Below are 72,089 nucleotides of genomic sequence, written 5' to 3'. Positions count from 1 at the left end.
ACAGGTAGCATTCCACTACCTACTCTCATTGTCTGAAAACTCCAGTAAGAGTGACACTCAAATTCCTCTTCAAATTCCCATGTGACAGAAAGCGACTCCTCTACAAGTCAGACAGCAGAAGCCAAGAGTCTCCTAAGTCAGGTCGGCAAATTATGTTTGAACAGAAGAGGTTATGGAGGGAGAAGCAGGCCAACACCCCAATTCCATTTCCAAGTACTCTGAATATTATTTCAAAGACTATCACATCAGAATCACCTGAAGGTTTTTCAGACTCACTGATCTAACTGTTTTAGGTTATTGATGGTAAGAATATTACAAAAATGGAAAGGGAAAAGAGGCATGAATACTTCCCCCACGACGCAAGACTTACGTGAGATGATCTTGCAAGAGACATCTCTGTCAGCTCAAGAAAGTGTACACTACATAAACTAAACTCCTCACTCTTTCTGACTTGCAAATGTTCACCCCATAGTGGAGCTCGCTTTAGGATACCTTCCCCTCCCTTTGTGACTTCCTTCTTCAAGACTGACTCATGGGCAGAAATTATCCTCCTGACCGACGACCGATTTAGCAATGAATCAATGTCTCTTTGCCAAACAACACTGATGAGCTGGTATACACGGAAAAGGAGAAAGAAAAAAATCTCCACACCCTAAACCTTCTCCCTCCTACTTATTTGTTTTCAATTTTAAATCTACAGGTATAGTGACTTTCATTTCAAGATTAAAAATATCAAATATTAAGTTTCTGAGCATGTATCAGACAAAGAAGAAAACACGCAAGTGCTGGTACTGGCTTGTAATGGTGCCATGCTTAGTGTGCTGTAGATTTTTCTACCTCAGAAAAAAAAAGACTTGATTAATTTATTCAATAGAGATCTCTTTATGAATTTTCTCTTCTTTGTGCTTCAAAGCTGGACCCTTTTTTAAATCCCTGGCTCTCTTATTTTTGCTTTTGTAACACACATCTCTAGGTCTCAAAGCCTATGTTCATATGGGTGATGCCCACAAAAAGCAGGAGCTCCCAAAGACTGCCAAAGCTCAGCACTGGGCTCACTGCTCCCTGTTTCCTGCAGATAACTTCTACCTTACATGTTGTTCAGGCACTACTTTCTAACCAGGACAGGGGCAGGGGTGACTAGACAGGCACCCAACAGCATGTGTGTGGTCTGGATAGCTGGGCTGCTTGGGTTGAACTAGGCTTCAATACCCATTGATATGTATGAGAGCTGAATGGGATGTGGGACAGACCAGACTAGTCTGCTGCACATATTGGCAAACCAGGATAGGGAGCGGGCCTGGTGGGGGTTACTGTGGGTCACTCCAATTAGGCTGCAGCTCCCACTGGTTTATGTGAGGGCTGGGTGTGTGCTGGGCAGAACCAAGCCGGACTGCAACACCCATTGGTTACAGTGGAAAAGAGGGTGGAGACAGAACCAACCCAGCAATTGCAACCACCAGCTGATTGGGGCAATGGACTGTGCTGGGCTCTGTACTTGCTAGTACATACAAGAATCTGGTCTGGAAACACCTCAAAGTTTCTTGGGGATCCCCCCAATTGAATTGCCAGACTCAGAACCCTAACCATGAAAAAACAGAGGACAGAGCAAGTCAATCAATCAATCACCTTAGCTATATGTTGGCAGTGAAAAACTGGACAAACGGAGACTCTATGGTGGACTATCAATCAGTGGATTCTTCAACGACTTCATCGTGCTTGGAGTGGCAAGATTGGCAGCAATTCATAACTGTTGAACTACGAAAACCACTCAAGCAAGACCCTCGGAGCATGCCCCACATCAGAGACCTAGGATGAGTGGAGAGGCTGGGTGGGGCTTCTCCTTTAAAATCCCCCTTTACCCCAGATACAGGAAAAAACAATTGGGAAAAATAGTCTTACCCACTTTCCTATAGCCCTTGAACCTTTTACCCTAATTAACTATGTTAAGATTGTCACAAATATAATAAAACAATGGGGAAAAAACATAATCTTAATAGTAATCTTTTACACACAGAGCAAAGGAATTCAGACATTTATAGAAAACAATATGGGATCCTTCATTAAAATAAAAATAGAAGTTGTATAATGGGCTACCCTCCCTCCTGCCAGTGCTGGGAAGCAGTTTAGAATGATTCAAGTCCTTGGCCCCTCCAGCCATGTGAGAGACCTAGAAGCTGCTGGTTCCCGTCTTTGGACCGATCCAACTCTGGTGGTTGCAGCTATTTGAGGAGTAAATCAGTAGATGTATAACCTTTCTCTCCAACTCTAACTTTCCAAGTAAAGTAAATAAATCTTTTTTAAAAGAAATAAAATATTGATTAATTAATTAATTAATCAAAACTGCTTGAGCAGGACCCTTGGAGCATGCCTCGCATCGGGGACCTGAGATGGGTGGGAGGTTGGGTGGGGCTTTTCCCTTTGTTTCTCCCCTGACCCCAGATAAAAAAAAAATGATGATACTAGTGTGGAAGCGATGGCATTGCCCACTTTCCTGTAGCTCTTGACCCTTTGTGCCCTAAGCAACTAAGCAAAATTAAAGAAATAATAAAAATAAACAGAAATAAAAATAATAAAATATTGACTAATTAATTAATTAATGGGGAAAGGCTGCCAGCAGGTGCCAAGGCCACCAAGGGGTGAGGTAACGGTGTTCCTCGGCCATAAGAACAACTGGGAACAAACTCGTGAGAGATGTCCATTTATTGTGACCAAACTACAAGCTTATAAAGGCTAGGGAAGGGAAGAGCAAGAGGGCAGTGGTCTCTCCCAACAATGACACTGTAACTGGCTAGAAGGCCTGTGTATTCCCCTAGACCCTCCAGTCATGTCACAGGACACATTGCACACACGGGGCTGGAAGCTGTGTCTCAGCTCATGAGCAGGTAGGCTCTCAGTCATGCCTACCAGGCGGCAGGCAGAGATCCAGGAGCAATCTCCTACATAAATAAAAATAGAGCTATAACATGAACCAGCTACCCCAGTTCTTGGTACATATCCAAAGGAAATGCAATGAGTACATCAGTGAGATACCTGATTTCCTATTTATTGAAATTATACTCAAAACGGGTAGGATATATACTCAATGAGTAGAAAGAAGAGGAGAGAGGGGGAATTCATGCCAAAAACCATTATCTGAGGAATAAGTTCTATCACTCACACAAATATGGTGACTATAGTTTGGATCAGCTTAGTATGTATTTTATGAAATGCTAGATGCAAGAAGTTCACAGGTTTCCAAGATGAAAAAAAAGTGATATTTAAGGAAAGGAAATTGGCATTTGTCCTGATTTGAGCATTATACATTGTAGAATCTATACCAAATTATTTCACCATACTTAACAAATAAAAGTAGTTTTTCTGTATCAGTGCTTGAAAAATGATTCAAGAAATTTCTAGTCCCAAAGAATCATATCAGCCTTGTCACTGCAAAAGTGTGAAATTAAAATTGTGAGCATTTATGTAACCCTCTAAACTTCCTTCTTCGCATGTACAATGTCAGTGATAGCAGTGACACAGTGCTATGGAGAGGGTAAAACACGTTCAAAGCCTTGGCAGTGGGTCTGGCATGCATTCGAGTGCTCTGGAAATGGTCCCGTATGTGTGGTTGACTGTATTCTCATTCTCCCTCTCACCTCTGCTTCTTTTTTCACAATGAGAGCAAAGAGACACCTACAACCATACACACAACTGGACCAAAGACAGCTCCCAGCACTCTCCCTCTGGCCCAGCCCAGGCCACCTGGCACCCCTTCTCACATTTCCATCCTGCGGGCATTGGTATTGTCTAACTCATATTTCTTTGTTTCTATCACTATGACACCCGCGATAAAGGCACATTCAGAAAATGACAGTATTATGAAATTCCCTATCACACAAAAACTACCAAGACTACATTATAAAAAGAAGCTTCAGAATCACTATCTCGGGTGAATTGATCTGTTTGACAACACTGAGGAAAAAAATGAGATCATATTTGCAAATGGCCAAGGGAGTGAAAAATTATCTGAGGGAAGACTAAAAAATTTCCTTGGGTGCCAATAACAAAGAGAGGGGTTGTGAATATGGAAATACTGGCAGCCGTTGGTCAATATTTCTACATAAATGACTATTAACTATATAATAGCATGTCTTACAGTATCAATAAGGCAGCATTTCCCCATAAAACTATGTCTGAGTTCATTAACAGAGGGCTCTATTTATTTAATATAATCTGAAGCAAACATCATACTTTTAAATATTTTGCCAGATGATACCTCATCTCAAATATCATCAGAAGAATTTTCACATGCAGCATTAGAAAAAGTGCTCAGGATCACTATCCAGCAGGGAAACGCAAATAAAACCGCAATGACAAGACAAGGTCTACTTCATTCCAACAACGATGGCTATCACACAGACCAGAAACAGAGCAGAAAACAGTAAATGCCAACAAGGATGTGGGCTCAAAGTGCCCTCACCCACCATGTGTGGCAATATGAATCAGTGCAATTGCTATGGAAGATAGCATAAAGTTGGCTCAGAAACCTAAAAATAGATCTACCATGAGACCCAGCCATCTTACTTGTGGGAATTTACTGCAAAGGAAATGAAATCAACATATGAAAGAGTTATCTGTATGCCCATGCTTAGAGCAGCTCAACTCACCATGGCTAAAGCATGGAACCAATCCCCAAGCCTAGCAACGAAGACCCGATAAAGAAACCATAGTGTATGTACACTTCACAACTTAGCCACAAGAAAGGATGAAATTCATCTTGTAGAACATAATAGATACTACTGGAAATTATTATGCTTAGTGAATAAGTCAACCCCCAAAAGAGAAATATTATAAGCGTCCCTGATTTATGGTAACTAACGCACAAAATGCACAAAAAAGCCCAAAAATGCAATCTGAACTAAACAGTGTGTGAGTAAAACTAATATTTTGAGATCATATTATTAAAAGCCTTTGTTTGTTCAACTTGAGGAACAGCTATTTTTTTCTACTTGCTTTTAGTTAAAGTCTTTACCTAACAAAAGGTTAAGTCAAGGATAGTGAAATGAATTGAAATTATGCCATTGTAAAAAAAAAATTTTTTTAATATATGGGCCAGGTATGGTAGCCTAGCGACTAAAGTCCTCACCTTACACACCGGGATCCCATATGAGCACCAGTTCTAATCCTGGCAGCCATGCTTCACATCCAGCTCTCTACTTGAAGCCTGGGTAAGTAGTTGAGGAAGGCCCAAAGCCTTGGAACCCTGCACCTTTGTGAGAGAACCAGAAGAGGCTCCTGGCTCCTGGCTTCGGATCAGCTCAGCTCCGGCCATTATGGCCACTTGGGGAGTGAATCAGCAGATGGAAGATCTTCCTCTCTGTCTCTCCTCCTCTCTGCATATCTGATTTTCTAATAATAAAATAAATCTTTAAAAAGTTTTTAAACATACAAGAAAGATGGGGAAGCAGGTGGGAGGAAGGTGAGGGTAGGGAGACCCACTTAATTTCTATTATGAGAGATACATGAAGTTATTCACCTTACGTAAATAATACCAAATAAAACCTTTATTTTGTATATAATAAAATATTACATAATGATAAAAATGAGTATTAATGGATACTACAAAATAAATAAACATTAAATACATTAGGTCAACCAAAAGAAGCGAATTAAATCCGGCGCCAAACAAATATTCTACAATACTGTGTATGTGAAATAGGAAGAGGCCCCTTTTAGAGCTATAAGCGAGATGAATGTCTGCCAAGGGCATGCGGTGCGGGCAGTTACTGGAAGAGAACACACTGATGGCCGATGAATACAGCACTTCTCTCCAAGGGAAACACTGCTCTGAACTTAGATTGTACGATGGTCATACAATTAGTAAATATACCGAAAAGCACTGAATCACATGTTTTGAAGAATGAACTGTCTAGTATCTACATTATTTTTCAATAAAGCTTCATTGTGGTCCATATATATTGGAATGATGTCCATCTTTGTAGTCCACAGGTGTTAAGCTATTGAGATAATATTTTCTTTTTTGTTTGTTTGTTCCCAAAATCAGAGTAAATTGAACCATGGTAATTTTTTAAAATTTTTCTCAGTATAGAGAAAGAGAGATAGTCACTTCCATTACTGGTTAACCCTATCCATGCCCCCAAATCCCACCCAATGTTGTCTGCGTGGTCAATGCTGAAACCAAGAACTGAGATCTCACATAAGTGGTAGGAACACAGGTGGTAAGAACTTCAGTGCTTAAACCACCATGGCTTCCTCCCAGGTTTTGTACTGGCAACAAGCTTCAGTTGGACAGCCAGGAGTCCAAGCCAATTATTCAAATGTGGAACATGGCCATCTGAATTTACACCAAATATCCACTCTAACAATTTCCATTCTAATATATACATATCCTGGTTTAGTTTACTTTTAATTTACTTGTGGCAGCCAGTTTGCCAGCTACTATTCTTAATCCATAGAAGTAATCAGAGGAGAAAAAACAAACTTCTAACACGACATTATAAAAGACAAGTGTGAAAAACTAGTTGATGCTTTTAGTTCAAGGCACCTGACTTGTTTTGGATGTTTTGAGGCAGAGATTCTACACAAAGTTACATATATATATATATATATATATAACAGATGTACATATATGTATATATATATAACATTTTGGAGGGTATTTCTAAATATCACTACTAAAATTCATTGCTATGAAAGTCAGTGCGTTTACTTCTTACACAGTTGCTAATAAAATTTGAGTCTCTCCTTTCTATATTAACTCTTTAAAAAAAACTGGCTTGAGCTATATTTAAAGTAAAATAAATATGCACATTTTGGAATCTTATTTTCATTTTCATATCCATGCATTGTGTCTATTCATATTCTGGATTATAAAAGGGAGAATAGCATTTTCAAAAAGAACATATTACAGCACAAATCATTGCCATGAGCCTGGGAAATACAAGCAGGCATGGTGGAAGAAAGGTATCGTATCATTGATGATAGTTTGGTCACTTGAGCTACAGTTATGAAATTTTCACATACGGACAAATGAGAAAAAAGTAAAGTGCATGAAAACAAAAGTAACATGGTAGGGACAATTCCATGAGCAATGAAACCAAAGCCCACTTCTAAGGGAGATCAAGGGAGCTAAGGTCAAAATCCTGAGCTCGTACAATGTATTCTGTGAATTCTATCCTCATGTAAGCCTCAGGAACCAAAGCATAAAATGTACTTCCAGCTCAGAAAAAAATCAGGCTTCCACGTTTAATATTAGTATCAGTATGTGATGAGGTTTTTGTCATCTTTGACTTTTCTTCATTTCCTCAACCTTTAATGAATGACAGCTTTCAATCCTCATCTCATTGCCACAACGCCAAGCTCTGGACAACTTGTATCATACACCAATGTGACCATAAAAAACTTCAAATCTATAAACCTATACATTGATATTAAATATATATATATATATATATTAGGCATGATAGAAGGATTTCAGAAAGTCTTTCAGTCCTTTGCACCAAATCTATGCCTGGTATGCCTTCTTTCATTAAGGATATTTAATTAACACATGCAGAAGAGGGAGTTCTTGTCCCCCCCACAAAGGGCATTAGTGATTGTCTGGAATAATTCTAGGTAGACGCACATAGATAAGTATGATCAATGAATGAATCATGAATAAATGAGTATATCAAAAGCAATATATCATGCCAGTCCAAATGACAGAGAACTTCTAAGATTTCTCCTTTAGAGGATATGACTGGAGTGGGGTCAAACCTTGGAGTGGAACCAAAACATTTATCTTAATTAAAATTCCCCAGAGACAGATACCAGGTAAAGAATTGGTACACTTTAATTAATGTAATAAGCATTATCAGGAGAAATTGGTAAAGCAGGCATTATGGAATGAGAAGAAAATCTGTCCCCAAAACTTAAGAATAAATATATCTTAAAAAAAAAAAAAAAAGTTTGAGCATCTGCTTATCAGAAAGGCAGATCCTGCAAAGAACTGCTTCTCAGGACCCCACCTGCAAGCTGAACTAGTCACCCATTATTTGTTAGGACAGGCAAGTGTACCCCATTTGACCACTTTATTGATCTTTTTTCTGGGACTTCATTCGTGGCGGGCCAAGCAGCCTTGGTTCCAAACAACAGTGTCTCAGAACACCGTATCTCCCAAAAAATCATGGCAAAGACTTTCAAGGGAACACGTTGATGACCCATCAGGAAAAACACTGCTTTTAAATCTTTTTCTCTTTAACTAAACGTCTAAAGGCAAAAATCTTTAAAGAGAGAAATGCAGTGAAAGTACATTGAATCTGAAAGCACATTTAAGGCTAGAGAGTAAAAATTTCGAGTCAATTTTTCTTTTATTTGTACTGACCCATAGGTCTGATTTTCACCTATTGTTATAAGATAAAAACATAATATACTCTTTTTAAAAGAAGCATAATTCAGCAAGAAATTTTTAATGATTTCATGGAGTTTTATTTGACACCCAGTCAAGGCATGCCAGCTCTCAATGTGTAACAGCGGCAGAGAGGTGAGTGTAAATATCCAACACAAGTTGCCTGCCAGTGGGTAAGCAGCACTAGAAACATTCATCAGTTACCAGTGTTCAACTCCACACCAAATTTAGGAAGAAATGGACTGTACCTGAGAGAGAGATTCCATGCCATGAAACATTGTAACTCAGTCACTTGTTCCATGGCTAGCTAATAGCCAAGATGGAAAGAATAAGAAAATCTGTGGGTACAACTGAGGAGTTGGTTGTATAAAACATCTGAGTTCGAAAGTGAAAAGAACTGAAATATCACAAGCCTCTGAGACCTCAAGAATCGAAACCATCGAGAAATCTTGTTTCAGAAACTATTGTGTCCCTTAATCTGTGCTTCTGTCTATGGGGATACAAAACTCTATTTTCAAATAAAGTGCAGTGCAGTTGAGATGACAAGATTAATCAGTGCAAATTATCTGGATTCAGACTTTGCTGCGATAAGAGAATAGCCTGAAGTTGTCAAAAAAAAAAAAAAAGACAATACAGCCAAAAGGGATGTTGGGAAGTGACAAGATGCTGCAAAATAGTTCCATCTATCATCTTGTCTGAAGTGTGTACATGTAATTCAGAAATGTCTGTATCCTGTTAAAGGTCCCCTGACTCAGAGGGAACACACAGCACATTGCAGGGCTGCCCTATCTAAGCTGGACTTGGTGCGAGCTAGAAATTAAACTGTCAGGAATTTTTCTTTTTCATACAGCACCGTCTAGCCTATTGTGATCATGAAACACACTGATTGTCATTTTAGGCCCAAATTCCAGGCCCAATCCTACTTCTGTTAGTTTGAGTCATGCATCTCTAGAACAGTTGCTTGGACTATTCAATCTCCAAAAAAGCAAACAGACTAACCCAGTTGACTTCATGACATGTTCCATGGCCCGCTGGCAGCCTATTGGCAGATTAATCACCAAATAACAGTACCAAATGCCTGTCAAGTTTGTCTTTAGGCAAAATTACTGTTTTAGTTTGAAAACACTGAAGAACTAAAGGATGCACTTTAAGGATTGTGATTGGTATTGGTTTCTGAGTAATAATGCATCATCATTAATCTCATTAAAGGGATAATTTTCAGTACAGAAAATATTTTGCCTTTCATTAGATATAGCAGGAAATATTTCTATTCTGAATGATGAGGAAAATCTATTATAGCTATTTAAGATTGAAAACAGAGAAAATTTTTAAAATCACAAGAAGATAAGTTCTGGAAGGATCCAAAGAGGTTTGGTCAATAGCAAAAAGGTTCTACAATTCCAGTAGGTGACAGCATGCCCCAGTGTCTAAGAATGCCTGGCCAGCAGACTTAGGAGATTTGTCTGGGTGGGCACAGCTTCATACAGTCTCTGCTCCCAAGAGTGGCCAGGCATGGGCATGTCACCTGCAGTGTCAGCATCCCATGCAGGCACCAGTTTGAATTCCAGCAGCACCACTCCTGATCCAGCTCTCTGATTATGACCTGGGAAAGCAGCAGAGGATGGCTCAGGTCCCTGGGCCCCTGAAACCAGCACGTGGGAGACCTAGAAAAAGCTTCTGACTTCTGAATTTTTATTAGCTCATCTCTGACAGTCCTGGATATTTGGAAGGTGAACCAGGTGACAGAAGATTCTCTGTCTCTCTCATTCCCTCTCTCAATCTCTCTCTTTTTCTTTCTACTTCTTCTCTCTGTAATCCTGCCTTTCCAATACAATAAAGTTTAAAAATAAAGAGTAATCAGGCATGAAATAATTGCATGACAACAAGGTGTCATGTGCGTTTGGTTAGCTTAGAATCTAAATCCTAACTTACAGGACAGTAGAATGTCCAAATAAAGAGAAAGCTCTTTTTTAAGGAGGCATTTCTTTTATGCAAGACTTATAAAAGCATATTATCCTTGGGACCCTAAAAAATACATTAAGAAAATTGACATAATTTTATTATTTTTGCAATGGCTTATAAATGCTTAATATTCATATATTAATTCATTATTGGCAAAGTAATAATTATCATTAAGATAACTGCCAAAGAATATTATTTTGTCTTACTTTAGCTAACGTTAAATAACATCCAGATTTAAGCTGAGTATGGTCTTTTCAACTACAAGATTCATTAGAAAATATATACTATAATTCTGTGTCCTCATAGTTTTCCAAGGTACACAACAAATACACTGTATGAAATATGATTGCAGATACAGAAGAACTTTTCTTAAAGATGTATTTATTTGAAAAACAGAGTTTTGAAAAGAAAGGGAGACAGATGACAGGGGATTTTCACTGCCCTAGTTCACTCTCCAAATGGCTACCATGGCTGGACCTGGGCCACGTTGAATGGCAGGGCCCCAGTACTTGGCCACCTTCTGCTGCCTTCCAGGTGGTTAACAAGCAGCACTTACAGGGACCTCTGGCGTCACAGACAGCAGCTTCCCCCCTAAACCACAACACCAGCTCCCTGTGGGAAGAGTTTTAAGCCATAATGTCAGATGAGGTTCATTCATGAACCATCTTGGAGGTGGTGTGCAGAGGCATGAACAGTTATCAAGCATGAGTCCTATGAGAAATCAATTCAGTCATGAAGCAGTTTTTCTCAGATTTCACTCTCCAAGATCAACTCTGTCTGCTTCCAGAGATCCTCAGGAAAAAAAAACATAAGCAGCACTCATCAGAGAGATGCCTGCAAGAGAGGGAGGCACAAGTTCTCTGTGGAGCTGAAGGAATCCCTAGTCCTCCTCCTGGCTGAACAGCAGCAGCAGCAGCAGCAGCACAGTCTGATAAATACAAACCAGCACTTGACATTCTGCTTGGCCCTCTTAATACAACTTTCAGTTTCAGCAAGACAGTGGCATCCAGCAGCAGGTGGAGGAAGCCCCAGCCACTCCCCATGTGCGTATTCACTTCCGCAAAGCTTCCCCTGCAGGTCTCCAGAAAGCATTCAATGCCAAGGGGCCCTCGCTTTTGCTGTGAATGCTTCTTGCTGAGCTCCTTCCAGTCAGCCACTTCCACACAGCGTACATTGTGCAGAATGCAGCACAGCCAGCACAGCCCTCTTCTCCGCCTGGCAGTTTCTCCCCTTTCAGCGCTTACACATTCCAGCAAATATTCCCCTTACCCAAGGATCTGCCCAACACCCTGTCTCAAGTCAGGCTTTTCTTCTCAGAAAATACTAGACTCAGAGAGCACACCCCCCTGATATTTTTCTTCCATGCAAAGTGCTCATCCTATCCTGAATTTTTTTCTCATTTATTTTCTCTTAATTTTCTGGCTCACAGCAGAGAAATCGCTATTTTGAAACAGTTTGGCTTTCATTCAAACATTTCAATTATCAGCTCTCTTCAATCATTTTTCCTGTTTTTTTTTTTTACAACAGATCCTCTGCCTACATCAGAGGTGATGCTCTAAAGGAATAACTATCGCATCTAAAGAGTCCAGCTCCATGCCTGCCACATTGATGCGGTAGGATCACTTAAATGCATCAGTTCATGATTTGTTTAAGTTCCCACTTCTCTGAGAGTTATTCCAGGAAAGCTCACTGCTTGATCTGACTGCAAAATACACATCCCTGTCTCTTTGCAAACATCTTTAAGGACAAAAAGAATGCAAATGGGGGGGGGATGAGAAGAGCAAAAATACATTTATTACTCATATTTACATTTCTCTTGTTAAGGCTTTTCAGTTGTTTGTCTAAAATGTAAGTCTTTGGCTTCTGCAGCAATCAGAGAGAGTGCTGAAGAGCTAAGGCAGATATCACAATTATCATGTGCAATTTAACAAGAACACGAAAGCAAGGATCTTGGCCTAAGTTACAAATTAAAGGCATACCCTACAAGATAATGATGAACAATCTAGAGGAGTCCTCACTTTTCTCTGTTCCCTTTAGATATTCCCTTCCTGACATCCACTACAAACTGCAAACTAACACTGTTTTCTACCACTGTCCTAGTCTCAAGTGTGAACTGGCCCACATGGCAAAAGGGAGACACCCAGGCTCAGCTTAGGTCATCCTGTGCTAGACAGACACCCCAGAATCCTTGTTATATCCTTTGCTACATCCCTTACCGCATTGACCTTCTAATGACTCCAACACAGATGGACGCAAGAGACAAACAATTCTGTAATCTCTGTATTCTGCATACAGAATTGTCACGTGTGTTGCCAGTGCAGGGTCATGGCAGGTTAAGGTACCACCTGTAACTCTAGGAACTCCCTTCAGAGTGCCAGTTATAATCCTGGCTCCTCTGCTGCTGATCCATCTGCCTGGTAATCCATCTAGAAAATCAGTGAATGACAGCTCAGGTACTTGGGACCCTCACAGATGAGACTGGAATGGAGTGCTGAGCTCCTGTGGCTTGGATCAGCCTTGGTTGTTACGGCCGTTTGCAGAGTGAACAAGCAGAAAGATGATCTCTCTCTCTCTCCCTCTCTCTCTCTCTGAATGTGTGTGTGTGTGTGTGTCTGTGTGTAACTAACTTTGCCTTTCAAATTAATAACTACTTTTAAAAGCTGTCACTCACTTCCCACATCGAGACCTCATCACCTCATTCTTTTTTTTTTTTTATCTTCCGTAGGATTTTCTCTCTCAAGAGTCACTTTAGGCTTCATGCAAATTCTCAGTAGGCCACACCCTCAACAGGGAGATACGTATGAATCCTACTCACATTGTGCTTGCTCAGTTTTCCTACACTATATTTTACTAAAGCCACTGCGATTCCTAACTATATTATGCAGCCACACTTTTGCCTTTCCTGTTGCTGCTTCATTATTGACTATGTTTGCTGTCTTAAACCTAGAACTAGTTATCTGCTTTAAGCACAAATTTTGCTAAATGATTTCACCCAGTTTGGCCATGGTCCATAGGCACAGATCACACCATTATCCCAGCCAGCATCTTATGATGTTAGGAGTGAAGATCCAGCTAGAAAAGTGAGTGGCATTTGAGCATTTCCGAAAAGGCCTGATTAACGGAACCTACCTCTGCCATCGAACAGGTAAGTATAACTGTCTTTGACTTTGAAAAGTTTGAAATTCCTTGAGAGACCAGATTTTTACTGATGAGAGAAAAATTACATAAATCCCAGAAGGTACAACACAGAATCAAATGCTCAACCATTTATTACCTTTAAATGGTGTTAGTTTGATTAGGCTACTGTAATTAAATATCACAGATTTAGTGCCTTAAACTGTGCACGTACTCCGCACAGTGCTGGAGAAAGCAATCTCAGATCAAGGCAACACACAACTCGGTTCCTCTTACAGGTTCTCATCCTGGCTTGCACACGGCCTCCTTGTCACTGCTTCCTCCTGCAGCCAAGAAGGAAGGAAGGAGCACCCAGTGCTGCTTCTGATAGAGCTACTGCATAGTGAAAGCCGTGCCCCCAAAACCTCATGACTTCCTAGAGACCCCAAACCAACACCATCACACTGCCTGTCTGAGCTTCAACACAGTTGTTGGGAAGACACGACTCAGCCCACAGCAACAGCTGAGTGGAATTTGTAAACAATGTCATAGAAAATGGTACAGAGGCCTAAGCAGGTAGAACTCACAAGGGCCTACAGGTATTAACAGAATTTGCATAACATACAGAATGATTTGCATCTGCAGGGAAAGGACACAAACTTCAAAACACAATGACTTAGATTCTACTGTTCATTTTTCCCCATGATGATAACTTTCCGGAAGAGTCTAAACTAAAACTAACCCTCGGGAAACAAGAACATGTTTGTCATAGAGGATAACGCCTAAGATAATTGCCTCTAAAACCTAGAGTCTATAAGATAAGAACTTGACCTTCACAAAGTCATTTCGACACACTTGCCATCCTCTCACACAAACTAAAACCTTCGTATCTATAAACCTAGCATGACTTTTTATATAGAATGAGAATTAATTTGCTGAGAGTTTCAAATGTGAGCAAAGCTTTTACTAGTTTTATATCAAATTAGCTTTGCTTAATAAGCATCAAGTCAATGAATTTTTAACCTTAAAGACCTTAATCACCTTATTCTGTAACCTTGATGCTCTGGCAATGTGAAAGAAAATAAGTCTTTTTTTTTTATACACTCTTAATTTAACAATCTAATACACTTACCAATAATTTGCAAGAATAAGTCATTTTTTGGACTAAAACCAACAACATAATTAACCTAGTGTACTCTTGGGCTCTTAATCAGAGAAGTCACTTTCAAAGGGGGTGATAATGTTTAACACTTTCACAACTGAAGCAGAATTGTGGTTGAAGAAAATAAGGGTCTCAGAACTTTTCCTGGACTTTTTAGGGAGGGATGAGTGTGGGTCAATCATGTTCTTAGAAAAAAAAATATTCCTAGGCTAAGCAATTTGAAGAAACACTGGCTTTTCTTGTTAATTAATTTTATTTTTTTTTCTTAAAGATTTATTTATTTATTGGAAAGTCAGATATACAGAGAGTAGAGACAGAGAGGAAGATCTTCCATCTGATGATTCACTCCCCAAGTGAGCACAACGGCTGGTGCTATGCCAATCCAAAGCCAGAATCCAGGAACTTCTTCCGGGTATCCCACATGGGTACAGGGTCCCAAGGCTTTGGGCCGTCCTCTCCCAGGCCACAAGCAGGGAGCTGGATGGGAAGTGGAGCTGCCGCGATTAGAACCGGCGCCCATATGGGATCCCGGGGCGTTCAAGGCGAGGACTTCAGCTGCTAGGCCACGCTGCTGGGCCCATTGTTAATTAATTTTAATTTTTCTTCAATACTTAGATAATGGTAAACATTATCCACAATCCTTGAGAAATTTAATGGTCTCCCATTATTCCATTTCACATAGTTTTTTAAAAATTTATATTTAAAAACTTTATTTTATCCATTTTAAAGGGCAGTGAGAATTACAGAAAAAAAAAAGCTATAGGGAGAATATTTAGTAGCAAGTCCCCTTTATTCAAGAAATCAGTTTATTTCCAAGTATCACAACAGAAAAAAAACTATAGAGTTAAAAGCTTATTATAGCATTGATAGATATATATTTCAGATATGTATATGTAAGTCTAAGGGAATCTTTCCCTTAAAGATCCAAAAATCATGACACAAACTTTTTTATTTCTTTTTTTAAGATTTCTTTCATTTATTTGAAAGGCTGAGTTACAGAGCACTAGGAGAGGAAGGCAGAGAAAGAGAGAGGTCTTCCATCTGCTGGCTCACTCCATAAATGAACCCAATGGCTGGGGTTAGGTCAGGACAGACAGGAGTCAGTGGCAGGATATAAAATTAATACACTAAAATAAATAGAATTTGTATAACAAAATAATGTCATGGCTGAGAAAGAACTTGGAAGATCAGTGCTACTCATCATAGACTTAAAAATTAAATACCTTGGAATAAATTTAACCAAGGGTGGAAAAGATCTCTACACTGAAAATTACAAACCAGTAAAGGAAGAAGATGCAAAAAAAAAAAAAAAAGAAAGAAAAGAAAAAACTGTCTATGCTCATGGATTAAAATGACCATACCACCTGTACTACCCAAAGCAATTTATAGAATCAAACACATCACAATAAAAATACCAAGGACATTCTTCTCACATATAGGAAAAATGATGTTAAAATTCACATGGAAAGCCAAGATATACCAAATAGCTTAATTTATCATAAGCACTAAAAAAAATCAGATTTCAAGACATACGACAGGGGCAATCACAGCCAAAACAGAATGTATGGCAAAAAAAAAAAAAAAAAGACGTGTACAGGAATGGAACACGATAGAAAACCTATAAATTAATTCCTATCTCTACAACCAGACCATCTTTGACAAACAAACTAAAACCAGTCCCTCGAAAAACAGAACAATCTCTTCAACAAACGGCGCTGGGGAAATCGGATCTACGTGCAGAGCTATGAAACAAGATCTCTACCTTATATGTTATACAAATATCAACTCAAAATGAATTAAAGGTCTAAATCTGTGGTCTGATCACATCAAATTACTAGACGAAAACATCAGAAAATGGCAAGATGTTGTCACAGGCAAAGAATTCTTAGAAAAATATCCAGAGGCATAGGCAACAAAAGCAGAAACAGACTTAGTGAATTACAACGAGCTAGGATGCCTCTGCTATCAAAACACTCTGAAAAGTGAAAGGCAACTGACAGAACGAGAGAAAGTATTTGTAAACTACACAACTGATACTGGATTAATTGTCAGGCTACACAAAGCTCAAGAAATTCAACAGCAATGAAACAACCCAGTTAAGAAAGGAACAGGGCCCAGTGTGGTAGCCTAGTGGCTAAAGTCCTCGCCTTGTACATGCCAGGATTCCATATGGGCACTGGTTCCAATCCCAACAGCCACGCTTCCCATCCAACTCCTTATTTGCAATCTGGGAAAGCAGTTGAGAACAGTCCAAAGTCTTGGGACCCTATACCCATGTGGGAGACCCAGAAGAGGCTCCTGGCTTCGGATCAGCTCAGCTCCAGCCATTGTGGCCACTTGGGGAGTCAATCAATGGATGGAAAATCTTCCTCTCTGTCTCTCCTCCTCTCTGTATATATGACTTTCCAATAAAAATAAGTCTTTAAAAAAACAAGAAATGAACAAAGGACTCCAGATACTAGATGATAGAAATTGAGGCAGAGGAAAAGCAAGTGGCTTTCCCAGGATAAATGGTTGAAAAATGTCAGAATAATGAAGAGGTTCGCATGCTTGAGAAACTTTAACTATAAAATCAAATTTCACACCAGTAACTCTTACACCTTTCCCAGTTCCTAGTTTCCACACAGTTTCCATGTAATGGGTTTTTGTAGCCTTACCAGCCAAGCATAGATTAGGAAGTAGCGGTAATGGCCAGATTTATATCCACAGAGACTGGGTATTTTCACTGCAGCAATGTGTGGCTCGATCTCTGGAGCAATTTGTGTGGGTGTGCCAGAAGTTTAAAGGTACACTTTCCTTTAGTTTTCCTGAATTTTTACAGCTTCTCTTGCCCTCTCATCTAACCATTTTCTCCAACAACCAGTCAGGCTAAGAATTAAAATTTAACTGATGAGTCCGCAAGACTCTCATCAGAGAACCCTAGAGGCAAAATGAAAACAATTACCCCAAGTGGGTCTACCATACGCCCTAGAAATGTACACTCATATTTCACTAGCAATCAACTGGGCATTTCATATTCGCCAATTTCCCTGTCTAATTAACTGCCTCAAAGTAAACGCAGAGAATCAAAACTACAGAGCCTTCTGCATTACAGAGAAATATAGCTACATCATTAGAAATTTCAGAAAATGTTGGGATTAGAGAATTCCAAAGCCAAGATTTTGTTTAGCAGTTGCTCTGCAACTTTGAAAAGTCAAGCATTCCCAGATCACCAAGTTCAAGGAGTCAAGACAGGGTAGAATTTAGAAATGTTGAGTGTTGTGAAACATATGTGAAAATGATCAATGAAGAAGCAACAACATTCTTTAGTACTTCCCTCAGTTCACCACTTATACTTAATCTAAAAAGCCTCTAATTTTACTTCTTTTAGGCAAACCACTTAGACAGAAAAGTAGGCCACTTTGGGTTGCTAAACGAAAAAGATGGGTGGGGAGGGATGGAATAAAAGGGCAACACAACTGCACAGGAGTAAAGAAGGCCTGGTATGCTATCAAGCAACAGTTAGCAATCCATCCAGGGGTCATCTCTTATTGTGCAGCATCTTAAACCTTGGCATAACTCATTGTGAAAAGTGAACAGTGAAATATACGCATGCATGGCGGTCTTTGAAAAGCATTATTTCACTAGTATTAAGAAGCAGCAGAAATAGAAGGCTTTTTTCTCTTTATGGAGGAAATAGATAAGTAACCACATCTTCATTTGATTTTTCCTGAACCCCTCCACCCCGCCAATCACCCAGACGAATTCTGTAAATCCCTCCCTTCAATATCTAGTTAACTTTGAGCTTCTGTAAGATTTTGGTAATTTCTACAGAAAATAGAGTAATTGAGAGAGTTAAGACACTGTCTTGCAGCCCATTTGTAGAACTAAGAAATGCACATGCCAAACAGCTAGAGGACAATCCCAAAGCAATCATCAGCAAGTGCAAAAAGAGATGCTTCACATTACTTAATTACACATTTGTGCATTCATTGTAGCTTTGTTCTACTGCACTATTATTTTATTCAAAGTTTACAGAAATCTTTAATGACTACTGCTAAAAATAACACTCCTCTGGGACACAAATGACTCACCTTGATAATGATGATTTCGCTGCTTCTCTTATTTTATTTGTGCAGGAGATGATCATTAAAATTAAACTCCTGATTAAAATTACCCAAGGTGATTTATCTCAGGCAGCATTATCACTTAACAAGATATTCATAAATACTGATGGAGCTGAAGTTTTTGCCATGCTTAGTAATTCCTTGGGATAGAAGGTGTTCTGTTAGCATAAATCCGCAGTAATTAAATGGAATCCAATCCCACTGTATCAACACATTCATAGTTCACTGGCAAATGTACCGAATTCAAAATGCACTGCCATGCTTATGTGACATGAGACCTAACATCCAAAGTATGAGACTGGACCATGAAGGGCTTTGATGGAAGGTAAGATATTTTCTTATATAACATTGTTCATCTAAAATGTGCATTAGTAGCAATCATGCAATGCACGGTGTAGCAAAATCCTCCTGTATGAGAAAAAAGATCATCAAAATACATTTGAGAGTAAAAACGGTCACCATTAGGTTACTATTCACTGTGATTGTCTTTCTCTGTCTTCCTATTGACAGACCTCAGTGTTTGATCTGCTCTCATTATGCACTAGGAGAAGGAGAACTCTGAACCAACTGAGCGGATTTGGATTCCGCCATCAAGAGGTCAGCATCAACGAAGAGCTACAGCCAATTCTGTTCCCTCAAGGAACCAGGGAACACATGATCTGCATTAACATAACCATTGAAACCTTGACAAGACACATGTGGCCAAAGATATCACTACCGAAAATCAGGAATTCCTCAGACTACTCAATGGCTACAGCTAATGGCCATGGTGATTTTTTTTAAGACACTCATTATTTTGCAGAAATAAGTTATTTATTAAAACCAGGAGGGGAAGAAAATCTGTCTCCTGCTAATTCCAAAAGAGAAAATGGTACTTCAACGAGAACTAGCAGACCAGCTCCCTACATCTTACAGAAGCTAGGATTTCTCCTACACATGCACTCGCCTGTCCATCTCACCTATTAAATGTGCAGAAACACTGAATTTTGTAATTCCATTAGTTCAGAATTCCATTCTTCAAGGCAAAAGCATTAAGGAAAACCACATTTGAACTTTTCCATCATATGTATTGAAAAGGAAATTCATTGTCACATTTTTAGAGCTATTAATGTTCTCTACGAATATTATTTCCACATACACAGAGTGAATTTCAAATTATGGAAACTTGCAGAATGTGTCTGAAACAGCCACGGTAGGAATAATTTCACAACACCTTTTAATAAAAGATGCATTTGAATAATTATCTTTCTTATTAATAATTGCTATTTCTGTAAGGGAGATAGATGGAGAAATTCATGTGGAGGTTATATTTCTAAATAGCTATATTAAAAGCAGCTACAAAATGACTTTTGAAGTCTGGATGCAATTGAAGCAGATTCTGCCAGAACATTTCCATCACAATAGGATTTTTGAAATCAGTACAGAGGCAAAAAGAGCCCATTACAGACAGGTCACCTGATCCAACCCCACAGATAATATGAAATTGTTCCCTACAGTAATGTCTGCAAGGGCTTTATCCAGACTTAGTCTGAAATACATACTCAGAAAATGGATATTTCTAATAACCTTACTCCTTTATTTTTAGCTTGAAAGCCTATTTTCTAATGGCAGTAATGACTAATCTACCCACTCCTTCATCTTCCTTTAAAGATGTCCAAAAAAGCAGATTATGGAAACTCCAGGTTAGCACAGAGATGCTCACAAGTCCTAGGTGATAGCAATGTGGTAGCCATGAGATAGCAATGAGGTTACATCAAATGCTCTTTAAGCTCCAACTTAGCCTCTGGTTAAACACGGAAGGGAGGAGTGTGGGCTACCTCAGGCATGATGAAGTTCCCTGGAGTTGCAGAGAAGTGTTCCTGTCCTGAGTCCCACCAATTGTTCTACACCACGGCTTCCAGATGTCACATTAATCAATGATTTGGTTTTATAAATCATCTTCTAATTATTTTATATTGCATAGGTAATTAAGTCATTGGAAAACAAAATCACAAATAGTATTTTGTAAAAATACCAACACTTGGTATAAACCCAACAAGATAGCCCTGGTGCCAGCTGTGATGAAGTGGCATTTTCCTTGATATTTGTATGTTATTTAACATTTGGCCTCAGTACTACCTTTGAAGATTATCTGGATTCCCTCAATGCCATGGACTTTTGTTTATTTCATATTCCTGCTTCAAGATGCCAGGAACCACCATGCTCCACATAATGTCTTGCATTTCCCAAAACTTCAGCACACACACACACACACAAGGAAAAGAGGAAAAATATCTAGGCAGGGACATTAGAAGTCTTTATCATAAGCAAGTTAGGGACAAACTATTAGGACAGGTTTGACTATTAACAACCTAGGTATTCTGATATTCCAAGCACAGTATAGAAAACACATAAAGCAGGGCTTGATTTAGGGGTCTGGTTCAGTGAATTCAGGGTTGGAATTATAGAAATATCAGGGCCTGGCACAGTGGCTAGACTCCAGCACCCACTGATATCGTGAGAATGAGGGTAGGTATAGGTTGGACTAGGCCAGGTCTCTGCCCCTGCTGAGTCATATGTGAGCTACGTCTGTGTGTGGACCAGGTTTGGCTGGGCTGTGGCACCCATAGTAAAACCCAGAATGGGTTGAAAGCCAGTAAGGAAAAGACACTGTTCCTGCTGGGATAGGAAGTTGACTAGGTATGACTGGCCCAAGGACCCACTGATGGGCACAAGATCTTGCATTGGGAGAGGTTCTGATGGAGGAGCATAGGGAACTCCTCGACTGGGACACAGTCCCTGCAGGTGAACACAAGAACTACGGCAAGGAGCAGCCCAGACCTCGCGGGGAATGGTACCCATGGGAGTACATTTGGCACAAGTCTGGGGCAAACCAGGCTGGGTCAGTTCATATCACCCACTAATGAATCTGAGTGCCAGAATGGAGTGTGGATCAGGTCAGGTTGGGCTGCAATACAACTCAGTTCACCTAAAGGACAGGACTGAGGGCCAAATGGGCTGAGCTAGGCTGTAGCCCCGCAAGTGTGAGTTGCAATCATGGGTGGGCTGGGTCTGGCCAGGCTGCAGCACCCACTGGCAAGTGACAAGGTAAGGTAGGCCATGCCAGACTGGGCTGTAGCACCCAACCAGCACACGTGAGACCCAGGGGGCAGTAAGAGTAGTCAGTAGAGAGCTTATGGGGCTCTCCTGCTGGACCACCATTCCCACTGGTGAGCGTGAGACTTAGGATGGAGGCAGACCAGACTGGGCAGGCCTGTAACACCTATTGGCCTCATATGAGCTGGATCATGATAGACTGTTCCTACTGGTACATGCACAAGCCAGAGTGGGAGAGGGTTGGTTGGGCTTTGCTGCAGCATCAGCTGGCAGATGCTGACCTTGGGGGATAATTCTGTCAAGTAAAACTGCAGAACCACTTGAAGAGTACAGGATCTAGGAGTGAGAGTGGGTCCAGTAGGGAAACAGTGAGCACCTTCCTCTTGGGTTGCCACTCCAAGTGGTGAGCATGAGAACCAGGACTGGGGCAGGCATGGCTAGACAGAGACTAACAACCACCAGTAGGTATGTGATACGGACAGTGGGGCTGGTTGGGTTGAACTAGGCTTCAAGGCCCATTGACATTCATGAAAGCTGAGTGGCATGTGGGACAGACTGGACCAGTTAGCTGTACATACTGACAAGCATGGGAACCAGGGCAGGGGCAGGTCTGGCGGGGGTTATTACATGTCACTCCTACTAGGCTGCAGCTCCCACTGATGTACGTGAAGGCCAATTGTGTGGTGGGCAGGATCGGGCTGGGCTACAATACTCAGGGATTTGTGTAGAAGACAGGGCTGGAAACAGAATTGACCCAGTAATTGCAACCACCAGCATATGCATAAGCTGACGGGGTGACTACTGTGCTGGATCCTGTATTGGCAATCCCATGTAAGATTTAGGTCTGGGGTCACCTCAGATGACTTTTTTGAGGATCTCCCCAGCTGAATTGCTGATCTCAGAACCCCAACCACGAAGAGAAGTGCAGGTTCCATGGTCTGACCATAGAGTGCAAGTGTCAGAGCTGAGCCTCCTCAGAGGTGCACATGGAGGATATGCAGGTGCACATAGAGGATATGGCAGTCCATCAGAACCTGCAGAGGACACCTGGTACCACAACAGGATGGAGGGCAGAACAAATCAATCAACTGCCGCAGCCATGTGTTGGTAGAGAATATCTGGGCAAACGGAGACTCTAAGGTGGACTATGTCAACCAGTGGATTCTGGAGAGATTTCCTCGTGCTTGGAGTGGCAAGACTGGCAGTAATTCAGAACTGTTGGACTATCAAATCCATTTCAGCAGGACCCTCAGAGCATGCCCCACGTCGGGGACCCTGGGATGGTTGGGAGACTGGGTGTGGCTTCTCTCTCATCTCTCCTCTTCCCCAAGATATAGGAAGGAAAAAAAGAGAATGTTGAAATGGTGATCTCACCCACCTTCCTGTAGCCCTTGACTCTTTGTACCCTAACAACTATGTAAAAATCATCAAAAACAAAAATAAATATAAAAATAGTTGCAGAAATACGTGTGGTGCTTATGAAAAGTTCCATTCAAACTTCTAAAATCAACTGGAGGTGTTTTAGACCAACAAGAAAAGATTGAAGCCTAAGAAAGTGCTTATTAGCCTTCACTGGGACTTTAACATTAATGCGACCTCATTCATCCTCAACACCTCTTTTCAATTACAACATAACAGTTACTATTATTCAGATCAGATTACTAAATTCTTTGAATAGGGAGTTCAAAACTAAGGATTGTATGGCTGACTTTTTTATCACCCAACCTAGAAAATTATTTAGCACACCAAATGATTAAGTGACTAAGCAACTTAATGCTGACTAAATATCAACTGTATATCCCTATGTATAATGAGGGCCCAAACTAGAAAAGAAGCAGTAAGAAAGAATATTGAAAAAAGAAATGAAAGCAGTGTCGGTGAAGAGAATAGATATTTCATCTACTTTAACTCCTATGGAGTAAGGCGTAGCACACTTTAGGGAGGCAGCCTTCTGTAGAGTTTGGGGATATAAATCTTACTCAAGCAGTGTGGTTCTCCACTTAGTATGCCTATCTTCACTTCTTTCTGCTAACAGTCATAGCAATAAAAATCACCTGCTGCTTCAATTTGCTGAATTCAAGCAAGATAACCTGGTGAGAAAAAGCAAAATCATTTAAGCAAAGAGAATATATTTGAGTGAATAAGTGTTAGCCTGGAAACAACAAAACCAGAGAAGTTTTGGAAGCCAAGTGAGACCACTTTCTAAAGGGGTATCACCAGACACTGCTTTACATGTCTAACACATACAGCATCACTTAATGGTCTAAAACCATCATCAAATCCAACTTCTATTATCTGTAGTTCTTGAAAGAAAGCCGGAGATGGGGTCTCATCTGGGGTTTCACAACTTCTTAGTGGCAGAGTCTAATGTGAACTCATGCCCTTTGAGTGTATCATGCATCTGCACAGTCTCTACACTAGGCTCCTCCTCAAAGGTGTGTTACAGGCCATTTCCCACACGTGGTCACCCTGCCGTGTGCAATTAGTCTAGGGCTGTCTTCTACCAGGGAGCAGTCCACCAGATTCTCTCCCCCGATTAATAAAAATTCCTATCTAAACTAAAAGACTTCTGCAGGGAACTTAGGCAGCCTTGGGGTGGGAGGGCAACTTGGAGATTGCACTGGGAGCCGGTAAAGTCGGACAGGCCTGGAAACTCTCAGGTGTGTTTGGGTCCAAGGCACGGGGCTTGGGGAGGGCTGGGTACTAGGACCCCAGGCTGGCATGCTTGTATGGTGTGCTGGAGGACTGAGCATGGGGACGTGTTAACAGGCTTGAGTCCTGCGTGGGCAAAGGTATAGAGTTCCAAACCAATAAATGTGCCAGAGGACTGACTCTGGGGTCACAGGTGGGCAAGGCCTGGGATACCTAAAGGCCAGTATTCCACCCTGCAGAAAACTGGACTGGGGAACCCATGTGCTTATGGGCACGGGGACTGTGGATTGACCAGAGAAGAGGTATAGGATGTGTGGGACAGGGGAATGCTGAAGGAGTGTGTTTCAGGAGAGGGATCCTAGGGGAAATCTGCCAACAAGGCCACTGTACTTGCAGGTAAGCAAGGGGACTGAGGCCAGGTGGTTTTGAGGAGGGAAGGACCTTTCTGGGTCAGACTGTTGATCCTGACCATGTGGGAGCATCACAGGAACTCCTTTGTCAAGATGCAGTCCCCACAGGTGAGTGCAAAAATCAAACCAGGAGCAGCCCAGACCAGGCCAGGTTACAGTCATGCCTACATATGTGTGGGTCAGGTCTGGGGACAGGCCAGGCTGGGCCAGTTCCTAACACCCAGCCACAGACCTGAGAACCAAGATGGGGTGCATGACAAGCTGGTTTGGGCAGCAACACCAGCCAGTTTAAATTCTAGCTGGGACTGGGGATTGGCTGGGCTGGGCTCTAGCACCTATAACCATGAACTATCTTCCACTTAACTGCTGGACTCAGAATTCCAATCACAGGGAAAATCACAGGCTATGTTATCTGTCTGTGGAGTGCAGGTGTCAGAACTGGGCCTCTTCAGTTGCTGAAGACAGTGCAGTGGCCAGCATGCCCAGATGCACATAGAGCACATGACAGCTGACTGAGGCCTGCAGAGGTCATCTGGTATCACAACAGAAGATGCAGGGCAGAACAAATTGGAAAACTATCCCAACCAAGCTTTGACAGCAAGAATCTGGGGGAATGGAGACTCTAAAGTGGACTAGTCAACAAATGGACCTTGGAAGGGTTTCCTCATGCTTGAGTCAGTGAGATCAATAGCATTTCAAAATCATCAAAACCACTTGAGTAGAACCCTCAGAGCATGCTCCTCATGAGGGATCCTGGAATGACATTGGGTGGCCTTTCTCCATCGCCATGTACTGATGCAGTTAGAATTCTGGGTGCAGCCTTTCTCCTTCTGTTCCCCAATCCCCCAGATACAGAAAGAAAAAGAACATTGGAAAAATCTACTTTCCCCTATTCCTCAATCCTTCTCACCCTAATCAGTGGTCCACATGGTCATACATCCTTCTCAACTACATAAATATCATTAAAAATCAAATTTTTTAATAAAAACAAATAATATTAAAGGTGTATTGCATCTCTACAGGAGGAAAAGTAGATGAAATATTTATTCCATGGACAAAAAGGTTTTTAATTCTTTCTCAATATAAATTGGGAAAAGAAAATTGTATGGCATTTCTGCTGAAATTTGGACACATAACCATACCCTAGATGTATTTTGGAATTCAATGCCTTTTTTAAGTCACATGTTTTCTTTTTTAAAAAATCATTAAAAAATCAGGAACAAAAAAAGTTAATTAGTGAATATCAAGTTTTAGTAACATGAGAATAAGTTTCTTTTTTTTTTTGTCTTCTAAGATTTCTTTTTCTATTTCAAAGCGACAAGAAGAGGACAGGGACAGGAAGGTCTTCCCTCTGCTGGTTTAACCCCCAAATGTTTGCCATAACCAGGGATGGCCAGGTCAAAGCAAGAAGCCAACCTCCATCCTGACCTGCCATGTGTATTGGAGGGATTATAGTTCTCAGCCATCATCTGCCGCCTTTCCAAGCAAGAAATAGATTTACCGAAACCTAACAGGACACTCTGAATATGCAGTGAGGATGTCCCACAGGGCAGCTTAACATATTTTGCCATAATGTGAACCACACGAATAAGAAGTTGTGATGTTCCACCGCACAGTAGACTATCTATACATAATAGTAATGTACCATATATTTTTGTAAATACCAAAAATAAAAACCTAGAAAAAATTTGCTTTGGGTATTTTCCATACAAAGAAAATATAAATGTCTGAGGAAATGGACACATTTGCCCTGACCAGATATTACATAATTTTTACATGAACTAAAATGCCATATAGTACTCTGTAATTGCATGTAATTTTTAGGTATCAGTTAAGTTTTTAAAAATTAGTTTATGATTAAATAAATTGAGTCATCAAGAGAGGAAGAAACCCATGGACTTTAAGGCTTATTATTATTCAGGGAAGAGAGTGTCTCAGATTCCAGGCAGATAACCAGCAATGTTCTGTTTCAAGTTCCTTAGCACAGTATTGAATAAAAAGCCCATAGAATAGAAACCTTAGTCTAATGGAACAGGTAGGTATTAGTGGGAATGATACAACCAAACCCCACCTGCCAGCACAAGCTTTTCTGTCCTAGAAAGGATTGTATCAATTTCCTGAAGGAAAAAGTAAACTTCGGGAAAGAGAATACTCCTAATGGCAGGACTACCAAGGCCCCAGCATGACTGCAGCAATAAATAGAGTTTAGTGAGTCTTGGGCATGCGCTCCTGGACATTAGAAAGTAATATCAAATGAAAGATGTGTATTGGATTGGCCTCTAAAACAGACAAATGTCCAATCACACAGCTGGTAAAAAAAAAATTAGCTCACTACTAAACGGATCAATAATCTATTAACTCTAACCTTGTTAGCAGTGCGCTTGCAGTACAATACGTGACCAGCAGTTTTAAAGAAGCTTCTTTCAATTTGTTTGACCAAAATATTTTTTTCCATATTCAACAATGACATACTTAATATTCCATTTTAATTCAAAATGACTTTGCTCCTCTCTCTCTAAAGGTTGTTTACCTTCAAGGTTCTTTGTGATCACTACATATGTACCATTTTATTCAGCTGATAATAGTATGATTTTTATTTTATGGGCAGAAAGTACAGCAGAGGCTTAAATATATTCAGTAAACCTCTACACTCAAGATGAAACGCTATGAAGTCTTGATGACAAATCACTTTCTCAACGTCCTTGTCCATCAATAGGAATGCCCGCATTCACATCCAACAATACAAAAGAATGAGGGCTAAGTCAGCAAATGCCCATGGACAAGTTCTCATGAGAAGTTTCAGGAACAATGGAAACAGGTTGATGGGAATAGGATGATGGAAAGAAAAGGTATAGTTTCATCATTAAAACTTTGTAAGTTCTCTTTAAGCTTGTTTGAGTATAAAGTAAATTTATGTTGTGTTGGGGATATAAAGTAAATCTACGTTATTGAAAGTAGCTTTCATATAACAGTGCCTATTTATGAATCAGAAAAAAGACTGGGTAAGCAAATATTATACTACACTACTCAACCAGCCTCCAGAGACACTGCCCCTTCTGGGGGCATTGCAGCTGGCCCCCCGAAGCAAGAGTCAGTCAATCTATCCCCAATGGAAACCTAACTCTTAACAGTAACTTGACCCCATTCAGAGGAAAACTTAAAGGAAAGTTCCAATGACTTCAATCTTAACAAGTCCTTAATTACAGTCTCTTAAAACCAGTATCAGATTTAAAAAGCATATGTTACATCAGTTTAAAAAAAAAAAACAGAAGAATTACTAGCAAGTTTTGCCAGAGATAAGCAAGTACATCTTATAATTCAGAGTGAAAACATGCTGAATTGGCAGTCTAAGCAAGTTCATTAATCCATCAAGCTGAACAGCAAACAATACTGGAAGGAAAGTCTGGGCCATTCTCACATCAGTCATGGGTCTGAGGAACCTTTGGGAAAGGTGCATCAGTTAATGGCAGGCCACATACACAATGGTGATCCCAACAGTGGACAGAGTCCCACTGTTTAGTGATGTCAGAGCCAGTCACACTGTCGCACAGTGCACACGAGTTTGTGGTGATGCTAGTGTAAACATATCAGTTGTATACCTGTAACTATGTATAGTGCATAGTCATTCTCAATAACAAAAATGACTATGTTATGTGTTTCTGTAATTACTATATCATACTTCACACCATTACTGTCCAGCATATTCCATCACTTGTAAAAAAAAAAAACATAGCCTCCTGAGGCAGTATGCCAAGTTACGCTGGGAGCAGCATGACACGTCTTGCATTTACCGCATCCTCTGATGGCATGAAGGGGCCATGTGCTGAGTGGCCTATGCATCCTGGAGTGTGTACGTACACTGTACAATATTCGTACAATGAAGCACTTCTCCGAACATGTCCCTGGCATGATGTAACACATACTAGACATGTCTATCAAGGTTTATTAATTGCACCTTAGTAATGGATGCACAGAGATAGGAAGACATATTTGAGGAAATTTCTCATTATAAGTCGTGTTTTCAATAGTAACATGCAGTAAATATGTGTCTAATGTCTTTTGGCATATGGTAATTCCTCAATTCTATTTCAGTAAAGAAGTATCACAAAAAAAAAGAAATTAATACAGTTGTGTGAAGGTCATAAGAATGCCATTACAAAGTTATGATAAACACAAATGTACTCTGAAATGGTAAATTGTTACACGCTGACAAGGTGTTAATGGAAATTAGCTATACTGAATATCTATGAATAGAAAGACACCATCACGTACTCATTCCTTTCACAGTGACCCAGTCTGTGAACTTGGAGGGTCTAGTTATTCTATTATTTGCTTGATAAAAGTACAAGTTTGGAGCCTGATAGGCAGCAAAGGGAGACAACTTCCTTAAGCCAGAAATATGCTGAAATTTCAACTCTTTCCAGACCTGCTCAGCCAAGAACAAACACAGATCAGAGCCGTCGCTCGAGCAGCCTCAAGCCTGGGACCACTGCTGTCCTGGAGGAAGAGCGCTCGTAGCACACCAGTGTTTCTGAGCCAAAGAGACCTTTCTTCCAGACTGAGCAAGCTGAGATGACTGACATGTAAGCTGGATAGGTCATCCGTGGAGACAGCAGACCCTTTGCTCTTGACCTCTGGTTGGGCTGCCCACACTTGCAGCTGCTACGCTTCCCGGAGCACTGAATCGCCTCTACTTCGACTTCTTACAACTACCTGCTCTCCCACGATTGCCCGGTTCCCCAACTCCTAGTCCCTGCAAGACACACAAATTCAAACTATCTGAGAACCTTACAGGTAGGGATGACTCTGAACCAAACCCAGCCTTTAATCTCTCCTGGCGCTCACATCCCATTGCCACTGAGGACAGTATCTCAGAAACACAAAGGACTGAATCACAGGTGCTGGCCAGCTTCCAAGATACGAAACATACAGCAGCAAACCCCTGTGGTCACCTGAGGCTTCAAGCAAGAGTTTTCAAACATGCACAGCAGCAGGATGATGCTCCTGTTATCCTGCTCGTGTAAGGCCTGGGATCCTACCTGCTTAAATGCTGCAAGAGAAGCCAGCATTTGGCCAAGCAGTTAAGACAATCTCATACTTCACTCCGAGTTCAACAGCCCATGCTACTTCCTGGCTCCAGCTTTCTGCTATGCTGGCACTGATGGCTCAAGAAGTTGGCCTCCTGTCACTTATGTAAGAGACTGACTCCCAACTATGATCATAGCCCAGCTCCAGCTGTTACAGGGATTTGGGGAGTGGATCCGCAGATGCAAGGTCCACATCACTGTGCTTGCATCTCACCCTTTCAAATTAAAAAAAAAAAAAAAAACAGAAGAAACTTTAAAGCAAAAGAAAAAAAATTTAGAATGGAGACAGGTGGATACTTCCCAGCCATACTCCTGTCACTTTGAAACCCTGAATACCTCGGTCTCTCTCCCGCGTTCCAGCCCTGTTTGTGCTTCAGCCCAATCTTGTGAACAGTATGTTCTGCCAGGCACTTCCCAGTGCCCCCGGCATTCCCAACTTAGAGACTACATACTGTGTTAGATCTCTTAGAAGTACGACCCAGGCACTATCCTTAGCATTTATGCCCAGATTTCTCTTTGTATACCTACCAGCATGAAATGACTCAAAACAAACATACTAGTCCTCCAAACAGAATTTCTAAACTGATGAGCTCTACAGGCTATTAAAAACTACGTGCAGCCTAGCCCTCGATGAGCAAATGCTCTTGGAGTCACGCTGACATCCATGAGAAGTCTGCCAGGGTCCAGGCCTGGTAAATTTACATACATTTGACAGAGCTAAGCAGATTTTTAAATTTTTCTTTCAAAAATATCAATCAAAAAACAGCTTGCTTGAACTTGCTTGTTAAATGCTGAACCATGGACTAAAAAGAAAAGCAAACTATAGCCTAGGCTCTCAGAGAGTTTACAGTTCATTTGTGAACAAATGAGCAAACACGCACACACGCACACACCATCATACACTGTCTAACAACTGATATATGTTAGGCGAATGTGTCATGATGTAATTTAACACGGACATGCAAAGTCAAGTCACTGTTATGGGACCACTGCCGTAGGCACAGTGCAGCCCCACCTGCACAATCCTGACAGCATTCATGAAACAGACATACACAGCAAAAGGTGAAAGTCATAAATGGCATTGTCACCGAGTCCCCACAAGCCAAGTACTTCCTGAGCACGATTATGAGGCCTCTCAACAGCTCTGGAAGTTCTCACCTTTTTCCCCCGCTGAACAGATAAAGGTCCAAGAATCACCCAAAGTCAAGGTCGATAAAAGGTGAGCTTCTTATTCTTCACGGTTTTTTAGGTCAGGTGGAGAACTGAAACCAAAGAATAGCCCATCGCATGCTCCAAAATTCTAAAATCATACAGAGCAAGAGCACTCAGTAGACGGAAATGTCCACCGGGAAAACTAAGATGAGAATTTTCCTGACCCCAGATGTTTCCTAGCACCTCAGACTGGGATATTAATTACTTTGCTCCAAAATCATGACATCAGTTTTGTAATAAAAAAAAAAACCAGTATTAGCCCAAGGGTATTTCAAAAAGTTCATTTTTAAAAAAGCATCTGTTGCAATATTTGCAAATCCATGGGTGGTTTTCATAATACATATTTCCATGAGCTTTTTGAAGTTTTCTGGTATTTTTTCATAGATACTGTTTCGTTTTAAGCATAAGAGTTTATACATTGGATAGTTATTTTAGTTATATTCCATCGATAAAATCAAGAACTAAACTTACTATGGATCACACAGCAAAGCAGTGACCCACCCCTGCTCTCATTTCATTGCTTCACTCTGTACCATTTCAATACAGCTTCATGGCACCCATGACTGGCGACACACTGTGGGAGAGCCAAAGGAAAATGAAAATTCCAAATGTCCGAAGAATTTCAAGATGGCAATTACAGAGTATGAAATCAACTGCAGGATCCTTCTAAGTAACTGCATGTGTCACAGGCTCAGGAAGCGGATGCCACTGCAAATCAAACTGTGAAATCAATCATTCAAGACGGTGCTAATTGAACAAGGCAAAGGGCATGGAGGTACTAAGAGTTACCACTCCTCCAGGAAGCACTGTGAAAATACCGGTGACAGATGCAATCCAAGCTGTAGGATGATAATCACCCTTCTCTAAATAAATTATTCAGTTTCAGAAACGCCTGCCCATCAGCTTTTGCCAAAGATAAACACATTTCTTCCAAGGCTACTTACTGCACACATTAATATGTATTTTTTCCAAATGAAATGCACCGATTACTTCAGACCGTGACAAGATGAAGGCATCAGGCAGGTTCATTCAAGAGCAGGGAAACCATCGAATTAGCTTGTAGATTTCAGCAAACATACTCTGTTTGTCTGGTGTTTCTGGCACATCGGTTTAGAATAAATTACTTCAGGAAAGTGGTTACACAGGTGCCCTCCTAACGTAGTGAGGAGCTTACATCGGCACCTGAAGGGGCTATCAGTGGAGAACAGATGTCTGCAGGTGAGCTGGGACGTGTGGCTGCATTCCCCGAGTCAGCCTTCTCAAACGGATCAAGGCCCACTGTCACGAGTCCCCTCGGTCAAACATCGATGCTGACTGTAAGAGCCTGTGCAGCTTCTGACAAAGCAACAGGGAGGAACTGGTGAATTCACCTTCTTGTCCTCTTATCCACACTTCTCATGCTACTAAAAAAACTGAAAATTTGGTTTTCTGAGGAGATGCTCAATATGAAGTGGAGGAGGTGAGAAGAAAAATAATGGATACCACGGCTTGAGTGCTTGTATCCCTGGACTCACACAGGCATTCCCCTAAATCTTGCATTAAGGATATGAAGGAAGTACAACATTATCTAGTTATGGTATTTACAGATGGGGCCTTAGGGAAGTGATGAGACTAGATAAGCCCAAGAGAGTGGGTCTCCCCTATTTTGGTAGCTTTAGAGAGAGAGAAAAGCAGAGACCATGCAGATGTTGACAGACAGGTGTGCCCCTATCTTTGCAGTGATGTCCTATCCCACCTTAAGACTGTCAACAGGGCCTGGCACAATGGCTCAGTGGCTAAATCCTTACCTTGAATGTGCTAGGATCCCATATAGACACTGACTCATCTCCTGGCTGCTCCACTTCCCATCCAACTCTCTGCTTGTAGCCTGGGAAAGCAACGGAGGATGGCCCAAAGCCTTGGGACCCTGTTCCCACATGGGAGACCTGGAAAAAGCTCCAGGCTCCTGTCTTTGGATCGGTTCAGCTCCAGCAGTTATGGCAGTGAGTTGGGGCGAATAAAAAATTTTTCTCTCTCCTCTCTGCAAATCTGCCTTTCCAATAAAAAGGGGGTGGGGGGAAGGAAGGACTGCCAACAAAAATTTTTTCACCAAAAGTCAAACCAGCAGGTCCCACTTGATCATAGATTATGACCAGCAACTGCTCCAAGTTTTTTTAAGGGTACCTGGAGAGGGGATCAACTTGAATGGGGTGGACAGTGCTCTGATAGACAGCTGACATACTGGCAAGCACAGGAACCAGTTCAGGGGACAGGTCTGGTGAAGATATTCAAATCACTCTGATAAGGCCACTGGTTTGCATGAGGGCCAACTATGTGGTAAACAGGTAAGGCTGGACTCCAACACCCACTGGTTTGTGTAGAAGACAGGGCTGGAAACAGAACTGACCCAGCAATTTTAACCACCATCATGTGCCTAAGCTGACTGGGGCAACTACTGTGCTGGACCCTGGCCAGGCATACACAGAATCAGGTCTGGAAACAGCTCAGACAAAGTTTCCTTGGGGAAGCTCTCCAACTGAATTGCTGATCTCAGAACCCCAACTATGAAGAGAAGTGCAGGTTCCAAGGTCTGACCATCGAGTGCATGTGTCAAACCTGAGCCTCTTCAGAGGCTCAGATGGAGCAGTGGACAGCATATCCAGGTGCACATGGAGGATATGGCAGGCCGTCAGAACCTGCAGAGGACACCTGGTACCACGACAGAGGACAGAACAAATTTATCAACTACCGCAGCCATGTGTTGGCAGTGAAAATCTGGGCAAATAGAGACACAACTAAGGTGGACTATGTCAGCCAGTAGATTCTGGAGACACTTCATCATGCTTGGAATGGCAAGATTGGCAGCAATTCAGAACTATTGAACTATCAAAATGACTTGAGCAGTGCCCTCAGAGCATGCCCCACACTGGGATGCCCCTGGGATGGCTGGGAGGCTGGGTGTGGCTTCTCTTTTATCTCCTCCTAGCCCCAGATACAGAAAGAGAATGTGGAAATGGTGATCTCACCCACTTAAGATTCTTGTTTTTCACATATACCCCCTTTTTTTCAGAATTTCCCTAGCCTTGTATTCATCTTTTGCCCCTCTCTTTACAAACCCTCCACATAGGCACACTCCAACTCCTGCCCTTTCCCCAAGTCCTGACTTTAATTTTTATCTATTCCTCTATGAAACCTTCCTTATCCACTCCAACCTTCAGTGACTTCTCCCAAGACATCTGTCACTGACCATACATGAATTTATGCCTATGAATGGCAGTGAGTGGGAGAGCTGCAATGGAGAATAGCTAATGGGAACCAAGATCAAGACTACAGGAAGTGTTGAGAATGCAATTACCCAGGTCTCATCTTGGAGGCAATGACAACTCGGCACTAGCCAATTATTTCTACATGGTATGTAGGTCTGGAACTCCAGTTCTGTTTATTGAAAAGAAAAAAAAAGAACTTAATTCAAAATTTTAGTGTGAAATATTTAAATACTACTGACCCAATTTAAAATACTTCTCAGGGGTGAACGTTTAATCTGGCAGTTAAGCCACTGCTTGGGACACTTGCACCCCTTATCAGAGGTGCCTGGGTTCAAATCCCAGCCCTGCTTCCAACTGTAGCATTCTGCTGATTTTACAGACTGGGAAGCAAAAGGTGATGGTTCAAATACTTAAGGTCCTGCCACCTACAAGGGAGACCTTAATGGAGTTCTTGTCTTGGCTTCAACCTGTGCCGTCAGCCCTGGGGAAGTAAACCAACAGATTGTTCTCTCTATATATTAAACTAATTTGTTAAAGTATTTTTTAAATCACTACGTTGAGGGACTCCGATCTGAATCTTCTCTTCAGATTGTCATTTTACCTCTGATCTCTAACTTCATGTTTGCAAAGCATAGATGTTTTGGGGACAGCAACAAGTATTTTGAAGCCATCACAGAAATAGCTACAGGGATAAGCCTAAGCTAAGTGCTCCTCAACCTCTGCTTGGTGATAAGTTAGGAGGAAACATCCTATCTGCATCCTGAGCTACTGTTCTTTCCACATCACACACTCAGGAAAGCACAGCAGAGGCTGCCACCTGAGTCACAATGACCAGGATGGCCGCTCACCTTGTCAGGAGCACTCGTCAATCCAGCAGCATCCTCTTCCAACAAAAACACATCCTCCAAAAGCTGGGTCACCTCCGCCCAAGAATGGAATGCCAACACACTCAAATCCAAGAGTTTTTGGATATCAACAGTTTGTATTGCAAGAAGAGAAACAGAGAGAAGTTAAGAAGGCCAACACACCATTGACTTTTAGGGGAAATAAAACTTCGGCATGGGATGCCTTATCCCCAGTCACCCATTACTCCCTATCAAGTTCATAAGGCACCTAATGAATGGTCAAACTGTGTGCCTGGGGAAGGTAGACGTGGATCAGGAAGCAAGGACAGATGCTACAAAAGGTTACATTCTAATAAACCTGATAAATTTCATGTCAGAAATGCCTTGAAAGCACCCAACCTGTCAAGTACCCCGGCTTAGCAGCTCTACAAACTGTAGAGCGTCAATTGTTTCCCCTCCTAATCGGGTGGCTGACTGGGTCTGAGCTCCATGCTGTTCAACAACATCACGGGAACATCACAGGACACATCACTCACTCAGCAAAGACCAAAGCCCAGAGTACAGTTTCTTCTGTAAAATGGAATTTATACCTGCTAGATTGTTTTGAAAACCAAACAGCATTACACCTGCCAAGCTCACTTCGAAAGGGCAAGGGGGGCATGAGGGAAGTTGGCAGGCTCTAAGCTGTCATTACAGCCTCTTTTGTCCTGGTATCTGCAGCTGGCCCAGCCCCACACAGAAACATAGCATAGTTGTCTTTGTGTTGTTGTCATTGTTCCTTCTTGAAAACCACACAATTATGTGAAGATTTTCTCAGTAGAATGTGTTTCTGTTGAGAGCAAGAGTGTGCCTTCCTCCGAGATGAGACAACTTTTCTTGAGGAAAAAAATCGGTTCTATGGAAAGCAAAGGAAGCAAAAGATCCTTACAATTTTAGCATACAATAGTTGTAAGTTATCACAGCAGTGTGTCTCAGTGTGAATCCCCGTTTTCTACGTTTTCTACGAGTCTGAATGAGCCCCGAGTCACTCCATCTCTGTGCATATGGGTCTCCACCTGCCAACTCCTGGGCATCCCTGTGCATAGTTTAGGTTGCACCTGTGTGTGGCAAGAGTATGTGTGACCTTTTTTGCTTACAACTGTGTATCTCTCAGTGACACTAGATTATTTAATCTACCTGTGTCTGCTTGCATGTGTCTCTATGCTGAAAATATTGTGAATGTGTTTCTGGATGTGTTGGTGTTTGTATTTATTTTTCTGTAAAATCCTAGCATTGTGTCCCTGCGCCTAGATACGCATCTCTGTCTCCAATTTTGCATGTATCAGGAACGACAAGTCTGTAACCAAAGTTGTGTGTGTGTGTGTGTGTGTGTGTGTGTGTCCTCTGTCTGTTACATTAAAGCTTTTAATGACAGTTGTATTTACCTGAGTTCTGCTTTACATGCTGTGCCTGTCAGTGAATTATTCTGTTTTATCTCATACCATATGAGTGATGTGTATGCAGGTGTATTTCTGTAATGAAGGACAAAATTGAGCGGCTTCGCTGTGGCCTATCAGAGCTATTGTCAAACCAACCCTCGGAAAACAAAGGCAACTGATTCTCCTATTGGCCTGCCAGAATTCTGGGGTTTTCTTAAAAAAAAAAAAAACACTGATGCCCAAACTCCACTTGCTGATAAGCTCCCATTTATCATTTTACAATAGAGTCCAGATTTGAAAGTTTTATGCGAAACAACCCAGGTAATTCTAGGCAAAGCCATGATTTTTAACAACCAAACCAGATACGCGGATGAGTCTTCCCTACTCTCTCCAGAATGACACTACTTTCTTTGTCTGTGGCATTAATAACATCCATTACAAAGCAACAGAATTTTGACTAAATTTCCCAGTGGAAAAAAAGACAGGCATCTCTTCCACTTTCATGTTGGGAAGAGCGATATCATTCTTAACTGGACCCTGTGAGTCTAAAATAAACGGCCTAACCGAGTACCTAGAGAGCTAAGAAAAACCAGCACAAACTAAAGCCAAAGTCAGCAGCAGGTAAAAAATAAGGATCAAAGCAGAAATATATGAAATGCAAACTAATTTTTTAAAAATTTAAAAAGCTATTTTGAAAACATAAAAATAAACAAACCTTTAGCCAAACTAACAAAAAGAGAAAAAAAACTCAAATAAAATTAGAGATTCAAAAGGAGACATCACCACCAATACCACTGACATCCAGGGGATCATAAGAAACTACTACGAAAAGCTGTATGCTAATAAGCTGGAAAACCTCAAAGACATGGATGAATTTCTTGATTCATATCATTTATTAAGATTAAATCAAGAAAATATAAACAACCCAAGTAGATCCATAAGAAGCAAAAAATTGGAGCACTGATTAAAACTATTAACTTATAATTCTTTCATCAAGGAGAAAGCCCTGATGATGGCTTTTTTTTTAACTGAATTCTAAAAAAAAAAAAAAAAATGTAAAGAGGAACTAAGACCAATAATTTTCAAAAATTATTATTATTCCAAAAAATGTACTTATTATTATTCCAAACATAATAAATAGGATGAAACACTGCCAAAATATTGATGAGAGCAGCATTATTCTGATACAAAAAATAAGCAAACACATCACATACAAATAAAACTACACACCTGAATCTTTGATTAAATACAGATACAAAGATTCTCAGCAAAATACAGGCAACAAACAACCCGATTCCAAAACAACATAAAAAAGATCACACATTAGGACCGATGATGCAAAGGTGGTTAAAAAGTCACAAACGGCAAATGAAAGGAACAAAAACCATTTGGAGGTCTCAATAGACTAAATAAAAACATATCTTTAAATTATAAAGGCTATGTATAACAAACTAGCAGCCAATATCATACAGATTACAGAAAAGCTGGAAGTATTTGCCCTTAAATCTAGAGCACGACAAAGATGACCACTTCGACCATTGTGATTCAATACAGAACTGGAAGTATAGAGAAAAACAATTAGGAAGAAGAAATGAAACAAACCAGCTTCTTTTCTCTGATTTGTAGCAATTAATGCAGAACACATACGGGAATCAAACAGACATCGTGTGGTTTTGATGCAGCAAGAACAGCTTAAAATTCTTCCACCAAGTAGACAGAGTTCTAGTTCTGGAAGCATTAGAACTCTGAGTCAGGAGACCAAGCCAGCACCCTCGGGGACTCTTACACTACACTACGTGTCAGACCAATCTCACCGTTGCCTTGCAATCACTGTTCCCCACCCGCAACTCAGCATCCCTGGGAGCAACAGCCCAGGTCCCAGGGAGCACAGGCCACCAGGTTTTAAACACCTGTGCAAAGCTCCCTCAGTTCCTCCCACGCCCCCATCCCTCTGAACTCCTCCTCCCCTCCAAACACTCCAGGACCTTTAACCTCTGAAAGACCTGGCCTGCTAAATGACAGCACTGCCTGCCTGTTCCTTGTAGCACACCCACAGTCGGCTACCTCTGCCAAATGTTTCAGTCTTTGATAAGTGAAGTTTGGCTGTGCGTGGCCCCCCCCCAGCGATTCTCTGTTCTGGATCTCTTTCCTAACAATTTTGAGCTCTTGCTCATAGTTGTCAGTGGAGAGGTACAGAGATGGGGTACCAGATGCTGGGAAAGAGATGCAGCACAGACAAAAATATGGGGAACTAACTCACAGCCAAATTGAATGTATTAGATGCCAATAGATTCAAAGAGGGCAGCCATCTTCCCACATCTACATGGAGTAACCATGTGGGCAGAGGACCAGTCTTTCAGTGGGCTGGGCTTTTTATACTTTGCTGCCTAGGGTGGGAAAATTTTTTAAAAAATGGAAGAGTGAGCGGAAACCAGATCAGCTATTCCGAGGACATGTCCACTCTGGTAGGTCTTGCTCCCTCGGGTCAAGGTAGTTGTAAGGTAACGCAGAGAGCCAGGGATGAAGTACAGGAGGTTAGGCTCATCCTTTGAAATGCATCATGCGTCTACAGCCACACCACCCTGAACGCGCCCGATCTGGTCTGATCTCAGAAGCTAAGCAGGGTGGGGCAGGGTTAGTACTTGGATGGGAAATGCATCAGACGGTGGGATGGAATGTTTTCAATGTGCTTTAACTAAGGCACAAGTCATAAGCTTGTATTCTTGCTCCCTTCCATACTCCTATGGAACCACTGTCTCCCAACTTTCACTTGTTAAATAATATGATCAGTGGTGCTTTCAGCTTGTATTTGAGGAGTGGCGCAGTGGCTAAGGTCCTCGCCTTGCATGCCCAGGATCCCATATGGGCACCAGTTCTATCCCAGCAGCCCCGCTTCCCTTCCAGCTCCCTGCCTGTGGCCCGGGAAAGCAGTTGAGGACGGCCCAAAGCTTTGAGACCCTGTACCCGCGTGGGAGACCTGGAAGAGGCTCCTGGCTCCGGATCGGCATAGTATCAACCGTTGTGCTCACTTGGGGAGTGAATCATTGGACGGAAGATCTTCCTCTCTGTCTCTCCTCTCTGTATATCTGCCTTTCCAATAAAAAATAATAAAAATAAATCTTTAAAAAAAACTGACAAATTCAGTCAAGTTGCATGTTACAGAAGAACATAGTGTTTTATATGCTAATGATGAACTGGTTGAGAAAGAAATTTAAAAAAAGATCCTATTCACAATAACCACAAAGTTAATCAAATATTTAACGATAAATTTAACCTAAGTAAAAAAAAAAAAAAAGTCGCTGTAATAAAAGTCACCAAACACTGATGAATGAAATCAAGGACACACACACCAAAACATAAATAAATAAGTAATAGAAAGACGCTCATTGCCCATGGATTGGAGGCAATAATATCATTAAAATGTCCATACTACCTAAAGCCATCTATAGACTTGATACAATCCCCACCAAAATATCAAAGGCATTCTTTATAGAATTAGGAAAGAGTCTTAAAATTCATTTCGATTTACAAAAGACCCAGTATAGTGAAGGAGGTCCCGAGCAAGAACAATCCAGCTGGAGGCATCACAGGATCTGACGCTGAAGCATACGAGCAGTTAAAACACAAAGGCAGTGGCATAAAAACCGACATGGGCATCAATGAAGCAAAACAGAGCCAAGAGATTAACCCACTTACCTACACCTAACTTATTTTTAACAGAAATGTCTGCAACATACACTGGAATAATAGCGATCTTTGGCAAGATGAGATGTATGAATAAAGAACAATACAATTAGATTGATACCTCTCACCGTATCTAAAAATCAACTGCAAAATGAATCACAGATTTAAATTTCAGACCTGGGACAATGGAAGTGCTAGAAGAAAATCTAAGGAAAATACTTCAAGACACTGGTATCGGTGATAGCTTTTGGATAAGCCTCACAAAGCACAGAAAACAAACTTTAAAATGGGATTACACTGGGTGGGCCCGGTGCAGTAGCCTAGTGGCTAAAGTTCTCACCTTGTATATGCCAGGATCCTATAAGGGGTCCAGTTCTAAACCCAGCAGTCCCATTTTCTAGGCTCGTGGCCTGGGAAAGCAGTTGAGGACAGTCCAAAGCCCTGGGACCCAGTATCTGCGTAGGAGACCTGGAAGAAACACCTGGCTCCTGGCTTCAGATCAGCCTGGCCCAGGCCATTGCAGTCACTTGGGGAGTGAATCATCGGATGGAAGATCTTCCTCTCTGTCTCTCATCCTCTCTGGATATCTGACTTTGCAATAAAAATAAATAAATCTTTAAAAAATACATAAGTAATAAAGTGGGATTACATCAAACTCAGACGTTTCTATACAGCAAGAGAAACAATTGAGGTTGCTCAGAAATACAAAAATGGATCTGCTGTGTGTACCTGCCATCCCACTCCTGGTAACTTATCCAGATGAAATGAAATCAGCATATGAGAAAGTCACCTGTACCTTCACGTCTACAGCAGCTGGATTCGCAGTAACTGAGTGATGGAATGAATCCAGATGCCCATCAACTTATTAACGGATAACAAATATCAATACACTCTACGGAATAGTACTCAGCCATTAGGGAATGAAATCTCGCCTTCTGCAGCTAACAGATCAAACTGGAAACCATTCTGATTAGTGAAAACACACCAGTCCCCAAAAGACAAATATCAAATATTTCCCTCATCTATGATAACAATTACCCAGAGTACAAAAAAAAATGCTATCTAAATGAACGAAATTGACATTTTGGGGATTTGACTACTGTTTGCCGTCTGTGTTTTACTTCTGAGGAATCAGCTACGTTTCTCACTTGCCGTGTGTTGATACGTCTACCCAATGGAGCGTGAAGCCTGTGACTGCGAAATGAAATAAAAACATGTCACTGTCTAAATTAGGAGGAAAAAAGCAAAAAATAGGGAGGGAGGAAGGGGGCGAAGATAAAGGAGAGGGAAGGGTAGCGAAAGCAGGCAGGATGGAGGGTCGGGGGGCAGTACGGCTACGCCCCCAATGATGTAGCATAAACTTAAATCATCTTGTATAATTAAAAATCAATTTTAACAAAGAATATAAAGAAAGTATGCAAGTACCTGTACTGGGTCACTAAAGCCCACATTTTTAAGGAACAAAAAATAAAGAAGGGATCAAATTGGACTATTTTGGAAGTTTGAGACAAGGAAAGACAGTAAGTCCCACAGAATATCACAGCAAGAGCTGACCCTAACATGTCTCGCCTACCCCTTTCCTTTGGTCATAAAAGCCTGGGGCCTAGAAACATGCCGATCTCCTCCGGTCCCAGGTCAGCCCGGCTTCGGGTCCTGCTCCGCTGCTTGCTCAGGCTCGTGGGCTGCTCCTCCTCCTGCGGGAGCAAAGCTGGAGGCACAAAGATGACCAGCACGACCACCAGACAGCCCCGGGACTTCCGCCTCAATGATTCCCCGGGTCTGTCATAGAACGGTACAAATAGCCATGCCTTGGGGAATTAAGAGATGGGATTTCCTCTCAGCCTCATCATTTATAACGTAAGAGAAATGGCTGCAGTCATTATGTAAATATCATCACTCTGTGTGTGTGTGTGTGTGTGTGTGTGTGTGTGTGTGTGTGTGTGTGTGTGTGTGTCTTTATGCAGGATGCACCCCTAACTTTCCAGGAATAATTCTAAATCATGCAATGGGTGTTTCTCAATTAGTCATCATTTGAAGTTGTTCAAGAACACAAATTGATCCTGCCATCAACTAGATTCAAGTCATTTAGCTGTGCCTGAATTCCAGTTACCTCTGACGCACCAAAAGCCTTCGCTAGTCCCCTAATGACAAACAGCTCCAATCACCCTGCTCAAAAGCAAAAGGCTGCCACCCACTGGTGAGAAATCAGCTTTCAGAAACCCCCGGCGTTGGTCCTTCAGCCCTTAGAGGTGAAAGAAAACATCAGCTTAAACCTGGCAGTTCCTAAGATGCTCATCAGAAAGTGACCATAGGGAAATGTTAGCGAGAGAAGTTTCTTACGGTGAGTAAAAGAAACCACAAAACAGGAAATGGGAGCATCAATGCATAAAAGGAAAGGAATTTGTCCTCAGCAATGCCGCTCTGAATGCAGCACTTTGGGGCACAACATGCTTCCCTCACGTCCTTTCCAAAGAGTCAAAACCAAATCTCAGAATTGAAATACTTTAGTACATTCACACCTCCTTTCTTGACTGTGAGCAGTCTTTCTTATTTAAAGAATGTATTAGTACATTAGGTTCTCAAGGTTACAGCAAATGCATAATTGCTACAATCCAATTTTCACCAATTCTCACATGAATGCAGTACTAAAAGAGAACAAATGTCACATGGCTCATAGATATCATTCTGATAATATACTGATACTGTCCTTTGTGAATCCCACAACACAACACAGCTTCTAGAAGAAGCTGCCCAGTGTTTGCAAACAGGTCTTGTCATTTGGGATTGTAACCCCATTAAGAAGCTTAGCCACTGTGAATATATGCCTATAAAATTTGTCCATTGAACAGGAAAAAAAAGAATCACTATAAATTCCAGCCAGGAAACAAAATAAGACAAAAAATGATTTCCTCTGGTGATCAGAAAACTGCAATTTAAAGAGAATGTTTCTCAGAAGTTAATAAAAATATTCCTTCATAAACTACCCATGTAAATAATGAATAGTGAATAAAGTCAGTACCGCACATACATTTGGCCAGCAGCACTATTCACAGCCACCACCTCTTAAGAAATACAGTGACATCCACAGCTCACTCGTGATATATCCCTTGTAAAAATGAAACGGGAAAGCAGCTATGTTTTCAAATACGCTCCATGCAAGTCCGTTCTAAAATGACCTGTCGTTTTGTTTACTGACTGACTGTTGGAAAGCAGACACACATAAACAGGGGCCTTCTCCCACCTGTTGGCTTACTCCTTAAATACCCACCAGCAAGGGCAGCACCAGGACAAGGAAAGGAGATGTGACATCAGTCTGGCTTGCCCACATGGCTGGCAGAGACCCAAGCTGTTGCATCCCAAGGCACACATTACCAGTAAGCCGAATTAAGAGCAGTGCTGGGACTCAAACCCAGACACCCCGAGCCAAGGTGCATGCAGCTCAGAGTGTCTGAACTGACACACCGAACACCAGCCTCTGGCCCACAGCTTTAGCAGGGGAACGGCTGATGCAACGGAGTAGAGATTCTCACAGGTGGCGAGATACGCGAAGTGGATTTTTCTTGTGAGAAATCAGAAACAGGCGGTGTTCTATCAGGCCCGTGTTTCTCCCTGAGCACTAACAATCCTCTCTGGTTAATTTCACAAATAATTTCATTCCAATCAGGTAATTCTGTAAGACCTGAAAAACTAGCATGGGTGTCGCCTCTCCCATCAGCCAGGGACATGACAAAATCCAGAGATGGCAATACGGTGGCTCAGTCCGAGGCCCAGGGCTCAGCCTGCACAGGCTGTCCGCCCCACACGGGAGAGAGAGACCCTGGTACCTCCGGCTCCAGAACCCACACACAGCTGCCCACAGCGTTACAGTCTCCTTGGCAGCCCCTGCAATGTTGGGTCACCAGCCTCCAGGTCAGGCTGGAGGAGGGTGTGTCCACCTGTTGGTGAGCGTTAGGGGCTACAAGGACAATAGAAAGGCGAACCTTGCTCATGTTTATAGCAAAGAACATGTAAATGGTGAACAACCAAGAAATAAGGATGAATTTCTACAGATGGAAAACTCTTCTATAATCACACCAGTAAAAACTTGTACAGGAGAATAAAACACGGTAAAATCCAGCCATAGAAATTTCATGATTTCCCCCATTTTTCCTAATAGCCTATGCTTATGAATAAAATATCCCATAAATTACAAAAATGTTTTTCTTAGCTTCCAAGAACTACCATAATAAATCACTCTGTGGATTAGAGCTCCCAACATATATTCTCTCAAAGTTTGGGAAGCAGAAATTCATAGTGAAAATGTCAACAGTACCATGCTTCTCTGCATGTTCTACAGCAAGGTCCACCCTTGCTTCTTCCTACCTTCCAGTAGCTGCTGGAAACTTCTAGGATTCCTTGACTTGTGCCTCTACTACCACATGTCTTGTTCTGGCTTTCCATACCAAAACCCTACTTACTGCAGTGTCCAGGTGGACATGAACTTTAGGGGAGACAACATTCAAGTACAGTATTTCAGGGTGTTTTCTTTTTCCTTTTCTGAGACAAAGAACCATTATCCCATCAAAGACTGCTTTATGGAATCCACATATACCCAGCATAAGGCTCAGTAATTATTGATATGTAATGAACAGTTGGTGAATGATGAAGAGAAGGAATAGTATCAGGGACAAAGGGAAAATGCATAAATTAAAAATAGGGGCAGGCATGTGGCCCAGTGCTTTAGAGACACCCACATCCAACATCAGGGTGCTTGGCTTTCAGATTCACATCCGGTTCTTGATGTCAGCTGACTGCCCCTGTGCACCCTGGGAGACAGCCAGTAAAGGTCTAAGTACTTAGATCACTGCCACCAATATGGGAAAATAAGCCCGGTTCCAGCAGGTCTTTCGAGGGTGAATATCTAGCTATTGATAATACCTATTATTTCTTTTTCTGTCTCCTTTTTTCCCCTCCTTCCCTCTCAAATATAAGTTTTGAAGCTCAAAGGAATCGTTTTATATTGAGATAACTTATAAATAGTTACTTATTTGAAATGCAGAGTTAGAAAGAGATGGGGGAGAGAGATTTTCTCTCTACTCGTTCATTCCCAGATTGGTCAGAATCTGGCCAGATCAAAGCCAGGAGCCTAGAACTCCATCCATATCTCTAACACAGGTGACAGGGGCACAGGTATTTGCACATCTTCTGCTGATTTCCTAGGCACATTAGCAGGGAGCAGACCAGAAATGAAGCATCCAGGACTCAAACAAGCACCCATGCTGGCATTGCAGGCAGTCACTTAATCTATTGCACCACAATGCCAGTCTGACAGAGAAAATTGTTCTCACCCTTGCTTTATCTCATGCTTCTCTGAGATCTAGGAATGATTTTTTTAAAGCCCCTCCTTACCCCATCATGTTTTGTTGACAGTTGTGAAAGTAAGCAATGAGTATGTCAGCAACTAAACATCCACATCTCGAAAGGATTTCACTTCACCCACTACTCGCCAGAGAAATGAGTGGCTTTTCTGCTTTGTTTTTAATACAATGGCTCATCCACCCTGCTGGGAAACCTGTCCAGCCAACCCCCTACGACACACTTCGAAAAAATCAGTGTTGATTGGCAGATTAGTTAGATTTGGCCCAGAGCTGTACTCACCTTTCCATGAAAGCCTGGAAGCCTGAGATTGCCAGGTTTTGCAGTATAAGAAATAGAGTCTGTAGAATTGTGTCCAGTGACTGAAATGTATGACAGGTGACATATTCCCTGATACAACTTCAAGACATTTTCTGTTTGTTCCTGCTGGAATGTTCCTTTGGTTACAAGTTGGTTAACACCATCTACAGAAACACTCGTACCCTATCAGTCAGTACAAATGGAAGGAGACATTAGGGTTTGACAATGTAATAAATCACAGATCTCTATAAAGCATAAACTCAGGTGAGACTTCAGGACAAACTTCCTTTTCTCTCCAGCAATCATATCTGGATTCTTTTTCTTCATGAGTTTGAACACCCCATTCAGTAGCTCCTTATCTGTGTAGTCTCTTTCTGAGCCAGCCCAAGCAGAGCCTGTCTGGTTACTGAATCAAATTCTATCATCTTGCTTGATGTTTTTGTCTTCTAGAGCTCCATTCTTCTCTACTCTCTCATCCTCAACTGGGAACTAGATATTCTTTTTCTTCTTTTGTTCTCAACATCGCTTTCCATGTTAAGATTCTTTATACCTGTCTTCAGCTTCATCAATATTGACTATCTTTTCTGTTTTATTTTTTTCATCTTTTGTTTATAGAAGTTCAACTCATCTAGGTCATCGGAAGCATATTCTTGCCTGCTGTCCTCTTCTTTGTCCTCATGTGACTCTGGTTCTAACGCTTTTGTTTCCAAGGGCTGGGTCCCTTCCATCGGATACCCCCTACCTCATCTAGAATAAAAGGCTGCTGCTTCTTTGTCATCTTCTTACTCATAGTAGGATCAAAAAGCATCTTGTCCCTGGACACGGCTGTGGCTCAAGTGGACTCTGCACAGTTGCAGAGTCAGATGGGTCAGCCCCATGAACCCACAACAGCTCTAGTGGTAAGCTCTCCCTCCACTGCACCAGGCTCTTGCATCCCTATGGAAACATGTGTAAATCGCCATAACTTCAAAGACAATTTTGAACCTTTTCATAACCCATTATAACAGTGTAATATACTAAGGAATCTGATAAGATCATGTTTACTATGCCTTCACTAAAAGGGCAACAACAGCAGTACTCCACATGCACACCATCTAAAATCATGTAAGCTAAAGACATTAAGTAAACATTACTCAAAACCAGGAAAAGGAGAAAGAATTTCATCAAAGATGGACTCCCAATAAAACTGTTAAATGTATATTGACCATAGGATGCTGGACTTTGTGTCATTGTCTATACTTATAATGTCATGTCACACTTAAATAGAGTGATGGACTCATGTCTGGTTTTGAAGAGCTATACTATAGCAATAATATGGGGGAAATCAGTGAGGGAGGAAGAATTGGGAGGGGTGGAGAAATCCCTAAGCCTATGGAACTGTATCATAAGATACATTTTTAAAACAAAGAATTTCTTTGGGGTATTTAGGTACATGGGTAGGTAAGTGAGTGAAAATAATAGGGCAGTAAGTTTGCCAAAGTAGTTCAGGGTTGTTAAGTAAGTCAGGAAAACAAGCAGATATCCGGCAAGTAGACTTGAAGATTAAATAAGAATAGGTAAGTAGACAGATGAAGGTTATCTGTGGACATGTTTGTATAGGCCTATTTTCTACTTTCCAAATTTCCTAACTTCTCAGAGCACAGTATGAGAGAAAAAAAAAAAAAAAACGCCAGGATGCAATGAGAAATTTAAAGACAGACTAAGGTATAAGTCTAAAAGGAGAAACTAACTAAACTTGTCACTACACACTTTGCACTTAAATTGAAAGCATTCAAAGCAGCCTGTCCTGACCACATGGCGCATTCCAATTCTGCATTCTCAGAATCCCTCATTACCCATCAGTGTGGGGTGGGATCTTTGACTCCCCATGGGCCTCTTGAGCCCAGGGACCCTAAAACCCAGATGTGGGGAGTGGGGAGCCTCTTGCCAGCCAAGTAGCTCAGCAGGAAAGCAGAAAAAGGCCCAAGTTCACCGGTTCTGAGCGACATCAGTCTTGCCATTAAAATCCAACTTCTAACATTCTCAAGAAGCTCATAATTCAAATAGTAACAGTTTAATAGTTTGTCCAATAATAGTCCTAATCTATTCACTGTGTCAGAACAGTTTATGGCATATTTTTTTAAATAAATGAAAGCCTACCTCAGGGGCCTTTGAAAAGCATAGGAAATATTCACAGAAGTCTCAAATCAGAAGAGAGAAGAATCAGTTTGTAACAGGCCAGTAGACAGCTGTTACGGCCAGGCCAGCTAAGCCACTGTTTAGGACGCCACACTCATGTCAGAGGGCAGATTCCAGCTCCAGCCACTCCACACTTCCATCTAGCTTTGAAGCAGCAGATGATGGCCCAAGTGCCGGGGCTGCTGCCACCCACGTGGGAGACTCAGGTGGAGTTTCTCACTTCTGACTTCAACATGGCCTGATTGCAGCAGCTGGGGGTTTTGAGGGAATGAGCCAGCAAATGTAAGATGACTTTGTGTCTCTGTCACTCTACCTTTCAAATTTAAAAAATAATAATAAGCCTTTTATTAAAAGAGAGAGAAAGAGAGAGAGAGGAAGAGGGAGAGGGAGAGAGAGAGAGAGAGAGGCTCATAGTTTTACAACCCTCAAAAGGTGACCAGCTGCCCAGATGCCATTCAGAACATTCCGAGATGAGGTCTTGCTTCCCTGTGCTACCCATGATCTCAAGGGCAAACACTGGAGAAAAATAAAAGATGAAGGCATGCATGAACCAAGAATAAAACACCTTTCAATGATAATGAGGATGGCAGATTATTATTTATCCCAACAGATTTTCAAAAACTAAAGCATCAGCTCAGAGGCAGCTTCCAACGTCAGCTTTCTCACGTCCTGTTCTTCCAAACTCAGAAAACTGCCTTGTCCTTCAAGTTCATGCCTTCGCCACCACCAGACAGCAACCAAAGCCCCAAGAAGAGAAAATGCAAACAATAAAACCATGACACTAAGCAAATGTCTTCTGTCTTATGATCAAGTGAGGAAAAATCCCTTCCAAACTATTCCTTCCAGCTCTTTCTCAGAAAAAAACAAAAAAATCTACTCCTTTCACCCCACACCCCACCGGTTCTCCTTTTTATTTTTGGCCAATAGGCCACTTTCCAACCCCAAACACACACCATGGCATACCAGCCAGGGAAGGAGAACAGATGTGAAGACTGCCTGCCAAGTGGCAACTGACAGTGTCTCCACAGGACACTCACCCTTGAAGCTGTCCCCCTAACCAGCCACAGACAAAATGCTTCTGCCAGCGGCACAGAAGTCAACTCTTCAAGCTTGGGTGATGACCGTTCGTGATGCTGTCCTCGGAAGGTGAGAATGTTGCCCCACATCACTTGTGAATTTGAAATGCACAGCATGAAAATAGGTCAATGTTATCCAGCTATTTTTACATAGGCAACTGGTCGAAACAGACTAGGGGAGGAGAGGCCAGAGGGAAAGTTTACATTTTTTATATAAGCTTGGAAACTATGAGAAATAATGCCAAAACCAACTATTGTGTAAGCCAGTTCTGTCCAAGCAACCGTATCACTGAAAATACCATAGCTTCATGGAATACCCACCAATACCCCACGCAACATCCTTAGGAAAAGGTGAACAATTTGCTTTTCTCAGTTCCATTACACTGGGAAATAAATAAAATTTTACTTCTTTAGTTAGTACTTCCTTTCTAAGGGGAGATCTGATTATATCATCAACAGCTCAGCTTACAGGTATCAGCTGTTCATCAAAGTATTTTTCTTTCCTCCTTTTTTCTTTGTAAGACCAGTCATGCTATGAGTCAGCCTGGAGGAGAGTAAGCCATCTTCACCCTACCCAGTCAGCAATAATGGTGCATCTAATACCCATACAGGGGCCAGACTGAAAATGAAACCACGTCTGTCTTGAGCCATAACATAGCAAAGTGTCTATCACCTGGTGAGATGTTGAGATTACAGACAACGGTCATAGCCAGTACGGGCTGTAATTACGTCAATGGAAGCTTCCAGTAAATGATTTTTCAATAGGACTCTTGTCCAAAGCTTGATGTGAAGACCAGAGAAGATGAGGAGCTCTGTGCTTAGCGCCTCCTGACCCAGCTTCTCCTCTGCTCCTTGGGCTCAGCAGGCTGGCTCTGGCACAGCTGGTGAGTGAAGCTGCAGTTTGTTCTACATGCTGTGAGAGGACTCAGGACTCTGGATCTAAACCTGGGTGGCCTGGCATGGGAACGGACAAAACTGTGTTCTTTTTCAACATCTTAATTCCACTTTCTAAGGCAAGCTTTCCCATTGCTTTCATTTGCTGATATAAAGAAATCAAAATCATGGTAGATCTATGGGCAGACATAGTACTCAGAATTGATCATTACAAGACTTATAACCCCACCCCCAATTTTTTTTAATTTATAAAGCCTATAGGAATTTCTTCATCCCATAATTATTCCATGGAGGTCACATTTATATATTCTTTGAACAGAAACAATTCCACAGACTGAGGTACCAGAATACTTCACCATGGTTAGTAATTTTCCAGCAAGTAACATACTCTGCCCTATATCAGTCCAAAAGGCCTTCCTTGCTGGGTCCAACCAATGATAAATGGGTCTATTTCTGTGGGTCTAGACAGCAAGAGGGCTAGCGCATCTGCATTTATTTCCAAGATTTGTTTTATTTGAAAGGCAGAGTTACAGAGAAAAGAGAGATCTTTTAGTACTGGTTCACTCCCCCAAAGGACCATAACAGAGAGAGCTGGGCCGGTACAAAGCCTGAAATATGTGGGTGCAGGGGCCCAAAGACTTTAGCCATCCTATGCTGCTTTCTCAGGACATTAGCAGGGAGCTGGGATTGGAAGTAGAGCAGCTGACGCACAAATCAGTACTCACCTGAAGTGCCAGCACTGCAACCAATGGCTTGTCATACCACACCACAGCACTGGCCCCAAGTCTGCATTTTAAAGGTCAGACTTGAGGTACAGAAAATTGTACATGTATCTCTTTCCTCCAAAGATTTCTCATTCTAATTGATCATTCAGAAATACTTTCCTTGTTGTTCTTGTTTAGCTATCTCAGCTTGAATTGGGTTCTGTGGCTCAAAGGAAAAAAATCACACACGGCTAAAGCACCTAGAAACTTTGGGATGTCCATTAGAAAAATTCTAAGAATACAGATTTGGTGAAAATTAGAATTCAATTCTCACCATGAAAGCAACAATTTTTTTTTTTTTTTTTTTTTGCTGGCCCGCTCCATCTCAACACACTTGACAGTTCTGATTGGGCTCCCCTCCTTCTGCTCTCAGATCCATCAGTGTCATCATGCAGTTCTCAGCCTCCTCAACCCCTCCAAGGGAGTGGTGGAGCAGAGATACACAGGCCTGCTTCTCTGGCTACAAATATCTTCCACAGCTGCAGCCCACACCCTAGACAGATGGGCGCCGAACTGCTGCTTCCTGCTGTGGTAGAAAAAACAAGTCTCAGGAAGTCTGCTGTGATTGGCCCAGGGGTGCGTGGATGGCGCGTGGACAGCACGTGATCTGTGTGATGATTGGCCTGCCCGCTGCGTGCACAGGTGACCTTTATGTTGATTGGCCGGGTTACCCAATATATAAGGGAGCCAGAGAACCGGGGAGGGGGAGAGAGAGCGCGCCTGGGGGCGGGGGAGAGAGAGAGGGAGAGAGCACGCCTCGCCAAGATGTAGCTGCTGCATGCCTCACGATGTGGCAGCTGCACACCGGTTTTGCTGTATCATCTCTACAATAAAGGTTCCACAAAGACAACGGGTGTCTGGGTTTGACTTGCTGGCCAAGGGACCCCGACAGTTGGAGCTCAAAGTCCACCTTTTCAACCACTCACTGATGGAGTCTCCAAGAAACACAGTGGTCCACTGATCAAGGCCCAGTCAGTGGAGCTCCACATGCTCACACTATCAAAACAGTAGTGAATGGAGGGAGGGATGCTGGCTAGGAAACCCCAAGAGACAACGTCCACACCAAGTAGAGCAAGTAGCCAGGGACTCCACTGACAGTTTCAAATTCCTATCACTGATAAGCGTCAAGCAAAGGATGAATATAAAAATCATATTAAAAGCCCAATCAGGGCCCGGTGCAGTGGTCCAGTGAAGGCTAATGGTGCCAGTTCTCTTTCTCACCTGACTCCTTGATTTGAATCAAGTACAGCAATGTGTTAGGTCTTGGTTATAAAACAGTGACAAATAATGAGTGTCTATGTTCCTTTTCTTGACTGCACCCCTTCCCATTTAAAAGAGCACTTTTCTCTATTTTGTGAACACACACTTTAGCTTCCTCAAAACACTGCAAACTTTTCAAAACCAGCAAGACAAAATGCAAGCGTGCTGCTCCTTGCTCTCCTGTCACCCTGGTGCTTAGAAATCAGTCTGACCAAGGTTAGGATACAGAACCATGCAACAGGTGCCATCCATGCAGATGATCAAGCAAAGCTATGGTGACCATGTCGTATAATGTCTTGGAATGAATCTAAACACAACAGGTCAACTTCAGTTCTGCCAGAGGACACAGAGGATTCTCACTCAAGGAACCCCTCAGGTGATTGACATTAAAATGAAGGAACTGGTTAGATGACAAAGCTTCATCCAATACTTAGAATTCTGAATTGCATGATTATAATATCAGCTCAGTGCCCTTGCAGCTACTTAACATTTGAGATGAAGATCTATGATAGATGAAGTTGAATTTACATTAATAGGATTTTCTTATAAAGCCAATTCCTTCAACTTTAAGGTATAATTGACACATTCAAAATCCTAATGTATTTATAGTGCACGCTATTGTATACATTGTGAAATGACCTAATCCAATTAATTAACAAGAATTACCTCAGACTTTTTTGTGGTGAGATCATTTAAAATATACTTCCTTAGCAATTTTCAATTTTATCACACCTAATTAATCACAGTCATGATGCCATACAGTAGATTTCCAGGTCTTTTTGATCTTATAAATGAAACACTCTGTGCCTTTTGCCCATTGCTATTACAAAATGTAGTACAGATTCTAATATACAGATTTTTCTCATTGCTCCATGGTATGGTTTGGAAAATAATTTGAGTTTCCTCTAAAAACTCTTATTTTAAAATCTTATTTCCCAGATTTTTAAGTCAATGGATTAAGGTTAGAACACAATTAATGTACAATTTCTGAAAGTGGGGCCTGGGAAGCCCTTTGGTTTGGAATGAAGGTTGTAGGATTCAATCATTGTAGAAGACACAAGGTTATAAAGCAAGCGAACACTTCCCATGTTTCGCGGTTTCCGGCTCGCTGTGTGATCATTGCTCCGTACGCATACCATTCCCATCAGACACTAAGCAAACACAGCTACCTGATCTGAACTACAAACCTTCCAAACTCAATCCACATTAAAACGGCTCCCTTCCTAAGAAGCTCCTCTCAGGCATTTGAGTTACAGTAACACAAAGTTCAACAGTACACTCCACATGGTCCGTGTGTCCCTGCTAACTCACTGAAAACCTGCCCCCTGCGTCTCTGATGCTGCCCTCCCACATCTTAACACAAGCAAAACGTCGTACCTGACCAATGCTTCCAGGAGAGTCCGATGCGGCAGGCAGCAACTAAGATTTGGGGGAACAAACTCTGCTGGGGCATCCCGCGTACAAGGCAGCAGTCAGCCAGGAGCCGAAGCTCTCCGCTGCAAGTGTGGTTCTTAAAATATGCTGGAGATCATTAGTGAAAATCAGCAGCAGCCAGAGAAGATCAGAGAGAAAGAGAGAACAGAACCAGGTGTCTGGGAACAGAACCTGGGGGTTGACACTGTTAGTAGGGTCGGTGGACGGTGAGGTCAGAGCCTCAGGCAGCTCTCATTCCCAAGATAATTGCCACAGGTTCTGCTCACCTCTTCTCTCTGGGCACGTGGTGATCCACCCAAGAAACCTCCTGGCTGGGATAATGAGTAATCAGCACACTAAAGACCCGCAGCTGAATTCAATTGATAGGAAATACAACGCCCCAAATGAATAAAAGTCACTGGGACAAGTATTGAGTTGTTCCTCGGCCTCATGCAAAGGGCAACCCTCAGGTCCCCTGCTTCCAAAAACATCTTCGCTCTGACTTTTCTCCAACCCTGTTTATTCTCATTCCTTCTAAGTCTGAGCTTAGTCACCCTCTCCAAGTGATTATGGATTAAAAAAAAAAAAAAGAAAGAAACCTAAGCACACCATAATATGGGGGAAAGTTCTACTTGACTCAGAAAATGCTATGCAGACTAACTGATCCTTGTAAACCTGCTCCTATCTGATCAGATTGCTAGGAAGTTTCTAGGCATTTATTGGTGAATTGTTAGATTTTATGACAGCTCCAAAAGACAGAGGACAGCTTTTCCTACTCTTAGAGAACCTAATAAAATATCCCACAATCATAGATTTAGAGGCCAAAAAAAATCTTCAAACTCATCATAATCACTACAAACTAAAATAACCCAAAATTTCCTCAGTGGATGAGTGACATGACAAACCATGCTAGAACTACTCAGTATGAAAATGGAAGGCGTTGTGTGAAAATTGGGCCTCCAGGCCTTACACTGATTTAAGAAAGCCAACACCAAATGATTGTTTAGGACATGATTGCATGAAGACCTCACAAAGTCAAACTGCAGTTATAGAAAATGAATTAGGGTTAGAGAGAGGTTGTAACTCCACGGGGTTAGCAGAAGGGAGTTATCTGAATTGATGGAACTATTTTATATTCTTTTTATATTATTAATAGTGACTACATATGTATGTTGAAACTCATAGAATGGTGCATCAAAATAAAGGTGAATTTGATTTCATGTTAAGGAATGTTTTAAAGTGTGTGACTCTTGAAATAGAATTATTTTTTTCAAGAATTATTTTTACTGAAAAGGCAGATTTACAGAAAGAAGGAGAGGCAGAAAAAGATCCCCCATCCACTGGTTCACTCCCCAGATGGATGCAATAACTGGAGCTGAGTTGATCTGCAGCTGGGAGCCTGGAGCTTCTTATGGGTCTCCCACACATATGCAGGATCCCCAAAAAACGGGCCATCCTCCTCTGCTTTCCCAGGTCATAAGCAGGGAGCTGGATGGGAGGTGGAGCAGCCGGGGCATGAGTCAACAGCCATATGGGATGCTGATATCTGCAGGTGGAGGATTAGCTAGCTAAGCATATTGCGCTGGTCCTGAAACAGATTTCTTAAGTGAATTCCAACACCACTTCTTTTCTTAGCTGGGTTTTTTTTTTTTTTTTGGCTATCACAATAATCCTATGAGTCAGATATTACCATATCCATTTCACAGGTGTTAGAGAAAAATGAAGCAAATGAAGGTTAACATCCAAGATTTTCACAGCCATCAGGGGACAACCTGACATTCCTACAGGCAGGCCATCATTTTTCCCCGTCCTCTGAACACAGCATCTTTGGCTAACTCTGCATTATTTACTTGTTGGAACTTTTAGTATTGAGCACAACTGAGAATGACATGAGTGCCCTAAAGGCAATTAGACACACCACTGATGGACGATTTAAAAGTTAACCCATTTTTTGAAGATAGCTTTTTGAATAGCAGGACACACACAGAACTTCTAAAATATTGAAATATTTCTAATATTCAAAATGTTTCATACCTTTTATAATATTTTATAATATTTCTCAGCTACATTCCCACCTGAATTTCAGTTCTAATTTTATTTACCTTTCCCTAAATAAACTTAGCTTATGGTTTCTTACGAGTTCCCTGAAGCATCTCAGAGCAACTAGGCACCTTATATGAACTTAAATGCCACCTTTCCAGCTATGGCAAATTGAATCTAATTGATGTTTCCTTTTTAATTACGTCTTTGTTCCGTTAATATAGCTGACTTTTAATACGAGATTTATTAAGGTAATTTTAACCTCAATTTGAATGCAACTGATTTTCCGTGTTATACATTCAATAGAGATGCAACTCATTTTCTAATTACTGAAGACTAATTACAAATTAGATGTTGATTTATTTTATTTGTTGCTCATTTACTTGGACTCCTTTTTCATGTCATTACCTCTAAAAATATGTACATTTCATTAATTATTTCTGATGACTGCTTTAATGGGTTGCAGAACAAAGCAGTAATTTTGAAAATTATAACCTTCTGATACCTATATTTAACAAAGACTCCACACTAAGGGATATTATTAACTTGACAGTAATTAAAAACTGTAAGCACGCTCTACAGCAAAGATGTATTATGATTTCAATAAATTTCTAAAATGAGATGAACAATCCTTTAAACTTTCTGTCACATAAATTATAAGAACAAATGCAAATGGGTTTATCTGTATAATATGAAGATTATTTAGAGAAACTTTAAAATTCTGGGATATAATTAGGAAAACTAATTTTTTGAACACCTGCTTTTTGCTAAGAATATTATGTATTTTATTTCATATTTCTAGCAACACTGATCCATGGCACTCTAATTCCCCATTTATAAGATAACTGCGGCATAGAATAAGATTAGCTCTCCTAAGCCAGGCAGAGGGATCAGCTGTGCAGTTTGGATACTAAAGGCAAAGTGACATGGAGCATTTGAAGGGAAAAAAAGGGCATCTTCACGGCTGAAGCATGGCACTGGGGAAGGTGGCTGCAAAGCTGATGCCAAGCCACAGGCAGGTAGCAGCTGTTGGGGTGCGGGGGAGGGGGGTGCCCGAGACACGCTAGGATCTCAAGCCTCGCCACCATCATTATTTTCTGATTGTCTAAACTGTAGACTCACAGACCACAAAGCACTGGCCAGGATTGAGTTCCTGTTCCATCTCAGCTTAGGTCCTTCTACACTACGTATTACTCATTAACTACCTAACGTGGTATAAGCTCATAGTGAAGTAAGAGATCAAGATGAGTGAATAATAAAAAGCAGCAGCTTTCAATTTCGGCTCCTAACCTGCAGCTCCTACTTCGTAGAAAGTGCTTGTTCGTCATCCGCCTGGTTTCATTTTTCTGACACTCCTCACCATAACTCTTCCGAGATCAGACGAGATCAGGCGCGTTCAGGGTGGTATGGCCGTAGACTCCTCACCATAACTCTTTTCTTTTTTTATTGGAAAGGCGGATATACAGAGAGGAGAGACAGAGAGGAAGATCTTCCGTCCAATGATTCACTCCCCAAGTGAGCGCAACTGGCCGATACTATGCCAATCCGAAGCCAGGAGCCTCTTCTGGGTCTCCCACACTGGTGCAGGGTCCCAAAGCCTTGGGCCGTCCTCGACTGCTTTCCCGGGCCACAGGCAGGGAGCTGGAAGGGAAGCGGGGCTGCCGGGATTAGAACCGGCGCCCATATGGGATCCCGGGCATGCAAGGTGAGGACCTGCACCACTGCGCCACTGCGCCGGGCCCTATAACTCTTAAGTATTAAACTCACCGCTATGTCATTTAGCCCCTGTATCTCTATCTGCTGTCTTTCACTTCTATATGTTTTTTGCATCTCTCATGCTCAGAGTTCTTCCACTCACTGTTGTATCCCAACCATGGATCTAAGGATGGAACACAGTCAGAACAGGAGTCTCTCTCTGCCCCCTCGCCAGGACTCTGGTGCACACCACAACAGCATGCTGTCATGTGGCAAAACACCACCTCTTGCTGCCTCGGCACTCCACAATTCCATTTAGGGCCATTTATTTCATTATAAGGTGAGATTTGCAGACTACGCACAAGTATGACCAACACTCGTAAGGACACCAGAGTGACATACCCAACTCAAGAAATAATCAAAGGCCTGAGGCGCGAGCCACTCTTTCTTGGACATCAGTATCTTTTTCTCTTTTTGCTACCACTCTGCCAACAACTCCACTTGACCACATGGACCACTTATAAAGTCTGAATGTCCTTGCTTTAACATGCGACATCTTGAATTTGTTCTTTCAAACTACAGTATTTCATCCCTTTGCCTCAGAGCAAGGGATGCTCTTTCAGCTTCAACTGACACGTCTTTCTCATTTGGAGTCACTAGGAAGAGACTGTGAAGCACTTGGGGTGTCTGCAGGAGGGATTCTACACAGCTTGTTCACGATCCAGATGAGACGCCTAAGCTAGGAATTAATCACCAGGAAAGGGCATCCAGAAAGACAACCTGCTGTTGCAAGCAAAACTTCTGTTGGGCAGGAAATGTCCTTTAGTAATCCTGCTGCAGGGGATTGGCCAGCAAAGAGAGCGTCCAATTTGGAACAGGATAGACATAGGGGGGTATATCGGATATATCGCTGCAAGGGTTGTGTTTCCAGTAGCAGGCTTATAAAAGTGCTGTGGTGATGGGGTCCCACTTCCTCTGAGCTTAGGAAGGTTGTCAGAGGAAACACTGCTCATTCCATGACCAGGAAGACGCACATATAAGAAAAGAAAACTTATTCAATTATCCATTTAAGCAGTGTTTTTGGTTTGCTTGTTTTTTACTTTTCAAGATGCTTCCGCGTTTCCATTCCTGTGTCAGACCCTCAAGAACACTGTGAGATGGGGGAGCAGGTGTTAGCCCCTATGTTTTTCAGAGAAGGAACCTGGAACCACAGTGGTTTTGATGTGTGTGTGTGTGTGTGTGTGTGTGTGTGTGTGTCAATAGCCGAGCCTGGTCAGACCCACCTCTTCGCAACTGTAAGCTTTACAATTCTGGAAATAAAGTTAAAACAAGAACTAGGGGGAAAAAAAAAAACTCACCCTTCACTCTAAGCAAAGCCCCCTCCTCCCACACTCAGACTTTTCTTTCAATGCTTAACTAAATGCTCTTTATTCTTTCATAATTCATCTTATAGCATCCTGTGTTCCCCTCATTTTTGATGACAGAATTTAGTTGAAGAATCTATCTTTGACCAAGGCATTGTCATGTATCAGTGACCTAGGTTTATGGAGAAAGTCATTGCCGCATGCCACAGACGTGCTCTTGCAATTTTAATACTTTCCTTTGAAATGAAGACAAAGATAAAGCTTACCTGTGGACGTAAGCAGGGCCCGTCAGCTTCTTTAGGATGCCACAGGGGCAGCAGGTAGGTCTGACTGCTGCTCCGGCTGCTTGTGGAAACCTCAAATGGCTCTGCTTTTTAACGAAAGCTTGAGCGTGGAAAGGGCCTGAAACTAACACACAGACGAAGGGAGTGGCCAAAGGAACAAGTTCTGGCCTGTTGACCTCTGACTGACCTAGGCCAGCTCGCCCCTCCTTGGGGCTGTTGCTACAGCTGTTATTGTTAAGGCTGGTTTTAAAACGGCCTCACTTGCTTGTAATGAGGAGCCGCTGGCTAATTGCCTACTTTGTAGACTTGTGATAATTAAATGAAGCAATAAATATAATGCTTAAGACTATGCCTAGGATATTCAAATCCTCAGTAAATGTTAACTGTTATAATGATGGAAAGGACAATGAGGCAAATGGGCGTGTCTGGTATTTTTTATCCTGGAGAACATCCAATATGGCATTGTATATTTGGTACATACTAATTAAATGCTACTTGAAGATCTTGCTGCTTCTCTTTGTAAAACTATAAAGGAATATTCGTAAGGAGAGATTTTAATGTTTCAAATATACTGTTTCCATTGTCCTTTCTCACCACCAATGCCATGAACATTATCTTCATTCTTCATTGCTAACTCAAGAACTTCAAGTTAGAATCGAAATGGTGAGAAATATTTCATTTTCTAATTGCTGTAATTTTAAAGATGTATTGATTAATTGGTTTGAAAGGCAAGAGCACCCAGAGGGAGAGAAAAAATTCCCCATATGCTGGTTTACTCCCCAAAGGGCCGCAACAGCCAGAACTGGCCCAGACTGAGGCCAAGCGCGAGCAAGCTCATTCAGATTTCTCACATCAGTGGCAGGAGCTCAAATACTTGCTCTACTATCCAAGGCTTCCCAGGGATTTGGATCAGAGCTGAAATAGCTGGGCCCCATGCAATAGATCAATGGTTAAATCCTAACCTTGCATACTCCAGGACACCATGGCGATACCAGTTCATGTCCCAGTTGTTCCATTTCCCATCCAGCTCCCTGCTTGTAGCCTGAGAAAGTAGTGGAGGATGGCCCACAGCCTTGGGACCCTCACCCACATGGGAGACCCAAAAGAAGTTCCTGGCTTCAGATCTGCTCAAGCTTCAGCTCTTGCAGTCACCTGGGGAGTGAATCAGTGATCAGAGGATCTTTCTCTGTATCTCCTTCTCTCTGTAAATCTGCCTTTCCCATTAAAGTAAACAAGTCTTTAAAAGCAAAAAAGTGAAGTAGCTATGTTTGACCACTATGGGATGCAGGACTCCCAAGCAGTGGCCTAACTCACTGTGCCTTAACTCCTGCCATTGTCATTGTATGTTAAGAGGAATAAGGATTTTTTGTTTGTTTGTTTTTGTTTAATCAAGAGAATGCTATAAGTTGCTGGTGCTGTTGAAAACTGATGATTTTGCAAATGTTTCGTTCTTCAGAAGCTTTCTTATGGACTTTGAGAATCAGGATCCCTAGAGAGTTGAGGAATATGTGCACATACGTGCACATGTGGTTCAGCATTTTGAAACAGACCCAAAGGCCATGGCACAGCTAATTTCTGGTTCTCTGGGTAGGAAAAATACACTAATAAGGACAACCACAAGGACAACTGTTAATCAAGTTTGCAAAAATCCAAGTGAGCAAAGGGATTAAAAACCAAAGGATGATTGATTATGACTACTAATTCTTATCTTTATCATCTATATCATCAATGTAAGCAATCACAGCATTAGGCTAACTCTTGAACCCTCCAGTGTATTTACAATCAGAACAGAGATTTGCATAGGATTTTCAAGAGCTTGACTATATTAACATAATTTTTGGTAAAGACAGCAAACAAGAAAAAAAACCCTGTCCAAAATCATTCCCAAGAAATAATCAAAATTATTTATAAAAAGTCTCAAAATCAATCTCTCTCACTGCCTGGTATTACTTTCTTTTCTTTCTCTATACCCTTCATTTTAGGAATAACCTTGCCCAGGATATATGTAGACCTGGGAACAAGGCACAAGCTGTCAATCAATGGCTAATCCATCTCCCCCATAATACTGAAAAGCTAATACAAAAAGGCCAAGTAGAGGCCACCTTTAAAGACTAACTGTGTATGCGGGGTGAAAAGGGGTCTCTTTCTTTATGAGATGACAAGCTGTGATGTCTATATAAGCCAGGGTCTTATTCTGGAAGCCTCCAGAGAAAGGAACCATGGGGCAAAGGGGCAGAGAATATATTGATGACCATGAATTAAACCTGTAGATCCATCAAAAATGTGAGCCCCAACTGAGTCAATTACATGCCCTGAAATTAGAGGCTGCAACAATTATTTTTTCCCTATAAATAAGTTTTCAGTGTGGATTCTGAATTGTTGTTTGAAGGCAAAACAACACAGCTGCTACTGAGGTTTCCGCAAAAAGTTAGAAACAGATCTGGTGATGGCAAGATGGGAATTCTGTGTTCTCATATATAACCGATAAATGATAATTATTCCAGAAAGCAAACTGAAGTAGAAACAATGTTTAAAGAATTAAATGTGAATGTGAGTCACTTTATCTATTCCTGATTCTTTCCTTCTTTATTCTCCAATTACCAAGCAACAGATTTCTTGTGTGTCCTTGGACTAGGAGTCCCAGATTGCTTGAAGGTTTCTCTAGAAAGTCAAAATAGTTCACAACAGGTCAAGAAGGCAGTTACTCCTCCTTTGTGCCTCCTTGCCCAGAAAGAGCTGCCTCTCTCATTCAGTGAAATCACAATATGCATTAATTCCACCAAAGGGACCCATAGCATTAGGCTCCTTCTGTTTTGGAAAATCATTTTATCCTGGGAATTAAAACCACACATCCCAGCTCACTGGCAAACATCTGCTATTCATTGATAGCACCATCTGGTATTTCAGCCTCTCTGTTGTAGAAACTTTCTGTAGCTGCCATCTCAAAATTAATTATTCTATAACAACTTGTTTTCTGAAAGCACAGGCCAAATAAGGTAACTTCATAAAGGCTACTAATTCGATGCTTTGCCTGTGCTTTAGCGCACTTTCTCCTGCCTTTGCGTGGTGATGGTCAGAGGTGTTTGAGGCCATCGTGTTTGCATGAGGGAACAGGGGGTAGGAAGCATGTTAATGCCCTACACAAATGGCTTGGGGGAAGGATGTGTTATCTGCATTCCACAAGCTTATGAGCAAGCATCGTTAATCTGAATGATTTATTTAGAGGGATGATTATGATAATTCAGGCTGAGCTGCATCTGTTTTAGGAGCTTAAGTAGTGCTTCTGAGAGCAGTGATTGCTTTTAATATAGTCATATCCTTCACTACATTCAGTCAGTAACTTCTTTACCTAATGATCTCATCCTTAGGGTTATGGCTGCACCAAGAAGTTTCAATGCGGTGAGAGCAGCTAAGTCCGAATGGTGCCATACAGTGAGCACTCGATGAGATGACACTCCATGAGTCACCTTGTCACTCTGGAGTTTTCTGGTTGGTAAATAAATTACCTGCGTCACCATGTCCCAGGTTGCTGTGATGCTCAAGTGAGATGAGGAGGTTAAGACAGCGTGATCGGTAATGAGCACTCTGCACATATTAAGAATTTCAAACATTTACATTTTCTTTACAGATCAGGACTGATTAAGTCAGGAAAACTCACAGTAGAAACTCTGGAGCAAAACATTTAACCTTACAAGTATGTGTGATTTGAATTATTTGTATTAAGAAAAATGCTCTCACCCAAGCTCTTCTGCCCTAAATTTTCACACATCAAACTCTCACTTCAGAATATGCTTTATTTTATCAGCATTTGACCACACAATGGAAGTATTGGTATACAAATTCTTCAATCTGATAACTCCATATTCATCTTAGACTCTTCAAATACATTAATGTCCAAACCGCAAAAGAACAAACTCTCTGACAGTGTGGCTTAGGCACCTCCATATTTTAAAGTTAACTCACTGGCTCAAATGCAGAGCGAAGAATGAGAACCACTTAATTCATGGAAAGGACAGCAAGTTTGGAGTCAGATACCCTCCATTCCATCATTCTTCTGACAATATCAGCTTGGACTGACACTCCTGAACCTCAGTCTACCATACGTACGATGGTAAGGGGACTTGAGAACTTTAGGAGCCGTAATATTCTAAGATCATATATGCAAAGAAGCTCAATAGATAGCAATTGTTACCACTGACATGCTGATATTTAGCTTATGCTCTCCTGAGTAGCACTGTGTTTATGCATATATCAACACACAAATTGTAAACTGCAGCGACGATGGCTGTGGTTTACAGTGCTTCTGAATTGCTACAGCTCCAAACACAGCACTGAGAACATAGCGAAGATGGAACAACCACAACCACCATTTTTGTCAGTATGTGGCCAGAAAAAAAAAAAAAAAGATGCAAAGTTATCTTCAATTCCGTGGAGTTACTTTTAAAACTTCAAAAAGCATCCCAAGAGACTTGCTATAGTTTTTGATAAGATCCTGAGAGTATCTGACGATCTGAGTGTAAGCCACAAAACGTACTTTCCATGACCACACAATGAGCTCACCACCTTAGTTCTCGTGCTCAGAGTCAGAGTTGCTGCCAGGCATTTCATTTGATACTGGGATCCAGGAAGGAAGCTGTGCATAAATGCAGAAGAGTTGCCTGGTTTTCTTTACTAAGGTAACTGGTGCAGGCATCATGTTGTACGAATCAAGGCTGTTGCAGAGGAGTCAATATCAGCTCAAGGTTCTTGGAGACATGAACCTGAGAACTGAGTGGACTCAAAAAGGAGAAAAGGATAGGACATCCTCCCGGTGTCAAAGAGTGAGCAACTGCTGACTTATTTTCTGACCCAAGGCCACATGAGTCCTAGATGTGGAGAGGACGATCTGCATGGCAAGTTATAAAAAGGACAGAGGCAGGGCAGGGGAATCGGGGAGACAGGCTACCTTTTCTCCCCAAGTGGACAAAAATCCTTGCTGTTCTTCACCACAAACTGGGGAGCAGGCATGGGGAACAGAGTGGCAGCCTGCGTTTTTTTGTAGTTTACATTTTTAGCTCCCACAATATTTGCACAATGCAGAACACAATTAAGGAGATTTTTTTCTCTAATCTTAACAATTTAGAAACTTCAAAGTCTTCAGTGCTGACTGCCTCCAGGGGATTTCTGTGAACTGTCAGCGTCTCAGCCTGGAGAGGTGTCAGCTCACCAGCATCTGTATGGAATACCTGGCCCCGGTGCTCAAAACCTGCAAGATTCTGCTGAGCCTGCACCTCAATGGCATTGTGCTGGACTGTGATGGGGCAGTGGTGCTGCGTGAGGACTTGGCCCATCCCAACTGTGGTCTGAAGATGCTCGCGCTGGACAAATGTGCTTATGGGAAGGAGACTGAGCTGCAGCTCTCGGCCGTAAGCGGAGAAGAAACCCCACCTGACCATCCAGCACGAACCCTGGGCAGGCGAGGGTGGAGAACAGACTCAAGAGCCTGAGCTGTGAACAGACTCAAGGGCCATCCTCTCGGCCAGGACTCTTCATACCTCCTGTTGCTACCGGGTTCTCTCTCCAGCACCCCTTTCTACCTTGCAATACTGTTAAAATACACGAAGTGTGTGACGCACATTTTTTTAAAGAGAAGTAAGCGTTTATTTCTTCGTTCTGTAGATAAAGCAGGCTGAGCTGGTTGTTTTTTGGCTTAGTTGAAGAGACCAAAGCCCATATCCTTGTCCAGCACTTCAGGGTTGTAGATGCTGCCATTGTCGAACACCTGCTGGGTGATCAGCCCGAAGGAGAGGGGAGACATGTTCAGCATGTTGAGCAGCATGGCCTCACTGGTCCCCACCTTGTCTCCAGTCTTTATCATCAGGATTTCAGTGGTACCCCTGGAGATCTTGGTGGTGATGCCCAAAGCCTGGAAGAAAGAGGTCTTCTCGAGGCCCAGACCAGTGTTCTGAGCTGGCACAGTAAACTCACAGAGAGCAATGGCCCCAGCACAGGCAGCAGCGGGCATCTTGTTGGCCAGCAGCATGTCCCTGATCTCAGTGAGGTCTTTCTTGATGAACACAAAACCCACATTGCCCCATATGTGGCAGGAGTTTAAGGGCCGCGTAGTTCTCCAGGTGGCCCCGGATGACCTTGCACATCATGGTGTTCTTGCCCATCAGCACCATGGCCTTCCGCCGCAGGGATATGCAGATCTGCTGCATCTGCTTGGAGCCCATGTTGTCTGCTCCCATGAAGGAGCATTTTGGTTAATCGTCCAGGAGTTGGGTGAACTTAAGAAAGTAGCTGGATTTCCAGGTCGCTCTGTCTTCCCTGGGCATCACGACGGTGCATCAGGGATTGCCACGTGGGGTTTAAAGATGATGTTTCAATTCAATCATCAAAAAAAAAAAAAAGATGATGTTTCTTGCACAAGGACGCCTCAAGCCAGCTGAGAGCCAGCTAGCTATTGTCTCTGTCAAGCCCTGGTGCTGCTTTTCTCTTTATTGAACATTTCGAGTTTCAAATCAGTGTTTTTTAAGGTCCCTTCCCCATATATAATGGCAATTAAGATCAGTAAGGAAGCAAAGAGTTAGGTCATATGCTGCATCATCAATAATTACAGGGTTCTCAGAAACACTGGGATAAATATCATCAAGCAGGCATGGGACTGGAAACCAAGTCTGGGGAAAAGAACAAAAGTGGTTTAGAAATCAAGTAATCAGGGCAAATGTTTACAGCAGGCCATAGATCAAGGAAGACTAGGGTTCCAAACGACAGCTCATAGTACATCAACTCCAATGCTTCTCAAATTGTTCAAAATAATGGAAGAGAAGGGAGCCCTCCCAAACTCCTTCCATGAAGCCATCATCACTTTAATTCCAAAACCAGGAAAAAAAGATACTAAAAAGAAAGAGAACTGCAGACCGATTTCCCTTATTCATATAATTGCAAAAATCCTCAACAAAATTCTAGCTAATTGAATCCAACAACATATGATAAAAGTTCACCCACCCAGACCAAGTGGGATTTATCTGTGGTATGGAGAGATGGTTCAGTGTCACCAGTCAATAAATATGACACATCATATTAACAACCTGGAGAATAGAAATCATATGATCTCAATGGTTGTAGATGAAATGCATTTGATAACATAGAACATGCGAGAATGAGAAAGTTCCTAAGCAAATTTATAAAAGGAACACTCCTCAACTCAATCAGGCAATATATGAAAACCCACTAGCAGCTTCATATTGAATGTGGAAAGTGAGGCATCTACACTAAGATCCAGAACTGGACAAGGGTGTCCACTCACACCACTTGTTGAAGCTTTAACCAGAGCCATCAGACAATTAAAAAAAAAAAGCAATGGATAAAAATTGGCTAACCATGTTTGCAGATGACATAATTCTCTTTATAGCAGAACCAAAAGACTCTACTAACAGACTATTGGAACTCATAAGGAAGTTTGTCAAAGTGGTAGGATATAAAAGCAGCACACAAAAATTGAGAGCCTATAACTTAAGCAACTCCATGGCTTAGAAAGTACTTGTAGGATAAGTTCCATTCACAATAGCTGCAAAAAAAAATTCAAATATTTTGGAATAAATTTAACCAAGGATATGAGGGATTCCCTACAATGAAAATTGCAAGACATTAAAGAAAAAAATCAAGGAAGACACCAAAATGAAAAAAAAAAAAACCTCCATGTTCATGGATTGGCAGAACTATTGGCATCAAAATGTCCACACCATCGAAAGCAATTCACACATTCAATGTGACTCCAATAGAAAAAAAAAAATATGATGTTAAAATTTATATGGAAACTACAGAGAATCAGAAGTTTAGACCACAACACCTACCAGTTCATATGAGGGCTGGGGGTGGCCCAGTCTGTGCTAGGCTGCTACACTCACCAGGAACTGGTACTAGGGGCAGGCCAGGCTGAACCAGGTTGTAGCACCTGCTGGTGAATGCTGAGACTGGGGGTGGGCCACCTCAGGCTGGACAACAGCACCTGCCAGTATTCACAATACCCAGGACTGAAAACAAGCCTGGTATGAGAATTCTGGGGACTCCTTTGCTAGGCTGCTGCCTCCACTGGTAAGTGTGAGAGCCATCAATGGGGGCAGGACAGGTTGGGCTAGACTGTCACACCTAAAGCCAGAATGGTTGTGGGCCAACTGGGTTAGGCCATTGCCCCCACTGGCAAGTGCCATGACTGGGTGAAAGTCATGCCAGACTAGATTGCAGTACATTTTGCAAGTACCAGGATCCCATATGGAATCTGGTTCATGCCCCAGATGCTCCATTTCTCATCTACCTCTCTGCTTATGGCCTGGGAAAGCAATGGAAGATGGCCCAGAGCCTTGAGACCCTGCACTCAAATAGGAGACCAGGAAGCAGCTCCTAGATCCTGGCTTCAAATTGGCTTAGCTCTGGCAGTTGTGCCCATTTGGGGAGTGAACCAGTGGATTGAAGATATTTTTGTCTCTCCTTCTCTCTTTAAATCTGATCTGCCTTTCCAATAAAATTAAATAAATTTATTTTAAAAAATAAAAATAAATAACTGGGTCTGGGAGCATGCCTGGCAGGGGAACTGTAGGACTGTGGGCACTCTCCAGCTAGGCAATACCTCCCACAGGTAAACACAAAAACCAGGACTGGATGTGGTCCAGGGTGGATAGGATAGCAGCACCTGTCAGCATACATGATGGCCTAATCTGGGAATGGGTTGGCCTGAGCTAAGCCACAGCACCCATGGGTGTGCCCACAAGCTGGATTGAATGTTGGATGGGCTACACCAGAACACAGCATAGGTTGGCACATATAAAACTGGGGCTGATAGTGGGCCTAGTGAGGGTCACCCCAATTAGGCCACAGCACCTGCCAGTATGCGTGAAGACCAGGTGTATGTTGGGCTGGCCTGCGGCACCTGTCAGTTCGCCAGTATGTGCATTGGCTGTTGCGGGGGATGGACTGAACCTCACCTTGCACTGGCTGGTATGCACAGGAATCAAGTCTGATTCCAGGTAAAGTATCTTGGGGGACTCCCCAACTAGACCACATGACTTAGACCCAAGCCACCCTGAAAAATCACATCTCAGAACACTCTTCCTCACAACGGAGTCCCTACAGTGTCATTGAAGGGCCACTCCCCCTTCCCGGGGTACTGATGTTGTTTGACAGCAAGGAACAACCATCTCTCCCTCCTCCTCTGTGGGTACAGGAGAAAAAATAAAAATGGAAACATTGGTCCCATTCACCTTCCTCCACACCTGACCCTCCCTACCCTGTTTGGAGGCCCACCTGGGTGTGCATCATGTAAACAAAATTAAAAAGAAAAATAAACATTGAAAAAAGAGAGATCCCAAATGGCTGATACAATCTTAAACAACAAAAACAAAGTAAAAGTCATCATAAACACCATTTGTTCTCAAATCAGCCTACTACTTGCCCAAAATCAAGCATTAAGATCAGTGGAACAGAACAGAAACCCCAGAAATGAATGTATGTATCAACAATCAACTAATTTTTGACAAGTGAGTAGAAATAAATCCTGGAAAAAAGGACAATCTCTTCAACAAATGATGTTGGGAAAACTGGGTTTCTACATGCAGACTTATGAAGAAAGAGCCATACCTTACATCTTATATAAAAATCAACTCTTAATGGGTCTGTGATCTAACCTTATACCATGAAATTACTAGAGAAGGGTTCTGGTGTGGTGGCATAGTAGGCTAGTCCTCCATGTGCAGAGCTGGAAAACCATATAATGCTGGTTCAGGTCCAGTTGTTCCACTTCTGATCCAGCTCTCTACTTACAGGGAAGCAACAGGGAATGACCAAAAGCCTTGAGACCCCACGGCTACGTGGGAGAAGCAGCTCCTGCTCTCAGCTTTTTACCAGCCCAGCTCTAGGCAACACAATCATTTGGGGAGTGACCCAGTGAATGAAATTTCTCTCTTGCTCTCTCTCTCTCTTTCCCTCCCTTCTTTTCTCCCTCCCTCTTTCTCTCCTTCTCTCTTGCTTTAACACTGACTTTTAAGCAAAGTAATAAATCTTTATAAAATATATTTCTAGAGGAAAAACATTAAGGAAATGTTGCAAGACATATGTGTAGGACAAGACTCCTAGGAAAACACCTGAGATGCACAGGCAATGAGACCTCCTCCAGGTCTCCCATGTGGGTGCAAGGTCGCAAAGATGTGGGCCAGTCTTCACCGCATCCCCAGGCCATAAGTAGGGAGCTGGATGGGAAGTGGAGCAGCCAGGCTATAAATTTGAACCCATATGGGATTCTGGTACTTACAAGGGAAAGACTAACCAACTGAGCTATCACGCCAGGCCCATACCCTGTTTAATGACTGTAGTGATTTATTAAACGAAGAAAGACTAGGAAATTGCTAAGATGTAGAATAATTGTCATGAGAACTCTGTTATGCAGCAAATGAAATTGGACAATAATATCAATAAAGGCATCCTTGTTCTTGAAAATGAAAGTTTCAAGGTTAGTTAGTGGAAGTGAAATCAAATAAATGTAATGAATATTTTAAAAATCTATGCAGAGAATCAGTCCACTGTGAAAACACATGCAATATAAGAGGAAAAGGATGCTGCTGAGTCCTTGAATTTGGTAGAAACAAAATCAACTTTGATTCTAGTTTATAATCAGTTGGATCGCTTCCTTCCCAGTAGTGTGCAGGCATACCTACCTCCAAAAACAACAGAATAATGACAAATGTCCACAGAGGGGTGGAAAAAAAGATTTATTTTAATTGGAAAGACAGACTTACAGAGAGAAGGCGAGACAATGATCTTCTGTCCCCTGGTTCACTCCCCAAGTAGCTATAACGGCTGGAGCTGAACTGATCCAAAGCCAGGAGCCAGGGATATGAAAGTACCTAAAACCTACTCCATAGCATATTTGCAGTGCATAGTGCTACGTTCCTCATGTTGACATTGGGTCTCTAGATTTACTCACTCTGAAGAACTGCAACTTTGTGTCCTTTTGCCAACATCTTCCCATTCCCCCTGCCCTTTGTGAACAAGCCAGAACCAGTACTATATTCTTTTTATTTATTATTTTCATTAGCTTCCATGATATATTTGTATAGTTATAGGGATTTCCCCTTTCATTCTCCTTTCTCCCTCCCATTACTTCTCCCCATAATATTACAATAGTATAATCCTTTAGTAAACAGTTAACAAGTTTAATGTTTTGCTATTTTTTTAATGAAATGCAATGTAGGTATAAATAAAAGTAGAAAATCTACTAACATTTATCAATGTATAGTTAACTATTTCACTAGGAGTCCTCCTTTCATTCAGGAGTAGTTTCTTTTCATACATTCAATTTTGCTTCTAGATTCCATATGTAAGTGTGATCATGCAATATTTAATTTTTATATCTGACATACTTCATTGGCATAATGTCCTCTAGATTCATCCGTGTTGTTGCAAGTGAAAGATTCTTCTTTTAAAGGGATAAATAATATTCCATGGTGTATGTTTTTAGACCTTAATTTCTTCGTCTGGTCGTCCATTTGTGAACAGTACTATGGTTTCCATTTGTTGGCTATTGTGAATAATGCTAGGTTGAATAAAGGAATGAAGACCTCATTACAAGGTGCTGATCTCATTCCCATAAGGTCTATGCCCAGAAGGCAGCTAGCTCCCCTTCTCATGGATAAGAATAATTTAAGGCTGGGCATTTGAATCAGCATTTAGGATGTCTGTATCGCTTAGTGCCCCCAGAGTCAAACTCTGGCTCCATTTCTTACCCCGCTCCCCGGCAATGCACAGTTCATAAGGCAACAGATAATGTCACATATTTGAGTCCTTGCCACCCATGTGGGAAATGTGTGCCAGGTCTCACACTTCTGCTTTCAGCCCGGCCAAGCCTCAGCTCTTATTGTCACTGAGAGGTAGACACTGAGTAAGTATGTTCACTCTGTGTCTACCTTTCAGGTAAAATGAAACTTCAATTTTTTTTTATTTTTAATTTCCAAGTGCCCCTGTCATTTCCTTAGTGGGTGCACCAATCTGCATTCCTCCCAGTGGCATACAAGTGTTTCCTTTCCCTCATATCCCTCATATCCTCACTAACAATTGCTAAATCTTCTCTTTGGGATAAAAGCCATCCTAACAGTCAAGAGATGGCATCTCCTTGTGGTGACATAGTAGAAGATCTTCTGTCCAATGGTTCACGCCCCAAGCAAACCTGGATTAAAATCCGGGTCCCTTGACTCCTAACCAACTGCTTTTCCTGCTGGAACATTTTGCAACTTGTGACAAATGATGAATATTCTTGTATGTGGAAGATAAATACATAAGATCAAGGAGACACATCACAAAGACATTCCACTTTAGAGTACAATAGCGTAAAATTGAAAACAACCTGGATTTCAATCAACAGGACATTGATAAACAAGGGTACACAAAAATCATGAACCATTGAAAATGATGACATATAACTCAGTTTACTGTCCTAGAAACATGAGCATGATATACTAGTGTATTGAGATGATGTACTATTGTATCGAGAGGGGGGAGAATGTTACAAAACAGCATATGCAGCATGATCTGGTACATACACATATCTATATGTGCACATTTATATCATAAATGGTATGAGATTTACTAGTTGATGAGATTATGGTGGCTTTTTTTGTTGTTGTTATTACAGGAATTGTTTATCATTAAGAAGGTACTAAACAAAGCAAATGTTTATAGTACTAATTTTGTATACCTTTTCAAACAAACTAGAGTGACTTCTCAAATTTTAATCACCTGGAGAATCTCAATAAAATGCAGTTTTGATTCTCTGGTACAGAGCCAGAAAATCTGCATTTTTAGGAAGCTCCCAGATGATGCCAATGCAACTGATTGCAGAACACTTGGCATTGCAAGGGTCTAACTGCTTTTGTTAATTACACCAGCAGGCCTTTGTATCACTCACTCCATATATAATTTCTGGCAATCTTGGCCTGGAATTAGTTTATTGTTTATTAGCGCTGTAGTGATTTCTAGGTAAATAGAACCCTCGAGTTTTCTTATTTTTCTTGTAGTTAATTAACATAAGCACTGGGGGACAGTATTTTAAATTGCTGAA

The 72,089-nt window shown here is 41.7% G+C and overlaps 2 pseudogenes; both read right to left on the bottom strand.

The window, feature by feature from the left end:
- Positions 1-41,962: 41,962 nt before the first annotated feature.
- LOC121164376 lies at positions 41,963-62,517 on the bottom strand (annotated as a pseudogene).
- Positions 62,518-64,688: 2,171 nt separating this feature from the next.
- On the bottom strand, positions 64,689-65,316 carry LOC121164375 (annotated as a pseudogene).
- Between the last annotated feature and the right edge of the window lie 6,773 nt (positions 65,317-72,089).

The sequence above is a fragment of the Ochotona curzoniae genome, unplaced genomic scaffold (assembly GCF_017591425.1).
Source record: "Ochotona curzoniae isolate NIBS_2020 unplaced genomic scaffold, NIBS_Ocur_1.0 contig_66, whole genome shotgun sequence".
Taxonomy (NCBI): Eukaryota; Metazoa; Chordata; class Mammalia; order Lagomorpha; family Ochotonidae; genus Ochotona; species Ochotona curzoniae.
This window is presented reverse-complemented; position numbering and strand designations above follow the sequence as displayed.